This window comes from Triturus cristatus, chromosome 7 (assembly GCF_964204655.1).
Source record: "Triturus cristatus chromosome 7, aTriCri1.1, whole genome shotgun sequence".
In the NCBI taxonomy this organism is placed as follows: domain Eukaryota; kingdom Metazoa; phylum Chordata; class Amphibia; order Caudata; family Salamandridae; genus Triturus; species Triturus cristatus.
The window spans coordinates 396,028,840-396,100,928 of record NC_140590.1 but is presented as its reverse complement, the minus strand read 5'-3'; the positions used below and the strand labels follow the sequence as shown (position 1 = coordinate 396,100,928).

General features: G+C 43.4%; 1 protein-coding gene across 1 annotated transcript; it reads right to left on the bottom strand.

The window, feature by feature from the left end:
* Positions 1 to 27,765: 27,765 nt before the first annotated feature.
* Positions 27,766 to 56,571, bottom strand: LOC146809776 (extracellular calcium-sensing receptor-like). The gene is made up of 4 exons (XM_085614889.1): positions 56,263 to 56,571; positions 54,572 to 54,799; positions 48,924 to 49,047; positions 27,766 to 28,688 (listed from the first exon to the last, which is right to left on the bottom strand). The coding sequence occupies exons 1-4, from the start codon at positions 56,569 to 56,571 to the stop codon at positions 27,766 to 27,768; spliced, it is 1,584 nt and encodes a 527-aa protein (XP_085471015.1).
* Positions 56,572 to 72,089: the final 15,518 nt, after the last annotated feature.

Here is a 72,089-nt window from a genome sequence, read left to right as displayed (position 1 = left end):
CAAGATACGTGCCCGCGGGTTACATGGTAAGCTGTACCTATAAATGAGGTAGATCCATGACTTTTTTGCATTTCATGTTGAAATATATACTTTGTACAGATCTTGGTATAAATAAAGATGAATAAGAAAGATTTGACTTGAGGCAAACCACAGACGTATTAGTTAGGACAAAGATGATATTGCAGCCCTCTTCCTTTCACATGAATACCTTATCTCTGGACACCCCATCCCATATCAGGGAACCCAATTTTTGCATACAAAGCCCTGGAAAGGACTGGACCAACTGGAGACCAGAATCAGGTCATAAGAATTTGTCAGGCCCAGGGGTTCAGATCATCCCTTGCAGGTGCCCACTTTCGAACTCAGAGGTTGTCCCAGATTTACACCACATATGCCGGTCCCCAGAAGAATCCCCACTTCATGTTGCCCAGATGCCAGTCCTACCCTGGGCTGAATGAACCAGCTGGGGAATGGTTAGATAGGGTGGGACCCCAGGGGTCCAACAAGCATGGTGAATATTATCCAAGAATTACACGCTCACTGGTGAGGAGTGACTGCCCCACAAGGGTGATCTGAAGGCCAACAAAGATCAGCTTCATTAAATGAGAACTGCATTTTCTGTATAGACTGGAAGCTGTATGCATGTTGTAGCAGTGTATTCTGTATGTTAAAACAAGGTTTTCTCTGTGTGTTGAAATGTGGTGGTCAACAGAATAAACAAAGTTGATTTCCCCGTTATAGTAAGATATTTACTCAGTAAGATGTAGGGACGTTTCTTTGGGGCCGAATGCATGAGCTCATGGAGTGTCTTTTTTATTCTATATTTTGAGGTTTTTTTAAAATCAGGTTTATTTGTAAGGTGTAGATGTACAAAATGAGGACATTTTATTGTGCCACATTCTGTTACTGTTTAAAAACTCCCCTCTACCTGGCAGGTGCAGTGGCACCGGGTTACAGACAAATGAGAGGCTCAGCGGCCATCTAGGGAAACCTACATAACCCACACATTTATGAAAACTAGATACGCTGAGGTATGGCTTGCATGGATCACCCGTTTTCCCACCCAAAATCCCCTGTAAACCTGAAATTTAGCTGAAAAAATCACTTTTTCCAAACATGTTGGGATCACCGTGCCAGCACAAATGTCCTACCATCCAGAGTTCCCCTGTTATATTCCATATAGGTACCCTATATAGGCGCAGGTAACACTGCAACCTTTCACCTACATTACATACATAACAGTTCATAGGGACTGACCTTTTACCTAGATATGACACTGCAGAACGCAGGCTTTCCCTGGCTCGAAGCTCATACATTATGCATGAGGCTTCTTGGAAGCACAGCAGGACGAACATCTCCTGTGTAATATCAATGTAAAAGTTCAAGCCCGACATCATCTTTTAGGCCGACACAGTAACACAGCAAGGTAGGACCCCTGGGGAGACCTGTAGATATATATACATAATTTCTTGCTTAGACAGACAGAGGAGACCGTGACTTCCCAGCCGACACACTGACCAGAGACGCTGAGGTTCCTGCATGCAGACACTCCAGCTCGCAATGGTCCAACATCCTTCATGGGGTGTCCAACTCAAGACCAGGACGGGGTCCCATATTCTCTCCTTTCTCAGGTAATGGGGTTGGTTAGACCTTAGAAGAATTCTTGGCATAACACCTACACTGATGCTAGGTACATTTAGGTACATCTAGTTAGGGAGGCATTATAGGAGTACGCACTTTCTTATCATGTGTTTTATGTACTTGTATATATTCATGATTACTGCAAAATGGTAGAACTCTACCATCCCTTTACTTTCATAGTATTGCTAATCATATATCTCTGCTACTGTCTAATGGTTGTTACAGCAAATCTATTCTGCACTAGAATAACAACTGTTCAATAAATCCTTATTGAAACGCCAAGACTGTTTATTCTGTGTATCTCTGAGACAAATTAAGTGAGCACGAGTGAAAAGTAGTATATTGTTTCCATGATCCTTGGGGATAAGGGTTGTCATGTTCTGAGGTTGCCAGAAACGATTCTCTCCCCGATAAGAGGAAATTCTCATGGCACTGTGAGCTAGCTACAACAAGCAGGTTAACATATCCGGTGGGGGTGCTCGGAACCAGTCTACTACCAAACCCACAGTTTATGTTATCCGAACATGCAGATCCTGTATAGGAGATATACGAACCACATGGCATGGCGCTGCCAACGTTGGTTGGGTACTTATTTAACAGTATAAATCTGAATAGTTCAGTCGTGCCATTCTCAGAGACCCCCTACTCACAAAAACCAAAGACGTCTGGAGTGGGTGGGCACAAACTCTGCCGCAGGTGAGTAGGTGAAAAATCCTATTTATTAGCTGTTGGTTAATCAAGCTTGAAGGACACAGTGTTCCTAAAATTGTGCATAAAAAACCTTTATCGTAGTTCCCTTCTTCTGTACAAAAATAACTGAGAGCAAGGATAACCCAGTAGTAAATCTACACCTCTCAGCCGGAAAAGAATATGCAGACGCAATTCCGATTGCAGAAAAATTCTGACATACAGTCACCCTGAAACTGTTAGAAAATGGTTTATCAGCTAGGGGTGGCTTAGTAGTTTTCGTGATTGAGGCACACAAATCTAACTATAAAGAGGTCTTTAATTTGTGGGTTACATTCCCAGCAGCAGATGCAAGAACACAGACATTTCACTCTTACACAGAAGGAGATGCACCCACGGAATATTGTCAGTTCGAGGACATAGAGGTTCCGCTCACATACCAGGAACACTTATACTGATTTAAAGGTGCCATGCCCCACATAAAAAGAAGAGTAAGATTAGGCCCGCTCAGAGGAGAAGGGGCAACAGGACCGATATTAGCAGCTTACACACCACATACTGACATTAAAATAATGCCACCAGAAGACTTACTCATACAACACAAAGATTTAATTAAATCTATAGAAACATGACGCAATTTGTCATGAGGACATTCACAGTCCAACCAGCAATAGTTGCAACGAATGGAACTCAATCTCAGGGTACAGCAAATAAAATCACACTATAAACATAACACACAGAGATGGGCAAAATGCCCACACAACGCAAACAAATGCCATTCTGGATAGCTTGGAAAATCACACAACTAGAGCAAGTGTTCCTGAATACTACCCCATATGAAAAACACAGAGTGCTAACAATCTGCTTGCCCACAGGGATAACACCACAAGTAGAACTTTGTCCTACTTGGGGTACAGTCTGTGCTCCCATTTATACCAGGACTCATGGTATTCCTTCAATAGCGGTGATACCCGATGTATTAGGACAAATACAGAACGAGTACGGAGCAGAGCCTGCTCTGAACTTAGGGATGAAGTTACTAGGTAACTATACCCAGGTATCAGCCATAATTTCAGCTAATATTAAAGGGGAAGCGGCATGGCTGGCTATCCTCCAACGCCTAAGGGAGTTCAGTCCTTTGGAACAGGAACATGAACTACCAAAAATATTTGAAACTGTGTATGCAGAGTTAGGCAGAGACAGTTTGGTTGGGAAAGCTTTAAAACCACAACTAATGGGCAGTCCTGAAAAGGACACTACCAAGAAGACACCTGCGTCTTCTAAAAAGAAGTGGAACAACAAAAAACAACAAACATTTAGAGGAAACATATCTCAATACTGAGATAGATCTCCTCCACAGGAGCCCTCTGAAAAGAGATATATTCTCAGGAATAGGGATAATATTAGGAAACCAGACAGGTATCAGGATACTGATACACGTTCCTCTTGTTCCTTTCAGGATTAGGATTCAACCCACCACATAATCCCTTTAAAAAATACTCCAACTGCACAAAGGCAGTATCCAATAAAGCAAGAAACTAAAAAACTGGTCAGGAAGATCTTAGATCAACTTGAATACCAAGGGCTGATTGAAACATGCACCTCTCAAATAAACAATCCTTTGTTTCTAGTCATGAAACCCGATAATACATATCACCTGTTTTTAGATTACAGACATTTAAACACTTGCACTAAGACATTTGCAGTTCAAAATGCACACAGTGCCGCATTAATGAATAACATCGTGCAGAAAACAACACTTGATATCTCAAATAGATTTTTCTGCCAAAATATAGCACCTGTAAGCAGGTATCTAACAACATTCTCAGCGCTTGTCGTACTTTAACATTCGGGACCGCGTAGGGGACAGGGCTCTACCCCGTCTATCTTGGTATTAACAAACCGCAAATGGTAAATGCGGCATGTACGAGTGCTTTATATATCGTTCTAGCTATGAATGCACTGTGTACACGTTATTCTGCTTCACTACGCGGGTTCCATTTTGGAAGCAGTGGCCATCTTGTCATTGCCCTCACATAGGCTATAATGGAGTAAATACGGGCCTCACAGTACATGGGCTTCTCCCTCTGACTTCTCTGTGACCTGGGCAGCTGGCTCTGCTGCCCCAGGTCAAACCGGTCCCACGAGCTCCCCTTCCTCCGTCCACCTGTGATTAGCATCAGGTCTTGACCCGTCATAAAACCCTTTCATTTTATACAATCCCCCGGCTAATCTCTTCCACACCTGCTTGTTCCTGCTTTATGACTTGTTTCCCAAAACAGGAGATGCTTATGTTTATTGGGGGGTCTATTGACATCCGATGTGGGATCTGAACCTTACTGTGTAAATCATTGTGGGCTGGTCGAACTGGAATGTGGGATGGTCATCATGACTCTGCTTTTTCGTTTGGAATGTATACTTGTAATGGCCATATCGTAAACCAAGGAATGTGTGCCTGGAGCATGATATTTTGTACTTAAGGAGAAGCCCGTTCCTATGATTTTCAGCAGTCTCCTGAGAACATACACGCTGTTGTACTTCTAGGATACCTGTAATTGGTCTGCAGCCAATAAACGAATCTTTGACTTCACCCAGAAGACTCTGTGTTTCTGTAGGTCTGGAACAGGGTGAACCCAGAAGTCATAGGGTGTGTGCCTCTGCACCGCTGGGTCTAAAATACCCAGTACTTCAGTTTGGCGCCCAACTCGGGACGATTTCAGCAGTACCAGTCCAAGCCAGAGGTTCGTGAGGAGCTTCGTGTGGAAATTCCGGAGGAAGGCCGCCACTTCATCGACCCCTGCATGTCGACGTGGTCCGAAAGTCTTTTCTGCGAGGTTCTCCGCGTCCCGACGGCTACGAAGGACTGCTGCCCTGATTAATCGACCTGTTTTGGACCCTTGACGAATCTGAGAGAGCGAAACAATCGAGAGAGTCTTCTGGTGACGCCATCGATCAACAATATTCAGTTAAGTATAAGTGGAGCGTCTCCTATTTGTTTTTGGTATCCTTCGGGATCGTTTGATTTGGTAATTTGGTACTTTGGAGTTTGCAAACGCCAAAACCAGAGGACTCGTGTATTCACGAGACTATCGTAATCGATAATCCTTTGACGGTTGGATCTAGACTAGTGAGCAAAGATGCCTGGTTCTGGACTATTTGGTAGATTATTCTGTTTGGGTTGTGGAAAAGATTTCCAGCTAGAGGAATCATGTCCGGTTCCTCCGGTTGGAACTCCAACTTATGAGCTCTATGTAAAACATGGCGTAGGCCCCATTGCATATAACGAAGTATGGATCCACTACACCAGGAAAGATGGTGTTTTAAAATGGCCCCAAAATGGTAGTTTTGATACCGATATTTTAGATAATTTGGAAATTAAATTGTTTAAGAAGAAAGCCTGGCCGGCGATGTTTGACTCTTTCCGCTTATGGCGAAAGGAAGCCAAACAAAAGGAAGTTAAGTTAGCGAAAAAGAATAAGAGAGAGAAAGGTATGACAGTAATGCAAGCAGCTGTACAATTTAAAGACAATGAAGAGGAGCAGATGAGTGAGCAATTGCATAGACAGCGCAAGTTAGGGATTGACAAATGTTACCCTGCTTTACCATATTCTAAGCAGAATGAGTTAGAAGTAAAGGAGAAAGATCCCCTGATGTCACATTTGTTGAGTTCGCCACCCCCGTATGCTCAAAATGCCACGGCGCCTCCCCAGCTTGTAAATATGCCACCTCCAGTGAATATACTGCAAGCCTTGCCGCAACCGCCAGTTGCTTTGCAGCCGGCTCCTATCCCTGTAGCGCAGCCCTCTCAAGGACCGCCAGTTGTGCTTCTAACTGCCCCCGCACTTCCTGCGACTTTGCCTAATACAGCAGCTGCCTCCCCTGACACTCTTCCTTCCACCACTCCAGTACCTGTCTCTACATCCTCTTTTCTTCCCTCTGTTTTTCCCCCTGTTCTCGCCTCAGCTTCTCCTTCAGCGCGACAGCGCTTAGCTAATGTGGTTACTACATTAATGTCTCTTCTCTTTGAGTCATCTGGTGCGACTCCTGGTTTACAGCGTAAGCAATTGCGTAGCCAATTGCCTAACCCCGATGAGAAAAAGGTGATAGATAACATGGCGCGTAGATGGATTGTTTTTCCTTCACTGTATGATGTGGAATCAGTTGTTAACGTTTTCCATCAATGGGATGCCCCAAAACAGAGATATGTGTTTGAGAAAATGTGCGAAATTTTCTGTGAAGAATTGGAGGATAGTGGTAAAAATCCGAACCCACAGGAATTGTGTAGAGTGAGGTTCGATTTTGGAACTGGTATAATTGTGGACCGTGGAGAAGATAAAGCAGTTGCAGTTGTATTGTCCTTTAGGAATGATGATTGCCAACAATCATTGTTTGAACAAGATGTCCTTGTGGGGAAAAAGGTAAAAGCGCGACAATACCCTATGAGAGAAGTTCCCCCGGTATGGAAGGAAGCGGTTGCAGCTGCCGGTGGTAACCCCGCTGTGGCAGCGCATTTCCAGCGTGTTTGGGTGCATGTTCCATGGAAGCGCTCTGAGGTGTTAGCGCTTAAGCAGTCCTTGCCTGATCCCCGTAAAAACCCAGCAGGTTATTATAAAGAGTTGTCACAGACGGCAGGGTCATGCATTATGAATCTGGCCGACATAGACATGTTGTTTGGTAATGTTGTTCCACAGCCTCTATGGGGGTCAATTCGTAATGTAGATCACAATGCAGAATTAGGGGATACATGGGCTAACATTGTTGTTGCTGATGCTAGACAAACTGGTGGTGCGAAACCAGAACCTTTAGTAGCTGAACTGCCTGGTAGAATCATCACGTATATGAAGACAATAATGCCTGCGATGCGCGTAAATTGGGACAAGTTATCTGCATGCAAGCAGAAGAAAGATGAGACAGTGTCAGACTTCTTTACTAGGTTTGAAGAAACGTTTATTGACCACAGTGGGCAGGATATGAGTACTGAGGGTGGCCAACGGTTATTTGTGGATAAGTTTGTGCAGAATTTACTTCCTGACCTGTGTAAAAAGTTAAAAGATTCAGAAAGTTCTTGGGCTGTTTCTTCTTCAGCGCAAATACTGGCTACTGCACAGTATTATGAAAATAGAGATAAAGACGAGAAAGATAGAACAGAAAAGAAAACGAAGGAACTAAAGACAAAGGTCCTTTTACAGCAGGCCTATCCGCCACGTGGAGGTCAGAATAATTATAGGCAACCCCAAGGTGTCTATCACCAACCCCAACAGTTTCAGAGCAATCAGCAAATGAATGGGTATTACCAACCACGTGTCCCTGTAGGTCCCAACCAATGTTCATACTGCAAAGAGGAAGGTCATTATAAATATAGTTGTCCTAAATTAATGCAGCGGAACGGCAATATGTATGGCGTCAGAGGAAGGGGTGGTCAGCAAGCTCCTAGAGGCAGAGGGCGTGGAAGTGTTCCTCAGAACGCGCGTCCTCTGCCGCCTCAAAGTACCATCAATAGCTTTGATCAGCAAGCTAACGCGACTAGTAATACGGCCCAGTATTACAATAATGATTATTATGCGGAGGACGGTGATGCAGAAAATAATGATTACTAGGACAGCCATAGACCGAGAGAGGGAGTTGTTTCCGTGCCAGTGGATCAGAGTGGACCGTATGTTGAGGTGACTACAGCAAATGTAACGGAGCCTTTTCTGCTAGACACTGGTGCTGCAAAGAGTTCAATCATGCATTCAAAACTCCCTGGCGCACCTTTGTCTGGCGATATAAATGTTTCGGTAGGTTTTTCTGGCGCCCCAGTTAGGAACCCGATTTCTAGTCCCATGTCACTTTCTGTTGGACCTTGCGAGCTGAAAGCACCCCTGATTCTGACAACAGGTTGTGGTGAGAATTTGCTGGGATTAGATTTGTTGAAAAGATTGCACGCTACACTGTATTGTTCTCCTTCAGGAGTACAACTTACATTAGGCAAGAAAGTGATTTCCCCAATGTATTTGTCTAAAAATACAATGCCACCTGAATTGTCATCCCTTCCGGATGCCCTTTGGGCTACTGGTCCCAATGATGTGGGCCTCTTGGAGATACCGCCATATGTGGTGACTTTAAAGGCTAATGTCAGACTGCCACGTATTCCCCAGTACAAGATCTCTAATGAAGGGCAGAAAGCATTGTTAGACATTGTCAGCGACTTGATTAATAAGGGTGTGATTGAAGAGACAAGAGGCAACGTTTGCAATAGTCCGATTTTACCTGTCTTAAAACGAACGGATCCTTCACAGCCACCTGTTTACAGATTTGTGATTGATCTTAGAGAGGTTAATAAGATTGTTGTGCCACAGTTTCCGGTTGTCCCTGATAGAACTGCCTTGTTAACGATGATTCCAGCCTCTGCTGCATGGTTTTCAGTGATTGATTTAAAGAATGCTTTCTTTAGTATCCCAATTGCAGAAGAGAGCAGGGACATTTTTGGTTTTAGTCTGGGAGGCCGAAGCTTCCGCTTCAAACGCGCTCCCCAGGGCTACTGTGAAAGTCCATCAATATATAGTCAAGCTTTGAAAGCGCAGCTTGATGCACTTGTTTTACCTAGTGGCGCTATCCTGATTCAGTACGTGGACGATTTACTGATCGCTGCGGATACTGAAAAGATTTGTAAAGAAGCCACATTGTCACTGTTGCGCCATTTATCCGCTTTCCATCACAAAGTGTCTCTCTCTAAGCTGCAATATTGTCGACAAGAAGTGACCTACTTAGGTCATCTCTTATCGAAGGAGGGAAGGAAACTGACCCCAGAAAGAATTCAAGCCATTGCACAGTTGAGTGTGCCAAAAACACAGAGAGAAGTACGTGCTTTCTTGGGCATCACTTCATACTGTAGGCATTGGATCCCTAGTTTTTCTTTATTGGCAAAACCTTTGTTAGCCTTAACATGCAAAGACACACCGAATCCTATCCCATGGTCTGAAGAGTGCCAGAAAAGTTTTGTGGAATTGCGTAATGCATTATGCTCAGCACCTGTGTTGGGTACACCCGACTATAGTAAGCCTTTTACATTGTATGTTCACGAGAAAGATGGATGTGCGTTGTCAGTGTTAACACAGCCTTTTGGTGACAGACCGCGCCCATGCGCATTTTTTTCATCCACCTTGGACCCTGTAGCAAGGGCATTGCCAAGCTGTCTGAGAGCGACAGCTGCTGCAGCGATGTCTATCCGACAATCTGCTGGTTTGGTAATGGACAATACATTGATTGTTATGGTTCCACACGCTGTAGACACATTATTAAATAGGACCAAGACACAACACTTGACTAGTACGCGATTATCAGGTTATGAACTTACACTGTTAGCAAATCACATACACATAAAGAGATGCAATACGCTGAATCCAGCCACATTGTTGCCAATTCCAGCAGACTCAGATGAGATTGAGCAACATGACTGTCTGTTCAGAACAGAAGAAGAGACGAAAGGGAGAGTAGATCTAAAAGATACTCCCCTGACTGAGTGTGATGGCACTTTATGGGTAGATGGTTCATGTTTTAAGCTCCCTAATGGTGACACGACTGCTGCATATGCTATCACGACTTTGCACACGGTCGTGGAAACTGCACGAGTGCCACATAATTCGGCCCAAGCAGCAGAATTAATCGCTCTCACGAGAGCATGTGTGTTGTCTGAAGGAATGAGAGTAAACATATACACAGATAGCCAGTACGCCTTTGGCGTGGCTCATAATTTTGGGCGACTGTGGAAGGAACGTGGGTTCCTGACGTCGCATGGAGCTAAAATTCAGAATGGCAAGTTGGTGAATGATCTCCTTGAGTCACTGACCCTACCGCTGCAAGTTGCGATCATGAAATGCAATGCGCACAGGAAAGTCACAGATGATGTTGGACGTGGAAATGCGTTTGCTGATGAGACCGCGAAAGAAACAGCACAGAATGTGAAGACTAGAATGTATGTTGCAGGCCCCGCAAGATGGGTTAATGATGTGGGAATGTGTGAAAACACAATAGAGAGTGTGAAGTCGCTTCAAGCTGAAGCCACAGAGGAAGAGTTAAGCAAGTGGAGAGAAAGTATGGGTAAGTTGGATGAGAATGGTTGTTGGATTGATCTGACAGAACATAGGCGATGGTTGTTGCCTGATGCATATGTGCTTCCAGTGGTTACAATGGCACATGGAATGGCACATATCAGTACGAAAGGTATATGCAAGTTGTTGGCTCCAGTATGGCAGAATGCTGGGATTCCCAAGTGTGCAGAGAATGTGGTCAAGAATTGCATAGTATGTTTGAAGTACAACCCTGGTAGGGGAACCCCAACTCCAGCTGGTCACTTTGCACCCCCATCATGTCCATTTGAAGTTTTGCAGCTGGACTTTATTCACATGGAAAGATGCAACAACCTGAAATATGTACTGGTGGTTGTTTGTGCTTTCTCAAAATGGATAGAGGCTTATCCTCTGAAAGATAACACTGCCCTATCCACAGCCAAAGCCCTTGTGAAAGAGTTTTTCCCTAGGTTTGGGATGCCAAGAATGGTGTGGTGTGATAACGGAAGTGAGTTTGTGGGTAAAGTGATGAAGAATGTATGTGAAGGGCTAGGGATAAAGCAGAAGTTCCATGCTGCAAATCACCCCCAATCAGCTGGACTAGTAGAACGCTACAATGGAGCCTTAAAGCTCAAGCTGGCCAAAATCCAGGCGAGCACCGGTCTTAAATGGCCTGACGCTCTGCCTTTAGCACTCCTGTCCACCAGAATGACCATACACTCACGAGTGGGACTTAGCCCTTACGAGGTTGTTTTTGGCCGTCCGGCCAACGTATGGGGTGTACCGAGGCCTACGAAGTTCAGTGAGATAGAGCATCCAGTGCTGCTCGATTACCTGCATGATTTGACTGTTAAACTGCGTGTTTTGCACCAACAGGTACATGATACTCTTCCCCAAGCTTCTGAACCTCCTGGACACCCTATCAACCCTGGTACGTGGGTGCTAGTCCGAAATTTCCAGCGCAAGAGCAACGACGAGCCTCGCTGGATCGGCCCTCATCTTGTTCTTCTTTCGACAAGATCAGCAGTGCGAGTGAAAGGGAAGAAACACTGGATCCATGGTACCCACTGTAAAGTAGTCCCCTTGCCTCTGCCATATGACCAGTGGGTCAAGGAGGGTATCGCCGACTCTGAGACAGACACTGTACCTCGTTTTGTACCATTCAGTGACGCACGCATAAGAGACACAGTTTCAGACCAAGAGAGTGACAATATTCTGCAGGAAGCTGTGCCACCATCAAATCGACTGGACACCACTGAGCCTGAACTTTTGTTTCAAGACCAAACAGCACCTGGCCGTCTCCGCTATAATTTGAGACCTAGGCCCATGGACAAATAAAGATTTCCTCACTATTTCCTTTTTAACATTTTTGCTCTCCCATCTAAAGGACTTTCTTGATTTTTGTTTTTCGAACCACCATCCGGGTTCTGCCGCAGGGTCGCGGTGCCAAGACTTTGGGGTACAGGCCGAAGACGCTAGGTCAACGGTTCTGGTTGGTCTAGGGCGTTTCCCTGGACTGACAGGCGTACTCCTTAGCAGAAGAAACTCATCCACCGCGAGCGGCCCGAGTAGAGGATGGAATTTTTTAAGATGGAGAGACCGATTGAGGAAATGAACTTTAACGCAAGGATGTGTAGAATTGTAAAAAGTAAATGTTTTGTCTTTTTGTGCCTTTTTACACTGTGTAGTATCATAATGTTTATTGTAGGATTTGTGTTTTTCTCCGCTCAAAAGCCCATTGAACCCACTGAACAGCCTATACCTCTTTCTACCGCCTCCTCTCACTCTTTTCACCCTTTGCCTGAGCACGAACAGACCAGATGATCAGAGTTCGTAAATAACTCGTTTATCCAGCTCTTGCACCAGCACCAACTGGTAATGAATACGACCAATTGCTGGGTGTGTGGGTTAATGCCACATACCATTAACAAGGGTATTCCCTACCTGGTGCTGCCGTATAGTTACAATGGATCGTCATGGGCATTCCAGACCATGTTTCTCTATGCTCTAGATACATATTCCCCTCGCCAACCGCGTTCCATCAGACCTATCACCAATAATAAGGCTTTGATGAAAGGAGTTGCCGATATGAGTAGGGATATCGATGCATACTCATCCATTCCCAAAGAAGAGTTGAGACCTTATGTAGGATGGAACGCGACGGGGTATAGTATTAGTCTGGGTGAAAGACAGCGAAAAATCTCATCTCCAATCTGGGTCGTACCCCACATGGGTCGGTTCTGCTTACAGGGTAATGGTCAGAATCCTAGAGCTCAACTGGGAAGAAGTGACTGTACTGAAACGTACACCTTCCCGTCACAGTTTTCCCCTGCGCTTTTGGCTGCCAAGGGCACATATTTAATCTGTAATGACCGAGCATATACATGGCTGCCCCCTGATTTCTCGGGCACATGTTATATTGCGAACTTGCTACCGCCGACATTTACTGCTGCCTCTGACTATCACAAGACCAGAGTTGTGAGAGGTGTGATTAGTAAGGAGGATACTGCGGGTCAGGAAGCAGGAGACTTCTTCTTGGGTTTACTGCCGTTTTGGGGACCTATGGTCAATAGTAGGAACCTAAGACAGCTGACTCGTGTGGTTGAATCCACTGTCAATGTAACGGCTGGTGCCCTTAGTAATCTGACGGCTGAGCTCCAAGCGGATCGCCTTATGACTCTGCAGAACCGCATGGTTCTAGACGTTATTCTTGCAGACCGCGGTGGGGTATGCAAGGTCATCCAATCCAGTTGCTGCATTTTCATACCAGATAATGCTCCAACAGTGTATCAAGCCATCTCCAAACTCCATAAAATATCTGAATCCATACACGTGGATAAGGGAGATTGGTCACTGGTGGGGTGGTTCTGGGAATTGATATCTGCCTGGGGTTGGAAAGTTCTGATGGTCATTGGAATGATCTTAGCCATTCTTTTCCTGTTCTGTCTGTGTATACAGTGTGCTCCTGCGATATGTGGCCTCTGTGCTACCTTATGTATAAGGAAACCTGTATCGAGGGACGAGCTAAGTAATAGGATGATGCTACAGCAACATCTCCATGACTTTGTGAACATTGACCTAGACTCGGATTAAGATGAGTATAGTGATTGCCTATGTAAGGGCAAAAGGAGGGTCTGTCGTACTTTAATATTCGGGACCGCGTAGGGGACAGGGCTCTACCCCTGTCTATCTTGGTATTAACAAACCGCAAATGGTAAATGCGGCATGTACGAGTGCTTTATATATCGTTCTAGCTATGAATGCACTGTGTACACGTTATTCTGCTTCACTACGCGAGTTCCATTTTGGAAGCAGTGGCCATCTTGTCATTGCCCTCACATAGGCTATAATGGAGTAAATACGGGCCTCACAGTACATGGGCTTCTCCCTCTGACTTCTCTGTGACCTGGGCAGCTGGCTCTGCTGCCCCAGGTCAAACCGGTCCCACGAGCTCCCCTTCCTCCGTCCACCTGTGATTAGCATCAGGGCTTGACCCGTCATAAAACCCTTTCATTTTATACAATCCCCCGGCTAATCTCTTCCACACCTGCTTGTTCCTGCTTTATGACTTGTTTCCCAAAACAGGAGATGCTCATGTTTATTGGGGGGTCTATTGACATCCGATGTGGGATCTGAACCTTACTGTGTAAATCATTGTGGGCTGGTCGAACTGGAATGTGGGATGGTCATCATGACTCTGCTTTTTCGTTTGTAATGTATACTTGTAATGGCCATATCGTAAACCAAGGAATGTGTGCCTGGAGCATGATATTTTGTACTTAAGGAGAAGCCCGTTCCTATGATTTTCAGCAGTCTCCTGAGAACATACACGCTGTTGTACTTCTAGGATACCTGTAATTGGTCTGCAGCCAATAAACGAATCTTTGACTTCACCCAGAAGACTCTGTGTTTCTGTAGGTCTGGAACAGGGTGAACCCAGAAGTCATAGGGTGTGTGCCCCTGCACCGCTGGGTCTAAAATACCCGGAGTAGTTTTCTGCCAGAGTGACAGAGTTACTTCAAAAATTAGATGAAGAGGCATTGTCCTATTTGGATGATATTTATCTGACAGACGATGACCTAGAGGAGCACTTGAACAGGGTGAATACCATCATTTTGGGATTTGCATCAGAGGGCTACAAGTGTAACTTTAACAAATCAAAAATTGCCCACCTCAGGGTCCTATTTTTAGGATATGAGCTTTAAATTAAAGGAAAAAGCTTGGCAGCCAATGTTTTAGAAAAATGTGCGCTGCTCCAACATCCAAAATCATAAAAAAATCTACAATCAATACTGGGATTCCAAAATGTTGGTAGGACATACATTTTGGATTACGCAGAGAGAGAGTAAAACCTTTCTACGACTTCATTAAACCTGATTTCTCAGCAAGAAATTGGACACAGGAAAACACAGATACACTACGTTCCTTACAAGCTGACATGGTAGCTTCCAAACACTTATGGACAAGCGTAAACGTACGCAACCTGGTGATCCGTATAATTGCGGGTCAATCTGGGAACACCAATCGAACATATAATGAAGGGGAAACAGTACCAATTGCATACAAATCACATTTGTACACAAATGTTGAGTTGCACTTTGCATCTACTGAAAAGATTCTGACAGCAGTACAGACTGCTGTAGTGAGAGAAAGAGCACTGGCTCAGGGAAAACGAATAACAGTAGTGACTCCAGTTCCAGCCTTAGAGGCTGCGACAAAAGCAAGCGTTCCTAACGCTAAAGCCTTACATCCGAGATGGATACAGTGGGCTGATTCTCTCACTGCAACAGATGTAGAATACAGGTACGACCTAAATCTAAAGACACAAACATTCCTGCAATACGAAAAATGATATCCTCTACCTAATGAAATAATGCCTCTAGATCAGTATGAATGTATAATTTACACTGACGGATCTGTTCAACCGGCCATAGGAAGTAAGCAACAATATAGCGCGGCTTGTGCAATCGTTAAAGGTCGCATGCAGGATGTAAAGTTCCATCCGAGTTGCACTAAAACGCAATCTCTAGGAGACTGCACGTCACAGTTGGCAGAGTTAAAAGCACTAATACTGGCACTTGTAAATATGGATCAAGAATTCCACACACTAGTTGTGTGCGATTATTTTTACTGTGTGCAGTCATATAATGAATACTTGCAATAGTGGGTTCAAATTGGGTTCAAAGATGCTGAAGGTGGCACGATTAAGCGTAAAATGCTATGGGAACAGGTAGTGAAGTTGAAATCCGAACTATCAAGAGCTCACGTGATACATACACTGAGTCATCAGCATGATGGCGCTCACGTTGAAGGGGATTCATTGGCTGATGAAGCAGCGAAGGGGACTGTACGTACGGCTACCATAGCTGCAATCACTCATTCTAAAACAAAAATAGACAGTGGGATTATGGTGGCTGTTATTGCTTCACTCAAAAACAGCGGTGAAGTACCAAAAAGATTTTCACACAAGTACTCCTACAAGTTAGATGCCAATAACATTCCATTTGCTCAGATTTCTGGAGTGGGGGGTAGAGTAATTCCAAACATGGATCGTAGTTTAAGTTTAATTCTGGCAGCATACGGAGGGATAGGTTCTGCACATGCAGGAGTTATGGCAAGTGTTTCCTTATTGAAACAACACTATTGGTGGCCTGGTTTAACCAAGCAGAACAAAGACTATGTCTTGAAATGTGACATCTGCCAGCAGATGAAAGGTTCCACCGTAACATGTCCTGCGCAGACACTGTTGTTAATAACTGACAAACCACTAGCGTGTGTCTACCTCGACCACTGTGGCCCCTTAAAAAGAAATGGGGCTAAAATATATATCATGGGAGCAGTGGATTCCTGCTTGAGATTCCTATGGGTGTGACCCCAGCGCTTGGCTGACGCTCGAACTGTTATTGAAAGATCTGCGAGTCTTCATGGGACATACGCAATTGGCACATTACATTCTGACCAGGGCCCTGCGTTTACCTCTAGGGCTTACAAGGTGGCCATGGGAAGTTTGGGTGTAGCATTGCGGTACTCATCTCCGTACCATCCCGAGGGAAATTTGGTAGTGGAGAGAAAAAACTGAGACTTAAAGCAATCTTTAACAGCTAGAGTATTAGGCACGGGCGAAAGATGGTTAAAACATCTTTATGGAGTCCAGCGGGCTCTTAATAATATGCCAAGAAGTTCTCTTGGAGGGGTCACTCCATATGAGGTCCTATTTGGGACAAGAATGTGGGTACCTGATCTTGATTGTGAAGGCCCAGTGGCGGATGAAAAGCCTTTTGACATCCAGGAACGTTTGGCTGTTTTACAGGAACTGAATGAATCCAGGACAAAACAAAGTAACATCCACCTGAAGCAGACCGCCACTGGGGAAATCAAATCAGTCACAGTAAGACCTGTCTGGATTCCAAAGGTCGGGGATCTGGTTGGAGAGAAAATAGCCGACAAGAAAGAATTTGGGCCCTCCTACAGAAAACCTGTACCGGTCCAAGCCATTCAAGGAACAAGAATTGTACTTCTACCGCCTCTTGCCGGAAAAAAGGAGAAAAGATTTGTCTCAATTGACTTAATCAAACCACACTATGTGGCCGATACTAAGCAGTAGGCCACGTGGACTCCAAAGTAGCAGACGCCCTCCTTTCGCTACTATTCAAGAAGTTCAAACTGAAAGACTCATCACGTTCAAAGAGTCACCCATACGGAATGATGGACTATGCAACAATGCTATGGAACTTTTTCCCCTTGAACCCGAAGTTCAACGTCAAAATGAAACTCAAACTAACACTCAAGTTGCTATTAGGCCAAATACAGATGTCTACGTCAACATGCCTCGAAGAGAGCTAAGTACGATTTCAACAAATCCTGATGCAATTCCAACAATTGATCGAACTGCTTTTGGCTACTTCATACATTTTGATACATTTTCTTTGGATCCAAGTGAACCTGAAACAACGCCAGCCTAGAAATCACGCAAGCAGCAATTTAAAGACTTTATGAACTTTCTTAGAAAGATTTACCTGGTATCACCATGGGTAGAACTATGGGTAACTTCTGGGATCTTTTCTTTCTTTTCTGGTTAAGCTTAGTGATAGTTTTTAACATGCCTATTAGTGGACAATATATTCGGCAAAGCTCTGCTGCCCAAGAAGTAAACTTAATTTTAAAACCACATCAATCATCTTATCGAGAACAAAGAGACTTGTCGTCAGTGAACATTACAGCAGTTCCTATACCAAATGGTATAGTGTGGGACACGGTTGATTTTGACATATTCGGCCTGACCGAACTTTTGAAAATTCCACATTTATTTAAAATATCATTAAGTGATATCATTATCTCAAGTACATTTTCCGATGATTCGGATTTTGAAACTGCAAATAACATGTTGTCTGATTTAGAAAAATCTGCTGCATTTTCTAAGTGGGAACATTGCCCAACACTGCCAAAAGGCAGTTCAAAAACAGTTGCACAAAAGTTTCCATATTTTTCAGTGTTTAATATGTCTGACCCAGCCTCATATTATTATAAGGTTGCACCAACATCAGCACAGAAAAATATGTTAACAAACACCAAACAGATTTACTCTGCATCCTTTATTGCCCAGTTGTCTGAACAAGGTTACGACTTATGGAAAGATACCATAGACTTAAAATCGGTCTGGGGTACCAGAGAATGGCAAGTTCAGGGAACAGATGCTTTATTTAGAGCGTGCCGTATCCCTCAACAGATCATGTTTTTGAAAGAGACAGTGCAACAGATGTCTTGCCTTGGACTAGCCAAGAGCAAAGACTTGAACACACCTCAGCTGCCAAGACCATCACTAACAGAGGGTAATGAAACATCACAAGAAGGGGTTACATTAGATGACATCATACAATACAACAGATCAGATCCTGATTGGAAGAAATGGTTGATTTGGCCCACAGACACCAATAGCTGTCAATCTAGATTCTTGGGTAGAACCGAAGGGTTCAGTATCCATAGGCCAGATCCACGCTATGTACAGAGAGAACATCCGGGGGTAGTGTCATCCTACAGCGTTGGGAAGTTGTGCGTTAATTAGTTTGAAACCTCAACACTCACAGTGGTGAAACAACACTTATCCTTACTCACACATGACATGGATCTTAGGGTTTTTTTACTACGTCCCAGGAAGCCATGCAAAAAATGTTTCATATATGCTGGCATTTATGCTGCCTACAATGAAATTTGGAAATATCCCAACATGAGGCCACAGAAAGAATACAGGAAATAGACCGTATTAACTTAGAGAAATCTCTAGCAGTGGTAGACAATGGGTTAACAACATTGACCTCCGGGATATATTCCTTAGACAACATTGTATCTTCTGCAATAGACATTCTGGAACAAGATTTGGCCGTACTACAGCATGGAGTTTCATCAACAGTATGTCTCTGTTTTCTGAATACAATCTAACAGATAAACAGATAGAAATAGCACAAAGTATAGCAAAATATTAAATGCTGCGTATCATAAAACTGGATAGATTGCCATTTACAGTGGCAGAGTCACCATCCACAGAATGGCTAATCCACGGTCACTACTTTTCAGTTTCAATATTGCCTTGAACAAAGGCAGGCAGGCAAATATGAAAAAATGGGTAAGGAATACATTAAGGAATCTTGGGAATTACCACACAGATTTCGATGCCGGAGTGGGGATCAAGAAGTGTTTCTCAGCGGTATAAACTGTGAGAGCGCTTTAAGTGGATCGCTCATATGTCAGGACATTCTACTGCACGAGGCTTGTAATGGTTCTGTGGTGAACTTGTCCTGTCATCTGAGGGGGGTGCCATAGCTTCCATGATTACTCCAGCATTTGGGCTACTTTCAAAGGGGAGTTACTTGATGCTGAACAGTCAAGGCTGCTGCGGAATGCTCCTGGGCATCGCATATCTGGTAACCGTGAGCTCCATAGTTACTTGTTGTATGCAAGTATTGTTTCCACCGACACATACACTCAGGGAGGCGCCGTTATGGCCTTCACTGAATGTTTCTTTAATACGGTTTGATATGTTAGGCAGAATGAATCCATGCTTTTACAGAAGTCTGTGCCCGTAACCTCCACTCAAGAGACTTTTGATCTTCAGCTGAGATACAGGCGCTTATCCCTGCAAACTGTCCTCTCCATTTCGTAGATGGTAAATTGTATCTTTAACAAGTCTGATATGACTGGCATTGTCCACCTATGTAAGACCATAGGTCCGGGACTTCTAAGCACCTTTCAGATGGTACTTGGAGTTATACAAAACTTCATACACTCCGTATTCTGAACCATCTTTGGAGGACTTCCGCTGATCCGGTTTCTAATAGCAGGTATCCTGATTGTCTTCTATCTGCTGCGCAATGGACGTCGCAGTCACCAAGGAGATGGAAAAAGCGCTCATGGTGTGGAAATACCGTGACGTACAACATCTAGGCAAGCCTCGCCTGGGAGAACTAAGTGCAACTTGGTTCCTGTCATTTCGACCAGTCTGGATGGACTGCATCTTACCTGTCCTCCGATGCCTGTTTTGCAGAGAAGAATGCGTGCTAGACCTTTGTTTGACACTCCCATCATGTACGCAACCGGACATGAATGCTCGACTGGATCTGATAATGGCCCATGTTCTGCAATGTCCTCAGCGTATTCAAATGTTGATGGCGGCATTCCTTGAGCCACCGCAGGTAGTAACTCCACCTGTCGGTATGGACACCGGCTCCTCCACTGATACCCAGGCTTTAGACGGCACACAGGCTGCCCCAGCACTGGCTGCAGACAGCGTGGAACATCATCTGTGCTCAATTGATGTACTCTGCGAGATGTTACAGGAGCCATCTACTGCGGAAGCAAGCAACAAAAATGTTGCGTCTACAAGCCGGGACACATAAACAATTGACTCATTTTTGGCTCGTCGTGTGCTGGAAGAAATTTGCCCTTTTTAATACCAAGTTCAATTTGGAACTCAGTGGCAAAATTGACATTCCTTTTAATTTATTGGGCATGAATAGCTTTCTAATGCTTGTAGTGGTTCGGATTATATCAACGGACACTTTTAGAGCTAGGGCCTGCAACAAATTTTCTTTTAACATTTTTTAAATATTTCTACAAGTTTTTTAGATGTTTTTAAACATTTTTAGCTAAAGAAAAGTTTTTAACGCTTTATACGTACCAATGTCTAGTTAGAATGTTAGTACGCTTATTGGTTACATATGTCGCCCAGTGGGAAGAGGAGTGGGTGTTATATTCCATATAGGTACCCTATATAGGCACAGGTTACACTGCAACCTTTCACCTATATCCTTCCCTACATTACATACATAACGCTTCATAGGGACTGACCTTTTACCTAGATACAATACTGCATTCAGAATGCGGGGTTTTCCCTGGTTCGAAACTTATACATTATGCATGAGGCTTCTTGGAAGCACAGCAGGACGAACATCTCCTGTATAATATCTATGTTAAAGTTCAAGTCCGACGTCATCCTTTTGGCCGACACAGTAACACAGCAAGGTAGGACCCCTGGGGAAACCTGTGGGTATATATACACAATTTCTTGCTTAGACAGACAGAGGAGACCGTGACTTCCCGGCCAACACACTGACCAGAGACGCTGAGGTTCCTGCATGCAGACACTCCAGCTCGCAGTGGTCTAACATTCCTCGTGGGGTGTCCAACTCGAGACCAGGACGGGGTCCCATGTTCTCTCCTTTCTCAGGTAACGGGTTTGACTATACCTTAGAAGGATTCTTGGCATAACACCTACATCGATGCTAGGTACATTTAGGTGCATCTAGTTAGGGAGGCATCATAGGAGTACGCACTTTCTTATCATGTGTTTTATGTACTGTTATATATTCATGATTACTGCAAAATGGTAGAACTGCACCATCCTTTACTTTTATAGTACTGCTAATCATATATCTCTGCTGCTGTCTAATGGTTGTTACAGCAAATCTATTTTACACTAGAATAACAACTGTTCAATAAATCCTGATTGAAACTCCCAGACTGTTTATTCTGTGTATCTCTGAGACAAACTAAGTGAGCACGGGTGACTGAGCGAAAAGTAGTATATTATTTCCACGATCCTTGGGGATCAGGGTTGTAATGTTCTGAGGTTGCCAGAAACTACTCTCTCCCCGGTAAGAGGAGAGTCTAGTGGCACTGTGAGCTAGCTACAACAAACAGGTTAACTTATCCGGTGGGGGTGCTAGGAACCAGTCTGCCACCAAACCCACAGTTTATGTTATCCGAACACGCAGATCCTGTATAGGATATATAGGAACTAAACAACTGATCTCCGAAGTTTCCCTAGCTGGCCGCCGAGCCCATGGCCAAAAACCCACATGATTCCCCTTTCAAAACCAGGTTGTTTTGTAATAGGTCATTTTGATGTCTCTGTAATAGGTTTTGGCAATTTGTGCCAGCCTGGTGATCCCACAACTTTCCCACACAGACATTTGAGAACATTTACATTTTTACAGCTAAATTTGAGGTTTGCAGGAGATTCTGGGTAGGAAAACATTGTGGGAGCCACGCAAACCATACCTCCCTGGACTTCCCCTTGTGTCTAGTTTTTAAAAATGTGTGGCTTTGGTAAGTTTCCCTAGATGGCCACCGAGCTCAGGGCCATAAACACAGGTGACTCCCCTTGCAAAACCATGTAGTTTTGTGATTTTGATGTCTCTGTAATAGGTTTTGGGTCCTTGCCTGTCGCGGGTACTTGGCCCCCCCACACGAGTGAGGTACCATTTTTATTGGGAGATGTGGGAGAACACTGGGTGGTAAGACATTTATGCCAGCCCAGTGATCCCACAACTTTCCCACACAGAAATTTGAGAAAAACGTGTATTTTTTCCTGCTAAATTTGAGGTTTGCAGGGAATTCTGGTTAGGACAACGTTGGGGGATCCATGCAAGCCATACCTCCCAAGACTAGGTAATTTTGATGTCACCACAATACGTTCTGGGCCCTTGCCTGGCGCGGGTACTTGGCCCATCCACACAAGTGAGGTGCCATTTTTATCAGGAGACCTGAGGTAATGCAGGATGGTAGGTAATTTGTGCCAGCCCGGTGATCCCACAACTTTCCCACACAGACATTTGAGAACATTTTGATTTTTACAGCTAAATTTGTGGTTTGCAGAGGATCCTGGGTAGGAAATCATTGGGGGAGCTACGCAAACCATACCTCCCTGGACTCCCCTGGGTATCTAGTTTTCAGAAATGTCTAGGTTTCCTTAGATGGCCGCTGCACCCGGGACCAAATACCCAGGTGAACCCCTTGAAAAAACAGGTCTTTTGTGATAGATAGGTGGGCACCTAAGTTTTTGGTCCCGGGTTCGCAGACATCTAGGGGAACATCAGACACCCAGACATTTCTGAAAACTAGACACCCATGAGAGTCCAGGGAGGTGTGGCTTGCATTGATATCAAAACGTTTTCCTTCCAAGAATTTGTTGCAAACCTCAAATTTAGCTAAAAATTCACCTTTTCATCTAATATCTGTGAGGGAAAGACTGTTGGTTGCTAAAATATTTAGGGGGGAGCAAAGGCCCTCGCCCAAGGGGCCGCTCCCCCTTCCTGGTGCCTAGTGGGTGGATCCCTGCTTGGGGATCACCCCCTGGGGCAATCTACAAGCAGGGATACACTAGGGATGGGTACCATTGGAAAGGGGGGATTCTATTCTTTCCACTGATACCTCGCCTGACCTTCTACGTGCTGAGGGGCTGAGATAGCTCCCTGAGCACGTAGAAAATGAAACTGAAATGAGCCGATTGGCTCATTTCAATTTTGGGTTCTGTGCAATGACCTCAGTGCGACGTGTGTGCTTATCGTCATTGCACAGAAACCAAACACGCAGCCTTGGGAGCAGGGGAAGCCCTTCCAAAGGCTGTTGGGGGGAAAAGGATTCCCTGTGTCATGTGATCAGATGGCTGGGAGCCATCCGACGCACATGAGCACTGGTGCGTGGGACTGCTCCTGGCCATCTGATGCACCAAAGGGGTTAAAAGAAAATCCCAGAACAGGATTTTCTTTATGAAAATTTCAATAATGCCCCCTTGAAATTGGAATTTTCTCCCATGGGAGGCAGCATTGATCTCTTTTCAATGCCCCTTACTACCAAGTTTTTCCTGACGGTGACAGGAATTGAAAAGAGACTTTATGTATGCCCAGCTGAATAAGGTGGGATAACATACAGCCACTCCAGGGGGGTTTAACCACGGCAGAGACGGAGTATTCTTGTGGCAAGTAGGACATAATGTTGGGGGGAAGCTCTGTTGTGATGGACTTCCCTAGCCACTAACATTTAAATCAGGCACTTTGTTTTTTTGTTCCTTCCTTTGTTTCTTATTTTCTTGCTTTACTTCTTTCTTTCTTTCTTTCTTTCTTTCTTTCTTTCTTTCTTTCTTTCTTTCTTTCTTTCTTTCTTTCTTTCTTTTCTTTCTTTCTTTCTTTCTTTCTTTCTTTCTTTTTTTCTTTCTTTCTCTCTTTCTTTCTTTCCTTCTTTCTTTTTGTCTTTCCTTCTTTCTTGCCTGCTTCCTTTCCATATTTCATTCTTGTTTCTTCCTTTCTTTGTTTCTTTCCTCCTTTTTTAAGGTTGAGCCTAGAGGCAGCGCGCATGCGCTGCTCGGCGAGCCATGCTGTATTGGAGTATGCATTTAAGCCCGGCCCACTCTACGCCCATATTTGTCAATTGCTTGTGTCATTGTCCTTCATAAATGCTTGCTTCTGATTCATAAAAAGGCTTGTTAGTCCCTCCTTAGTACCGCCTTGTCTTCATTTGTAACCTGCCATGGTGACTGGCCCTTTTACTTGTTACACGTACGTGTTATTTAGTAACACGGGAGACCACTTTCTCCTTAAGATGGGTGCCTGCTTTCAATAAACCGGGCGCACGCTTTTAATCACATGGGCGCCTGCTTTCAATAAAAACACAGGTGGCAACTTTCAATGTAACACGGACGTCCCCCTTTCAATAACAACATGGGCGCTCGCTTTTACTTTAACCCAGAAACCCGGTATCATCTCAATCCCCTGCTCACCCCATCGCTGCTTAATCTTGCTCCGTCACCCTCGTGTCTGTTTCTCCCCTCCCACCAAACAGACCTAAAGCCCCAACTTGTTTGTTATATCAGCTTCCGCAGGTGCACCACTCCGATTTTATGGGTATGTTTCCCACTCGTTGGGAATTGGCTGGGGTGTTCACATTTTACCACAAGTCACCGCACCGCCTGCACCCCTATTTTTCTGTGTCTAGAGTGAAGCCATTTATGCTGTGTATTTCTCACTCGCTTCAACCTCAAAGAAGCAGCCTCTTGAAGCCTACACACTTGCGTGTTATCAGATGATAAACCCACAGCCCTAACCCTGGGCTTGCTCCACCCTTCCCACCAATTGAATATGTGTGATTTGTTCACCTTTCTGCAGATGAGATGAGCTCCATTAAAAGGATGTAGTGGTCTGCATAACTCAAGTCACGAGTAGGCCTGGGCGGTGAACTTCGCTCCGTTCGCGGAGTTTGCAGAGTTTTCTGCACTCCGCACTCCGAGGGAGCTCGTGGAGTGCAGAAAACTCAGCTTCGCAATGTGCAGAGAAGTTTTTTCCCTGCTCGCGATCGTGAACAGTAATAAGAATTTCTACTTGAGTGGCAGGAATACCAGCACAAACTGCAGTTCGCACTGCGCAATGCCACTCGCAGAACTTCGTGGAGTTTTCATGTAACTTCGCTGAGTTCTGCGAGGCAAAATTCCACGAATTACGCCCAGGACTGGTCACGAGGGGAGAGAAACTAAAATAATATTTTCAGATATGCTTCTACATTGAATCTTTTCAACAAAATCTTGTTTATACTGAATATTTTGTGATTGGAAAGAGCCCAGAGGTGGGCATGGGTCTGGCCTGCCACCAGCTATCTAGATTCAACTACCATTCTTGTCAACACACCTGATTGAGATGTAGTGGGCCTCCCACTTGTCTAGAACCCGGTGCCACTGCACCTGCCAGATAGAAGGGAATTTTTAAACAGTAGCAGAATGTGGCACAATAAATGTTCTCATTTTGTACATGTACACCTTACAAATAAGCCTGATTTAAAAAAAAACCTTAACATATAGAATAAAAAAGACCATCCATAAGCTCAGGCATTCGGCCCCAAAGAAACGTCCCTTCATCCTACTGAGTAAATATCTTACTATAACAAAGAAATCAACTTTGTTTATTCTATTGTGCACCACATTTCAACACACAGAGAAAACCTTGTTTTGACATACAGAATACACTGCTACAACATGCATACAGCTCCCGTTCTATGCAGAAAGTGCTGTTCTCATTTAATGAAGCTGATTTTTGTTGTCCTTCAGATCACCTTTGCGGGGTAGTCACCCCTCACCAGTGAGTGTGCGATTCTTGGTTAATAATCACCATACTTGTTGGACCCCTGGGGTCCCACCCCATCTAACCATTACCCAGTTGGTTCATTCAGCCCAGGGTAGGACTGGCATCTGGGCAACATGAAGTGGGGATTCTGCTGGGGACCGGCATAGGTGGTGTATATCTGGGACAACCTCTGAGCTTGATACCTAGTTTTCGCTCTTTATATTTTACCAAATGAATTGCTATATACCCGGTACACAATTTAAAACCATTGCAAGACGCTGCTCAGTTATTGGCTCTGGGTTCCTCGGGTTCTTGGTGAACCTACAAATCCTATATATCTCAACAACCAAAAGGGTTCAGCAGATGTAAGGTTGTATTGCTTTCAAACATCTGTCATATTTAGAAGAAGTTACAGGTGAAAACGTTGGCAGAAATGGCTGTTTATTTCAACTCATTTTCAATTTGTCTTAAATTTAACTGTTAGTTTATATATGAAAACCTTGAAAGATCTACACAAGTGACCCCTTGCTGAATTCAGAATTATGTCTACTTTTCAGAAATGTGTATCTGTCCCGGATTCATTATTGCTTTCACGAAAAGTAGGAAAAATAGGCTATGTCCCAGTAAAATGCCAAAACTGTGTAAAAATGTTGGTTTTCTGACATGAGTCTGCGTTTACCTGAAAGCTGGGAAGATGGTGCTTTCAGCACTACAAACCCTTTGTTGATACCATTTGCAAGGAAAAAGCAAGACGCTTTCTTCTGCAGCACCTTTCCCCCATTTTTTTTCAGAAAAGCTCAATTTAGCTGTATTTTGGCTAATTTCTGGGTCTCCTCCAGGGTATTCCACAAACCCTGGGTATCTTTAAAATCCCTATGATGTTGGAAGAAAAGGACACAAAATTGGCGTGGATACCTTATATGGACAAAACGTTACAGAGGCCTCAGCAAGAACTACCCCAAATAGCCGAAAAAAGGCTTAGCAATGGGTGGGGGAAGGTCTAGCAGTGAAGGAGTTAAAAATAAATGTTGCAAGTCTGTCATGTTAACAGAGCCGTCCTTCAAGCTTATAACATATTGATAGTAGCCTCCATGATGGCGATTCCTACCAATGCTAGAAATGCCCACTATGACTGAAGATATTTCTAAATTTGGCTGGCGGGGACTCTGTCAGGGTGACGGAGTAGTTTACTCTGTCGCCCTGATGGTGTGAATTTCGTCCACCAACATTTAAATGAGGCCCAAGGAAGGAAAGAAAGAAAGAAAGAAAGAAAGAAAGAAAGAAAGAAAGAAAGAAAGAAAGGAAGGAAGAAAGAGAGAAAGAAATTAAGAAAGAAAAAAAAACAATGTTACAGTTGCTCCAAATTAAATACGATGTAGGTGGTTTTTCATTTTGGGAAAAGTTTATTAAACAGCTGTTGGCGAAAGGGATTGCAGGATAAATATGTTCTAGAGAATTGTCTGTCTATGAATTCACATCCTAGAATATTGACATTTTCATTTTGTGTACTGTGTGCACAATAAAAAGAGGCTTACTTAATATAGAACAGTTTCAAATGGACACAATCTGGTGTCCTTTGCAATAAAAAAGGACACTCCATAAAGAAATTTTAACAGCAGTGACAGGATACAGTAAGTGATAAAGCTGGAATGCACCCAGTGCTCACATGAAGTTGATGTTGGTGAGAGCTGATACATTCCGTTCATGAGTTGAGCATTATTTATTCATTTGTTTATGCTTATTCTACTGGGTTTGGATTGAGTGTCTCAGACGCAGAAGGATAGTTGCATATGACACCAAGAGATGAAAATGCTTATCATAGGTAACCTGTTGTTCATCCAGTAGGTAGCTTAGCTTATTTTATGAGGAGGTTACATATAACTTGAGGCAAGAATGGAGCCTTATGGACCTCAATGCCAACCTGTATGTGACAGTTTCGTATAATGTTAAGGGTGCATATATTTTGTCAAATATTTTTATATAAATGTATAACCCATATTGACAAGTTATTTAATTTTTTTATATCTTAATGATTTTCTCCCCATTAGAAATTCTTTGGTGTTCATATCAGGTCTCAAAAGTATAATGTAAACCTTTGGGATAAAGATGCAGGCCATCAATCCACAGCTAGATGTCAAAATTGCAAAAATCTCTACAGCCACCAAATATTTTCCAAAAGCACTGAGATATGCCGGGATGAAAGATAGCCACACACTCACAAAGACCAGCATGCTGAAGGTGATGAACTTTGCTTCATTGAAGCTGTCAGGGAGTTTTCTGGATAGAAAGGCAATGATGAAGCTCACCATAGCCAGCAGGCCCATATATCCCAACATACACCAGAAGGCCATAATGGAGCCTTCATTACATTCCAGGATTATTTTTCCGGGAGAGGTATTTACATTCTTTATTGGAAAAGGTGGAGATATAGTAAGCCAAAGAGTGCACCCTGCAGCCTGGATAGAGGTACAGACAGTTATGAGGATTTTTGGAAGGACAGGACCAAACCATCTTTTAAAGTCACTCTTCGGACTCTTGATATGAAAGGCCAAAAGCACCATACAGGTCTTTCCCAGTACACAGGAGATGCAGAGGACAAAGCTAATACCAAAGGCTGCCTGGCGAATCAAGCACTTCACCAAATCTGGCTGACCAAAGAAGAGGAACGATGAGAAGATGCAGAGAGAGAGGGCACAAAGGAGGATAAAGCTAAGTTCTCTACTGTTGGCTTTCACAATCGGGGTGTCCATATGCTTCACAAAGATAAGAAAAATGATGGGAGGAAAAAGCGAAACCAGTGCAGCCAGAATTGCCAATGTCATCCCCAGTGGCTCCAGGAAAGAAAGGAATTCTACTGCTTTTGCGGAACAGAGATTATGTGCCTTGTTGGGCCATTCGTCTTCATGGCACTTGGTGCAGTCTATAGCATCTAAAAGAGTACAACAATGGTTAGCCTGGAAGTTACAGATCAGCGATGTATTTTAGTAAATGGTATGTTTGTGGGTGAAAAGGTCTACAACAGTGGAACTAAAGGTATATCTTTCTGTTTAAGCTATCATAAATTATGTCATACACTCTTAAATCCAAACCTCCTAAAGTGAACTCTATTACAATTTTTGGACTTGTGTCGAAACTCAGAAAATAATACACATTCACAGACTAGGATACACATATCATTGTTTCATTTTTATTGTTGTGGTTAGCAAGTGTAACGGCGGGATCCTGCAATACAATGTATCTCATTATTTAATTATTTCAATCGAGTCAATTTGATTATACAAATAATATAAATAAGTTACTGCTCAATCACAGAGGACACTATTTCAGATTCTTGGGTCTATTTTTGTTGGTATATATTAATTAGGCCTGGGTGGAAATATAATTGAGCTCGCAGAGTTGGCTGGATTTAGGAACTCTGCGCTACTCGTGTAACAAGAGGTTCCTGCTAAATTCTGCCATCCAGCATGTGGTGGAATTATTTTTCAGTTGGCACACACTGGCGAGTGCAACAAGATTTGCTGGCCGCTATGGAGTGCGACCAAGATTTGCTTTCTGCTAGCGCAACTTCTGGTCACCATGGAGTCTGGTGCCATTTTTGTGACGCTTGCTAGTGCCTCCTGCTGCATCTCGAGTAGATTCTCTACTCAAGGAACAGCTAAATCTACTTGAAAAGATGTTTTTCAATTTAATATTCTACTCCAACGGACCATTCGGGTTGTTTTTCAGTCGGAGAAGCATCTTATTTATTTATTTTTCCACAGGAAGGAAGTGCCCCGGAGACTTCAACTTCCGTTTCATGTAGAGCAGGCTCCCCCCAGTGCTTTGTCCAACTACTGGTCACTTTTCATTTGGATTTCTAAGTGGAAGGATCACTATCCGCCTGTAGGCCTAGTACATATCATGTGTACATGAAACAGCTGGATCTTTAGTATATGTTGTTGTAAAACATCATTTAGGGTAGGCATTGGATTAAATGAAAAATGTGGGTGTTTTTTGTATTTCACGTTTTTCCTAGAAAAAGTATACTTTGGTGTGGTAATATTTAATGCCTTGGGAGGATGTGTGGTGCTGTAAATTTTTTATAGCTCATTTAATTGTCATTTTTGGCATTGCTGAATTAATGGTAGTGTTTTATTCAGTGTTACCATGCCTCATTCATCTTGCCAGTGTGTTTGTGTATGCCATAGGCCACCGTTTGCCTTTGTTCTCCATGCCATGTGGCCCGGGCCATTTTGTGTAGTCAGTGTTCATAGGCCAGCATGTGTTCTTTGCTATCCATGCCTCCTTCCTTGTTGATTTATCATGTGTCCAGCGACCATTTAGTGTAGCCGGCCTGTCTGCTTTTGCCATAGACCCCTATGTGTTCTTTGTTGTGGCCATGCCTCCTTGCTTGCTGTAGTTAGTTGTCCATGTGGCGTACAGCAATTTTGTGCAGCCAGACACTTTTTTCCAGTTTTCATAGGCCATTTTCTATGGAGATTGATAGGAGAGGAATGCATCTTGTTTGTTTTTGATAATTGTTTTTAATTTTCCTGATATCATGTATATATGAACAGTTTTTTATGCATTTTTAAAAAAAATTCCCCTGTACCTCCTCAACCCCCCCATGGGTTTCTCATAGTCCCTTAGTCCATCAGCAATTATTTTTTATTTATTTACTTAAATTTTTGTATTTTTAAAATGTTTTACATTTTCATGGAAACTGGCTCCACACCACACATTACCCCTCCAATTCAACCTGCTCCAAGGGATGTGGCACTGGTACCACCACCACCAGCTTCCATATTTGTGAAGTCCCCCATTAACACCTGTGTCTACCACTACCTCAGTCGAAGCATACACTGAAGAGAGGCAATTCTCAACACACCCACCCACCTCCAGCTCTGTAAGCATTAGCAGTGGCACCAGAGGACCACTGAAAACATTTTCCTCCGAGTTTGGGACTTCTTTGCATTTAGCAAAATGATCAATTTGCCACATTTGTTCATTTAGGTAAGCCTGGTTCACACTATGGTACTGGAGGCGAAACAACCCATATGTAAAAACACCACAAATCCGGTGGGAGGCGCACCTTAAAACAATTGCTGCAAGAGGTGGTGGTGATGAGAGAGGGGAATCAGCTCTGATCACAGTAGGAGGTGAAAGTGATGAGGAAGAATAGGGTTACAGATTTACACAAAACAGCCTTGTCCCCAGAAGTGCACCAGTATTATCCGCGTCAGCAACTGCCAAGTGGTACAAGAGTCAGATGGAGACACCATCGCATACAGGGACTGCCCCTAAAAACAGATTGAGTCTACCACCTCTTAGTTCTCTCTGGAATTTGCCTGCATTAGTGGCACCACAAAAGAAAAAAATTCAGGCCACTATTATGGTCATGTTTAAGCAAGGGGAATTCCAAAAAATGCAACCAACAAATGGTAAGTTTGTACAATGGAAGCTGGCTAAAATGTTTGCGCTGGGGCTCCCCCCTTTTTCTTTTGTGGAAGAAGTGGGTTTTTAGAATTTGTGGCAGCCATTTGCCAGAATTGGAAGGCTCCCAGCTAGATCTATTTTGCAAGACTTGGTGTTCCAGTACTCCATCACGATGTACTGCTATTGGTTGAAGCAGCTTTGCAGCAGAGTGCTGTTCACACTATCCACCTGACGACAGACTATGGGCCAGTTGTCAAGCACCTGATTACATGTGTATCACTGCACACTGGAACTCTTTTGTGAGGGTTAGGCAACAGCAATCTACAGGTCTCAGCATTGAAGAAACTATTAAGGGAGTTTGGTGGCATGCATCAGTAGCCAAGTTCGCCATGGACAAATCCGATACAGCTGTAAACATCTTGGAAGACTTTTACAGAAAGGTGTTTGAATGGCTGTGACCCAGAGGTCTCACAATTAGCTTTGTTACCACAGACAAAGGCAGTAATATAGTTGAGGCCATGGCATTTGGTGGTTATTTCAGGCTCCTGTGTTTGCTGCATTCCATCAACCTGATTGTACAGGACTTTCTCAGAAAAGAAGACATAGTCAGCAACATACTGACCACCTGCAGAAGAATCTGCACTCCTTTTAGCCATTCTTTTATAGCCCGGGAGCAGTTGAAGATCATTCAGCATTCTAACAGAGTACCAGTTAAAGCCCTCATACAGGAGGTGCTAACACGTTGGAACTTGACCTATTACATGTTGCACTGTCTGTTTGAGTAGTACAAATCGATCATGTCATTCAAAGAGGTGGGGATGAAACTGGGAAAAGCATCACCATGGAGGTGGACTCAAATGTCTTGTAGAAATAAGGGGTTGGAGGAGCTCTCCTTTTTTGTGCCTACTTTTTCTGGATATTTAATTTCAAACTAATTGCTATGCGGTGCTACAGTGCTACACTTGCTGTCTGACCAAGTGTCTAATCAAAAGAATGCTATTACAGTATGATAACTTGTGTGCACTGTGCACTGTTCACTGGGCTGTAATCTAACCCTTACATTTAATACAGAAGTTTCCTTCTAAATCAATACTCAACACTATAACCTTTTGTACATAAATTAAATTGTTATTTGTCTTATCTTAGACAATGTCATACTGGTTGTGTTTTGTTGAATACGCGTAACATAAACATGAACATAAATGAACATTCAGTACATAATTCAATTTTTAGTCGTTATCTTAACAATTCTACTATTGGCTTCATTGCTCATAATACCTGTAGTGCAACACTCATATAAATGCCCGATGCATTTCGTGACATTGCAGTCCCTTCCTCAGGGGCCAATTTATAAAGGAAAAGAATACTTATATGAAGAAATATATACTGTAATTTCACATTAGCAACATTACCCAGTCACCTGTGTTATGAATCTTTGTGCCAACTCATGAGACACCATGGTGGTCAGTAATACAAATACCATTTCTAGCCCAACCTGTTTGCAGTGGATGTGTGTTATTCGAAACCATATTTCAAAGAGATACTACAGAAACATGGTGATTTATTTAGTGCATAAACACCCAGTGTGCAAATAAAGCTGAAGAAGAGTCCTAATGCATGGTCAAATACCTTGTGGATAAGTTCAAGAGCACTATAACGTGGTACATGTTAGTCCTGCCCTGTATAAAGAAAAAGTCCCTAGTGAACTGTTAAACCCTGGTGTACTGGTATGTATAAAGTATATAATTGCCTGTAGTCGCTCACCCATACGGGGAAATCCTAGTAGGACGCCGTTAATGACTGAAAATAGGAGGCATAAAACTCAAATGTCTGACACAGATGCTACTTCCTTTTGAGATTTTCACATAGAAAGTAAGCAAGGAGGGCAGTACAATGAGCCAAGCAATCCTGTTGTTGCATCTACTACAGGACTAGTTAATAAAGGTGTTGCAAATGATTGCAGGTGTGAACTGCAGCAGAGAAGCACATGGCTTGGTTGAGAGCTTAATCCTTCACTTGGCTGTTACTCCAAGGCTGCAAAGAGACATTGTGTCATACAAAGAGTACATCTCTGCCACAGTACTTGATCCATTGTACAAATTAATACTGCCCACTTTCATTCCTTTTTCAGTAATGGATGTTTCAATATACAAGGCATGGATTGTTGAGCAACAGAGAGACTTGGAAGAACAACGGCTGGAGTCCAGGGCATAAGTTCCAGGGTGCAGCCTTCAAGTTGCAGAAAGAGCAGTGATGTTGCTTCACAGCACACAACACCAGCAAGAAGAACATTGGTAATAACAACAACCAGAGTGGAAGAATCCGACCTAACCTCTGCATTAGCTTGGTTTCACGTGGCAGGGGTTAATTCAAGTATAAGGAGCAAAGGCAAAAGCTTTTAAAGTGGCAGTATTAATGACAATTCAGAGGATGTTGCAGGACTATCTGAATGACCCTTAGGGGGTCTACGTGGATCAAAACCCATTAGTCTGTTGGTATGTATGAGAAGATGTGCAAAATAGCCAGATCTGTGTGTTCAGTGCAGCTGGTGCAGTTTTCACAGTGAGACGGACCAGTATCTCATCTCAAAATATGGAGAGATGGGCCATTGTCAAAATAAACCAACACTTCATAACACACTGTTATACTGTTCCTGAAATACCATAGGAGGAGGAGGATGAGGGTGATTGGTCAGAATCAAGTCTGTTAGCTGGCCAACTTATAGGTGAACCACCTGAGTTTGAGGATGAACTCCACTTCTGTTATATCCTACTTAATTGATTATCATTTTAGTCCAGCCCTGCTGCCACTAGCTGCTCAGCCAGAGCGTGAGATGGTCATAGAATGTTGGTGTGCCTGTGATGCATGGAATGCCTGGGTGTCTGAGTGGATGAGTGTTGGCAGTTGAAGATGGGCTGAGCAGCTAGGGAGGCTGCTCCTGGTGGGGCTGGTACCACACTAGGCTGGCTGGAGTAGAGACAGATGTAACCTGAACTGGAGACTGAATAAAGATGGCTTAAGAATACCTCCTGGCTCCAGGTGTCTTTCTACAGAGATCCCAACATTTATTTTGGCGACGAGCGGACTTGGACCCTAGAGTCTCTTGGTACAGCACAGAAACAAAGGAACTACAAAGAAACTTAAAGAGAGACCAAGAGATCTAACAAGCAACTACATCTACAAAGAAAGAATTCCCAGGGAAGCCAGCGCCAGCCCCACCAGTGTCCTTTCCATTGGACAGCCCAAAGAGAAGTGTCATCAAAAGGACACTACAGCTTGGGAATACTACAAACATCTAAAGAAATTACAGTGAGTTGGAGGAGTAGCTAAGCTACAGCCGCATCTGGTGTTCCAGCCACAACGTTTGCCACAAAAGGATTATAGTGAGTTGGAGGAGTTGTCAAACTACAACTGAATATGGTGTTCCAGCCACAGAAAGAAGAAAAAGACATTTTAGGATCTGTCATCATAAAGACATAAGAACGTGAAGTGTGCAGTGGTTGCACAGATGAAAAACTTTGGTGTTTTGGTACAGTGGCAGTTTTTTTTTGAGATTTAAAGCAACGTTTGGACCTTGGGCGTAAAGGTTCTATTTCACAACGATTTCTGTGCAGCAGTACCAAAGATGGACAATGTTTGATTCCTGACAAGTATTTAATACCAAAGAGCTACGATGCAACTCTCTGCTAAAAAGAAACTACGGTCTTGCCCTGAATTTGCAAATCTTTGGATGTATACTCTAGAGGCGAGGTGCGTGATCGGTGTCTTGGGCACGACTTTGCAGGTTCGGTATTGCCAGCGTGTTGAAGTTGCCGCACAGTTGTGGCAGAATATGGAGTGTGCACACTGCCCAGCGGTGACATATCACGATAACCACAGTGAGCAGTGCAGGTGTGCTGCTCGTTAAGTTGTGTCCTGGAGTTATGGTGTCGATTGTGTGAATTCCTGTTTGCACTGCAGAAGACATTTTTGTGTCATGCGAGAGAAGGGCGATTTCGGTGAATTCCAGGCACAGGGTGAAATGGTGACATTTTCTACGTTTTTCATTTGGAGCCGTGTGGTAACGCAACGTTCTCTGGTCACCCCCTTTATATGTGTGAACATTGTGGTAAGCCAATTTTTATTATTTTTAAGTTTTGGGCTGCCCCTTGGACACTTGGCAGTTCAACCGCAGCTCTCACTTTTAAATCTAGCCATGTCACGAGACAAGCTATGCACGCGCTTACCTTTGTCCCGCAACTGGGTCGCGTGCAGCCCTCTGGCGAAGTTCTCTTTGTTCCTCCACCTTCGGTGTGACGTACACGGCTGCCTCGACTCCGTCTTCTGTCTCTTGTGGATGTTTTGGTGCACGGATGTGCCGCGAGCCACTCTGCAGCGACGTCGACAGCGTGCCGCCATCTTGTGGTTGGCGACCGCTGTTGTCTTTTCCTCTTGTGGTGTTCTTGTTTGCAGCTAACTTGCAGACTATGTGTCTTCCTTAGTGCCAACCAATCTAAATAAAGTTTTTCCTATCGACAGTGGGTCGGGGACAACGCGGTGTTCGTGAGGGAAATTCAAGTTGAAGGATCTACTGACTACCTGGATTTCGCCAGTACAAGTTGAGGAATACACCGTGAGGAATGGTGAAAACCCAATTTTTTTTGCACACTGTGTGTATATATGTATGTACTTACAATGATTCAGGTACAAAGGTGACCTGTAACTCTCACATGTTTTCTATTGAACATTTGGTTTTGTCATAGCTCTGGGTTTATGGTGGCTGTAATGATTATTCATTCTTTTTGTTGGAGCTTGTGTTTTTTTGGGTTCCCTTACGTAAGGGAAGTGCTGTCCAAGCACAACTTGGGTGACAGGATGCATACTAGCAGGTGTGATGTGGGCATATGTCTTTAAAGACATATGTGTAGTGTGTAGTTTATTAAAGCTACAGTGTTCTCATTTGTTAGAGGTTAAGTTAGTGAGATTAGCACATCTTTTGTCGTGATGCCACAGATTTTCGTTTTGTTTTGGATGGGGGGTCTAAGGTCCTGTGTGTGGTCTTCACATTGTTCCCATACATGAGGGAAGGTTCTGGGCAACAGCCCTGTGATTAGTTAAAAGTTTGTTACTCCCATAGGGGTATGTAACCTCCACAAGGGGGTCAAGAGCTCTTTTTGTATTAATGTTTGGTTACTCCTACATGGGGGTATGTAACCTCTACATGGGGTTTGGAGTACCTAGGTTAACCCTCACACTGGGTTGGGTTATGGTTTAGTCCATAAATAGTTTGTACCTAGGTTAACCCTCACACTGGGTTGGGTTATGGTTTAGTCAATAAATAGTTTGTACCTAGGTTAACCCTCACATTGGGTTGGGGTATGGTTTAGTCCATTATTAGTTGTGCACAGTACTAATGTACATCCCTTCACGGGAGTTGTTATGGGTGACGATCCATATACTTGTTTGTTTCCCTTTCTCTTGGGATTGTAGTTGTAGGGTATGCTGTCTTTAGAGCTACTTTTAGTTATACATTGGGGCTTTGGTTGTGTGGGGTCTTTTACCCTTTGCGTTGTAGTGCATTACGTCATAGTGTTTAATGCAAAATGCTTCAAATGTATTTCTGGTAATGTTATTGTTGCTTCAAAATGTTTTATTCTTTTAGGGAGGGATGGGAGATATTGCTTATCAAATGTATTTATCTTACCCGTTCTTTCTGTGTATAATGGTTCTTTGTACTGCGATGTTTTAATTTTTTGTTTGCATCTGTGGGACTTGTACCATTATTCATTTTTCTTGTGGATAGTTCTTCATTGATGTTTTATTACTTGCATGTTTTGTTTTTGTTGAAGAAAAAGGGATAATGTTATATCCTACTTAATTGATTATCATTTTAGTCCAGCCCTGCTGCCACTAGCTGCTCAGCCAGAGCGTGAGATGGTCATAGAATGTTGGTGTGCCTGTGATGCATGGAATGCCTGGGTGCCTGAGTGGATGAGTGTTGGCAGTTGAAGATGGGCTGAGCAGCTAGGGAGGCTGCTCCTGGTGGGGCTGGTACCACACTAGGCTGGCTGGAGTAGAGACAGATGTAACCTGAACTGGAGACTGAATAAAGATGGCTTAAGAATACCTCCTGGCTCCAGGTGTCTTTCTACAGAGATCACAACTCCACTTCCCTGACTGAGCAGGCTCCACAGAACATTTTAATTATTTATTGAGGAACTGCTTTGCTAAAAAATAACATCGCTGAAATGATTACTATGTCCAAGCCCTCTTCCCACATATCGGACCCCCTTTCAGCCTCCCTTGCAAAAAAGCTTAATAATGCCTTATCCCTCTCTGGACCAAGATTTTAAACACCTCCCTGAGGACTGGAGTTATGCCAGATTGCCTCCAACTCGGTCAAGTCACGCCACTAATAGAGAGAATGGGCACAGACCCGGCTGACCTCATTAACTTCAGGCCTATTTCCAACCTCCCCTTCCTAGCCAAAAATCCCAGAAAGATGTGTTCTCCTACAAGTCAACCAATACATTGACAGCAACAAACCCCTGGACCCTCACCAATCAGGCTTTAGAAAAGGATGCAGAATGGAAACAGCTATCCTGAATGTTCCAAATGATGTATACAAATCCCTTGATGCAGATTAATGCTGCCTACTCGTACTCCTAGACCTATCGGCTGCCTTTGGCACCGGCGATCACAGGCTTCTCCTGAACTCCCTTCAAAAAAGGATCAGAGACAGGGTGGTCCTACAATGGTTCACACCCTTTCTACAAAACCGCTTGCAACAAATAAAAATAAACAATTCAACTTCTCACATATTTCTAATAACCCAAAGTGTCCCACAAGACTCAGTTCTCTCTCTCACACTTTTCATCATCTCCATGGAGCCCTTCACCATCATATTCAAACAAGCAAACATGCCCTACCATTCATACGCTGATGACACCCAGCTTTACCTGGAAATATCCTCAGTAGATGACATACACTGGCTAAATGAAACCCTCAAAAAAGGCTCACACTGGCTATCTCACAACAACCTGAAACTCAACCAATATAACACAGAAATCCTTCTCATATCCAACAACGAACAGACCCGCCACATAAAAGAATGGCTAAAATTCATTGATGCTCTAAACTGCAATCTAGCCCTTGCTGACTCTTTCAAATCTCTGGGGATCACTCTAGTCCCATGATTGAACATGAGCGAACATATAAAGAACACTGCAGGGAGTTCCTTCTACAACCTAAAACTCTTCAACAAAATCAAGCCCTTCCTCCCTCCAAATGACCCTAAATCTGCCATACAAGCTCTGTTTCTTTCCAGATTAGACTACGGGAATGCCACCCTCACAAACACGGCAAAATCTCACTTACCCCCCTCAGAAACATTCTAAATGCAGCTACTAGGTTGGTCACTAGAGTAAAAAAATATGACCACATCTCACCCTCTCTAAAAGAATTAAAGTGACTTCTGATTGAAGATCGTTCCAGGTTCAGAACTGGCATGTCTCACTCGCAAAGTCCTTCAAACCAGCAATCCAGATTACCATGCATCCAAACTCAAAAAGGCAGGTTAGACGAGAAACATAAGGAGCACCAACATCCTGCTTCTCATTCCACCCAAACATCGAAGAGAACCCTGTCACTCTTCTTCTTAGACAATTCCCCTAAAATCTGGAACTCCATCCCAGTATATAGCTGGACTAACCCATCCTTCATTAACTTCAAAAGACAGCTAAAGGATCTCCTACTCAATCAGCACCTCAACCTGCTGGATAGCAACCGGCCAGCACGTTAGAGTTTCTTTGCAACAGGCATCTCATCCAGATGGTTAACAGTTGCCCAGCCCAAGATGATTTCTACACCCCGCTACTTTTGTTCCTCCTTCTGCATCCCCCTCTACGAGGTGACCTGACTTGACTGGAAACACTGCTGTTTGCTGAACTAATAGTTGTCTGTCATCGTAGTGATAATGTTGTCAAACAATCTGATACCTTTGGGTCTGGCCAGCGCTATAGAAAACTCTTAAATATATAAATGAATACATTAAAAATATTTATAGCTAGAGGGACATTATATATTTTGTTTGTGTCTGACTTATGCAGCTCCACCGTTTTTAGGCACATGTATGGCTGGATTTGAGTTGGACCAGTGCGCTGTGAAGAAACCTTCCTATTCCCTTCAAGGAAATTGGAGACAGTGCCTGCCGCCGTCCCATGCCTATCCTTTTTACCATCCCCTAGCAGTGCTTCCCTAGTAAAGATCATTTGATTTGAAAGACTGCCAATGTGTTGCGTCCATAAAAGAAGAGATACAATTGTGTGCCACCGTGCTTGGATTGGAAAAGATAACTAATGCACTAATGAGTGATATATTATTCAGTGATTGTGAGTGATAATTTATGATTCATGTGGTGGCAAACAGTGAGGGAGGGTGTTCAACTACTTTGTAAACTTGAGTTCGATGATTTGCAATGTTTGGGGCCTGATGCGTGATTTTTCCTGAAGGTGGTTAGCACTTTCACCTTTAGGTAGATTTATTTGCAGGGTCCACTCCTTGCTGTTCTTTATTTTCTAGGTCATCAGAGACCAGAACAGTCCATTTAGTTAACAAACACAAATCCACACAAAACACTCAAATTCCTTTTCTCTTCTTGTTCATCAATCGCAATGCAGTATCTCTCTCATGTGGGTCATGACGGAGTCAGACCCATTTGTGACTCGGAGTCAGGATAGAAGGATGCAGAGCGGGACTACCTCAACAGCCAGAAGGAAGTTATCAACTTCAAAGGGAAACCAACATGACGATCTCTAAGAGGCCAATTCAGCTCTGTGGACTGGGGATGTGCGTTCACTTGGGAAATGCTGATGAGTGTGTGTGCGGCAGTGGAGGTTTCTAGCTTTGGGCAAAGGGGCTGCGCCCACCCAAATGCCTTCAGAACCAACATATACAGTTTTATAATTACCATTGTAATGATTACAATAGTAATTTAAAAATGAGTTCTGCCTTGCTTGCTGTCACTATGTGACGCTCCTTCAGTGTTGGTACGAAAGTCAGGCACTCTTCATGAACATATGCACTGACTAGTGTGCATGTGTCAATCTTTGTAGATTGGATTAAACCAGGGCAAACCGTGTTCCAGCCCTGGTTTGCCGATCTCCAGGCCCTCCTGGAAACACCCATTGTGATCCAGTGCAAGCGTTGCTTTTTAAGGTAGCCCTGGGCATTGTGAGTTTCAGCCCTCTCCTGTGGCTCTGTATCAGTCCCTGAGGGCTCGGTTGGAAGAGGCAGCCTGTGTGGGAAGGAGGAGGGTGGATCAGGCCTTCGCCATGTGACCATGCAGTAAACAGTTACACTGCACATGCTTTAGGTGTGAATGCACAATGTATCTGTTTACTTTTACTTTATCCTTTGTCAGAGAACTGATTATTGAGAAACCTGGCCGACACCATGCCTCTTTTAAAGGTAAGTTGACTCTCCTGTCCTGCCAGCCTTTTCCCAGGGGTCTCCAGCAGAGGTCATAGCATAATAAAGAGAACTAAAATAGGCTAGGATAAATAAGTAAATCAGCCTTGTCAGCGTGAAAAACAGATGCATGTATTTAAAAGAAACGAAGGAAACATGAATCCCTTTATTTCACGAAAAAGATATAAGCACTTGGCATGTGCATGGTCTAATTAGCAGCGCAAGTAAACTTGAGGGATAGTTTCAAAACCTTCTAATAATAGAGTATTCAAAACGTTAAAATATAGACAGTAGCAAAGTACCTCAAAGAATGAAACCAAGCAAACTGTTGCTCTCTGAGAGGTTTTGGATAATTGATGCTCTTCGCAAACCAGAACTATGTTAAAAGGGCGGTTTCAGTCCTTTTCCGTGTCACAACAGATGCACTGTGTGAGCTGCATCTCTCTGATGATACATTTAGAAACACACTGCTGGGTTTTCTACACACTTGACTGGTTGTGCAAATGGAAATACTTGTGCCTCCCTGCCAGTGTGTCATATACGCTCATCCAGTCCCTGGTGTGGCCTCTCTACTGAGCACCCTGGTCAACTTTCACACATGTGCCAATAGTAATTACCATTTGATGTGGCAATGCAAAAGAGTTGAAATATTGACAGCTGTGAAGGAAAAGAAAATAGAGTTTTCACAGGTGAGGAGAGTGGGTGGGATGTAGGAGAGAATGTACTTGAGAGAAAGTAATGGGTGTGTGAGAAAAACCATGACTGATTGAGAATAAGTGTTGTGAGTGAGGGGGAGTGAATGAGAATGACCGAGTATGAGAATAAGGGCCTAGAACAATTTGCTCACTGGAATTCAGTGCAAATATTACGCCCTTCTAGTTTCAAAGATCACCAGCCATCACTGGTGTGCAGGCTCAAATGTGAAACTCCTCTATTACGTGGTTGGTCGGGGGCCTGTTGTAACTGGAGACAAACATGTGATATCACATCATCACATGATGCACGCACTTGGCAAATGTTATGATGACAGTTGTGAGATTAATCAGCCCGGTACATGCAGCAACTTGTATGTGATTGGTTATAAAATTACTCTCACTTCTCAGTTGTTCGTACATGAGTCAGGATAAATAATTGCAGCAGTCTTTGCTCTTGCTCTGTCTCTGAGTCTTGGTCAATCCTCATGGAGCTTATCTTCTATCCTTCTCCTTGACTCTACAGTATTGTTTCTGTTTTACAATCTGAAGGCACCTTCTTTTCTGCATGAAAGGCGAAAGCTCCATAACACGCCTGCTTACCTTACCGGACCAGTTCCGCCTGGCAGCTAAGCAAGACATTGCGAGAAGAATGCAGATGCATCGCCCAATACAGTGTCATTTTTCTTTTAAAATCATAACTTGTATAACTGTGTGGGCTCACTCGTCCATAATTTGTATATTTTAAACCTAGATGACAGAACATTTAGATTATGGAGACTTCTGTCTCTGGGACTGAAGGACTGTTCTCAGTGCTTTAAATGAACTGTCAGTCCTTCATTTCCTTCCACAACAGATTTGATGATGATGATGATGTGCTGCTCATCACCCTGATGAATATTGTTGTTGTGTAGTGTTTGTCTTTGTCAAACCTTTTTCCAACTTCCCTTTCCTATCCATTCATGAAACCCCTAACTCTCTTCCCCCGGTCTGTGTGATTTATTTAAGTGTGACTTAATTTAGACCATAAACGGATCATTCACTTGATGGGGCAGATGTGGTAAAAGCGACACCAACTCACTGCAGGATCTTCTATTACCTGAGAGATAGTCCACACCAGCCCCACTTCCCCACCCACATACAAAAGGGATCCAAAATGTAGACATATAACATCATTTGTCAACATCATCATTCGGACTTAACCTTGTCCACTCCTGAGTCCACTACTTCTAACTTGAGGATTTCATGAGTTGTTTTAATTAAATACTAGCTCCCCATTTTTCGGGAAAATTTAGTATTGCTAGTTTTTGTGATAATATCAGATCCTAAAAAAGACACATTGTAAATAATGATCAATGCAAACACTTGTTTATATTGTGACACAGTAGCAGAACATTCTTTGGTCCCCTAGGGCCATTAGAATTTTTGATGTGATTAGTCACAGGGCCAAGTTCTCAAAACACATGCCTCACATAAAAGCACTGACTGGCTGCAAGGAACTAAGACCACCAGATTACAACTAAGAGATTTTTTCTTTTAAAGGATTTCCTAGTAAAAACACTATGCAGACACTTTGTGTAGAAATAAAAATAGATTACCTCTCATTAATGAATACAGCATTATGCACTATGCAGCACAATTAACAGCATTCTTGTTGTGCTAAATTAAGTGAGGCATGCTGGTTCATGGGGTACTTTGCTACTTTGTGCAGTCTGCAGTTGGGGCAATTTATTATCTCACTTTAATTCCAACGGTCCTGCTCTTATCAGACTGCCTTTTTAATTCTACACTGACTCCAAAGAGGCAGATGACTAATAATAATACTATGTCACACACGTCATGTATAAAACACGGATATTCTGTCTGCCGTAACTGTAAGTAGGCAGTGGGAAAAATGATGCGCTACAGTAAAGGGAAAGGAATGGGATATGGATTGTATTCAGCATGTTCGTCACAGAGTATCCCATCCGCCACACTCTAAATTATGCACTTAGTCCCACTTTACTCCCTGGCCTCGCTCTCAACCACAAATTATTTTCAACAAATACCTTCCCTTGGCAGTAAGGAAACTTACTCTACTGCAGGGTAGGTTAAAGGGATTAGTGTAGATAGAGGTTTTGCTATAGAATAGTGGGGTGTCCCTGGTCATCATATCAGCCACTGTAGTTGACAAATGATGAAAGGTAAAAATTTGAACAGATGATATGGAAGCAATGAGATATATATATACATAAATCGCTTGGCTAGAAAATATGGCACATGTCAAGGATTAATTTTTTAATTTCTTGGTAGGCTGGGGCAGAACGTAGGAAAGAATAAAGGAGTGAAGTACTAGTAGGAAGTGACTGAGTAGGCACCAGGAAGCACACCTTGTTTCTGGTTTGCAATGCATTGAAAACTTCATAAATTCTTCATTAACTGAAGCAGATGCACATTGCATAGCCAACACTGCCGTGCCAAAATAAACCATGCTGCAGTTAGGTTATGCATGGCGAAATGACATGGACAGGGAGGTGATGAATGATGATGAGTGGGATATCAGCCTCACCTAACAATTACAGTTAGGATACTTCATTTGTCAATAAGCAAGCAATGCAAATGTATAAATCAATGGATTACTATGGATTACTTTGGTTAACACTGGCAAATGTGGTTCACTTAAGAGGAAAGTCTCCTCATTTCAGCAGTGCAGCAGCTGGGGGCGCAATTGTCGCCCTCTTGGCTGCATCATTGATATGCTGTTTTGGGACGTTCGCAGCGCTGTTATGCATGCTTATTGGGCAGTCAAAGCAAATATTACACTGCTTATTAAGGGAAGGTGTGCACTTGCTATCTTTACATTTGCATTGCAATTTTCTACAGTCCCAAACACGAGGTTGCACCCCAGATGTTTTACCGATCAATGAATAAATTGCGGCACCTAAAAGCATCAGGATAACAACAAAGGACCTTGAGATCATCAATAAAGCCATCAAGTTAGGACTGTATTCATTGATTCAAAAGGAAGTTGACTGGACATTTTGTTCACATCGTGGACTTTTTTCAGTTGCACAAGATTTATTTAAGGCATGGCTTTGCAATGTTTCATTTACCACTATGGATTTCATATGATTGGAAAATGTTTTTCACATTCATTGTTCATATTGATTTATGTTATGCACCAACTGTTTTATATTATTAGTCTTGATCAGTTTTAGCTTCCGTTGGGTTCTTTGTTTTTGATAATCAGGACATTGCATTATGGGAATGTTAGGCATTAGTTTTTTTCATGAGCTAACACATGACACATTAGGTCACAGGGTTTCGTTTTAATCAAGGTCTTATTGGGAAACGTGCCTGTGCAGTTCTTAAGAAAGGGTTTTGGCGGGAGGGAAGGTAATGTTGTTTTGAAGATGAAGGAAGACACGTATACTTTAAGTTGCTGGTTGCAGGTTCACGAGGTAAAAGAACACTGTTTTCTGAGGATGTTTAATTATTTTTTTTAAAAAGGGGGTTGGAGAGAGTAATTCTTTGTCTCTTTACTTGTATTTTATTTCTTGCCAGCATAAGCACTTACGAGGGGAGGGAAGGAGGGGGGTTTATGGCTAAACCTGAGAACAACTTTTGTTGATTTCATCGTTTATAGGGATCAGACGCATTGTGGTTTTGAATGATTGTTGATGCAGCTCTTTTTTGATTTATTGCAGTACCCCTGACGAAGAACTTAAAACGTTCGAAATGCATTATTTTTTTTACTGTGCCGGGTCGAAGGAAGGTTGACAGAACGTGTCTATGTTTAAGCTTTGTGCAGCACATGGCATTTGAAAATGCGGAATGAAATATTCCAGTTCAACCGGAATGTCTCTGGAGTGATTGTATAAGCATGGAACACATGGATTACTCATCTTGTATAAATCAATGGATTACTTTGGATTACTTTGGTTAACACTGGCAAATGTGGTTCACTTAAGAGGAAAGTCTCCTCATTTCAGCAGTGCAGCAGCTGGGGGCACAATTGTCGCCCTCTTGGCATTACCACCAACCGTCCCTGCCACCGCTGTGATTCCCCCTCCAACTGCCTCCTGTTCCACCTCCGGTGCACTGGCACTGCTGCTGGCCCCGGCATTGGTGTTCTGTGCAGGTAGAAAAAAATAAACAGTTACCCCTCTTAAGTAATTTGTTTTTAACAAAATACAACCTCAATACTTTACTACAGTACAGTTACAAGTATCTTCTACCAAAACTATCTCTTTTTGGTGCTTTGTTGGTTGACAATGTTAGAATAGCCAGGTAGTCGAGCCAACCATAAACTTTTCGGAAAGGAGGGTCAGAGCTATAATGACTCTGAGTCATTGAGGCTCAATGAAGGAGTGGAATAATGGTCAATGAAGGACATATGGTCTTAGTTGGCAAATGCAATGGGACCTCATACTTTTCTGCCATGTTGCACTGTCATGGAAACCACTGGTATACAACATAACTGAATGATAATACAAGATCTGGGGTGTCCACCATGACAAAGGCCACTATCTCCTTTTGACTGTTTGAGCATGAGCAACAAACATGAGTGGCGAATATTAGCTTAGTTGGGTCAGCAGTCTTCACAATAGAGTACCAAAAATCTGTTATCCTGGCCTTACAGTACCACAAGATATATAAACTGAGAGGGTATGCTTACTAACAAAGCAGAAGAAAGCTACACAGTAGTACAGACATGAGGAAGTCAGCTACAAAAACATGAAATACAGAAAAAATGGATAATGCAGGGACAAGAAGAATTTAACAAACATTAGATAGAGGAATTGGAAAAAAGCAGTATAAAAAATAAACAAGGCAAAATTATTCTAATAGTGGGGAGAGTTAAAAGTTAAGGAAATAATATTAATAATAACAGGACGTACTGGAGCCAGCAGAATCATTGTCTGTGGTTGTGATGGTTCCACCCTCCTTGGCACTGGTGGTGGCAGCCCCTTCAGCCACCTGAAATGCCCACTTGCACTCGGGTGCAGATGTAAGAAAGAAAGGAGATAACAAAAAATGCGATTAGTGGTACTGTCAATCTCACCAAAAATATTTTGACAGGCAAATGCAGTAGAATTTTACTTTTCTAAATCAGATGGCCTATAGTACTAGTATTGATGTTTGCATCTCAACCCCCTTTGATGGGCCAACTCAGTCTCCCTTTTCAATGCACAGATGCATACTATGCATGACTGGGAGAATGGGACTGTATGAGTTGCATAAAATAAATGGCACAGAGAATGCTAACTCACTGATATTACTACCACTATGTTAGTGACAGGACAAAGGAGTCTGCATGATTTCTTACATATTCAGCCTAAATGAGCACCAACGAGCACGATTAGGTACAACAGAGCACCTGGCTAGCTCAAGCTGGATCACATAATATTTGTAACAGATCCTTAACTTACCTCTGAGTGTGAGCAGCATGCTATTTGAAAAACAAATATTAGCATTGTAGTAAACAAAAAATAAATAATTACTCACCGAGCCCTACGACTTCGACATCCAGTAGGTCTTGCAGGTACTTTTCCCTGCCCAACAGGTTGGCCCAGCGGTGCGTCAGCTGCTGCATCATGCACTGAACCCCAGTGCTCTGGCGCATGCACTGGCGCACTCTCCCCCACAGCGGCCGACATTCATGCAGGATGTACTCTCTCCCAGGCCTGCGGCCTGTTGCCAACATGGAGGGTAAGTGGTGCTGCACATAAAAACAAGTGTGGCAACCTCTGCCTCCGAAAAAATAGGATGGAGCTGCACCCCTTGGTGATGCCAGTGATTGTAAGGTGTACAGCTTGTTGCAGTCGCGCTGGTGTTGCCGCTTGCTACCTGTTGCACAAACATGGCGCTGGGTTGGGAACAAAAAGAAGCAAGAAAAAGGTGCAGAAAGGAAGAACTAAAGGAAGTAGAAAAGGAAAACAAGAAAAAGTACAAAAAGTCACAGAAAAATTACAAAAAAGACAAAATCATAAAATACACAAAGACATACACTAATAATTAAAAAGGCAAATGAGGGGTGGAAGAGTGTGATTGAGGAGGACTTTAATAGATTTAAATTGGATTGACAAATCAAGCACAGCACCATGCACAGAACACAATGCAGGTAAAACAAAATGACTGCTCCCATGTGGACAGCGTGGTGCCGTTCGTGTTGATTTTTCACTGTGTACTTGCTCCCGCCTGTTCGCAGTGTTCAGCGGAATCTCACAGAGTTGTTTTTGGAATTTAGCAGAATTGTGCGGAGCAAAACTCTGCGAGTTCCACCCAGACCTCATATTAAGTGGGCCACAAAATGGCAGCCTTTCAGAACCTGTTAATATATGGATACAACTAATAACAATGTAGACATACCAGCTGACAATCTTGTGAATTACAGCTACTTAAAACCTTAATTAATTATGTTACCCTGTACTTTTTCTTTAAAATATTCAGTTATGTTCACTGATGGATGATTAATATCATTTTCCAGCAAAGACAGCACTGGTTTAAATATTATGGGAGTTTTGACTGGCTCCAGTTAAGTCCTTTACTTTATTTGATTTGTTTTGTCCTAATTATTTATCACAGTACAACATTGCTAAAAATATTGTAGATGAAAAACTTCACAACACTTTCAAAAATATATAAAATGGTAACAAATACATTAACAGACAAAATGCAATCACCAGTAAATCTCCTGCAAAAGAATGCAAAGATAAATCTTAAAATATTTTAAGAAACCAACATTCATATTTCTGAAAAGGAGGTGATTTCAATTTAACAGTATTATGTTGTAACCTACCTGAAATATTTCAGGAAAAAACTGTGTTTTAATTCACAATGTAAAGGAGTATGTGAAGGCCCAGGTGTCCTGGCAATGGAAAAGAGTTCCATAACCTTGGTGTTAGGTTGGAGATAGCCCGGTTTAATGCACAAACTTTTTTGGGCATGGGTAATGTCTAGCTAGAAGCTTGCTAAGGGTCAGACGAAATGAAAGTGGTCATTGGCTTAGTTGGCAGGTAATATGGATGGTGCAATATGAAGACCTTTTAAATGTACTTGCATTTAAACATACTTCATGCATCATGTGTTGGCCAAAATAACATTTTAAAATAAGTATGATGTGCTCCTATTTCCTAGTTCCAGTAACAGGGTAAAATGATCAGAGGAGGGCAACATTCAGAGGAAGTAAATCACATTTTAGAAGCCCTACCAAGATAAGGCATACTGCCTTCAGGATGTGAACATACTGCTGACTATACCACTGTCCAAAACACATGCAGGGGTAAGAAAGGTTTTATTAGAATGTCAGAGGGAGGAGAGATGAAATTATTCTGTGGAGCTGCAAGAACCACACACAATGCGTCCTCCAGTGTTCACCAGTTATCCAAGCCGTGTCTCTCTAAGCTACTGGCATAAACAGGGCTTCTCAGCTAGCAGTCAGCAGTTCGAGGTGGATTTGTAGGCAAACTATTGTGTCAAAGATGTGCTTTCAGTGGTAAAGTTTATGGTATAATCAAACTGCAGGAGTCATTGGTGCAACATGGATGATGCTCTCACAGTAATGGTTCATCACTGATATGATATGTGAGGAGAGACATATGTAAAACACAACGCAGTTAGAAACTCACCACTGTGATTGGAAATTTCACCCTCTGAACATGGCAAACAGCTGAAACAACAGTGAGGCTGTCCTTGGAGCACATTTTGCCGAAATCCTGGAGGACAGCTCTCACTGCAGACAGAGCGTGGGACCTGGGAAGAAAATGTGTTGTGTAATAGTTAGGTGTATTCACTGCAGTCATTAGCTATGCTTAGGATTTGCTGTTAGACCTGCCAATTCATACACCGTTGCCATGTGTCACACGGTATAAGCACAGTAAATATGAGCACTCAATAATGCACGCTACCACATTATGAAGGCCAAGGTTAATTTGAAACCCTTACACAGAGTAGGTTTCCTGCTGGTGTGTGGAGGCCTAGAAGAATGAACTCTCTCTTTGAGAGTTTACTGGAGTGACTATTAGATTCCCTATCACACAGAGTCATTTTTTTTCAATTTATTTCAGAGCACAATTTTCCAAATATATTGTCTATTAAGCTATAATTTTCACAAGCAACTTATTATTTAGTACTTGAGTATCTGGCAAAGGACAATCATTTGTCTGCAGCAGAACATTTTGGGCATTCTTTTAAGAAACGTTTGAACTGCTCTGAAGGAAATAGCCCAAATAGATCACGGCCACCTCCCAGCCTTCCATACCAAATAAAGAGTCGGTCAGACACTAGAAAATACAAACCAATATCTATTTATTCTGATACACTCAGAGTGGAGCGCAGTCTGCCCAGTCTCTTAGGAGTGCTGCAGAGGGACTGACATTAGCAAACATAACAATACATTATGTACACTTCGAACCAATAAGAGCATGCCCACCATGGAATTTTCCAAGCAGATGCAGCTGGACAGTAAATTACAAAGGAGTAAGTTTTGATTCTGAGGCCGGGCACACACTGTCTATTCTGCCCGTGCTCGCCACTAGACAAGTGGGAGAAGGCCTATATCTAAAAGAAAAGGTATGCACTAATTAGAACAGTGCATTCATTAGTGTTGCAAAACTTAGCTTTGAAGAAACATAACTGAATAGAGGCCTTTTCTCGGAAATAGCAAAGGATTAGTTTCGACCACAATTTAAAATGGCACTCATACACAAAATGGCACAGCGAATGCTAACTTACGTAAAACAATGCAAAAACATATTTTTGTATTCTAACATACTCCCTCAAAACTTGTTTTGGAGCTAGATCTATGTCTGCAAGACCAGAATGAGCTTTCACTGTCCCCTGTATCGACTGCACAGCCCTTACTCTAATGATGAATCACCTGCACATCCCTACTTCTAACAATGGATCACCTGTACCGCCCTCCTCCTAACAATGGATCTCCTGTACCTCCCCTCTTCTAACAATGGATCTACTGTATCACCCTTCTAATAATGGATTGCCTGTGCCACCCTTCTAACAATGGATCACCCATACAGCCTTTCTGCTATCAATGCATCACCTGTATATCCCTTCTTCTAACAATGGATAACCTGTTCCACCCTTCTTCTATCAATGGATCTCCAGTACCACCCTTCTAATAATGGGTCACCTGTACCACCCATCTTCTAGCAATGGATCACTCGTACAGCCCAACTGATTACCTGTATCGCCTTTCTTCTAATAGTGGATCACTTGTACAACCCTTCTTTGAATAATGGATCATCTGTCCAACTCTTCTTCTAGCAATGGATCACCCATACAACCTTACTTCTAGTAATGGATCTCCTGTACAACCCCTCTTCTAATAATGGATCACCTGTGCTGCCCGTCTTCTAAAAATGAATCCCCTGTACCGTTCTTCTTGCAACATTGGTTAATATTGTGTGCTGGGCAAATAGTCGAATATGCAGACACCTCTGTTCAGTCTGGTGATGCCATAGTTCATGTTTAGAACAAGACTGAAAGTGGAAGATTTTGTAAGACTGATCTTCGATTGATGATAGGGCAAAAACATATAACATAATCATATGAATCAATTAAATAAGAAAAGTTGTTCACAATAAACAGATCACCAAATATTTAAACTTCCTGAGATACTAATGCAAATAGTTTTGGGATAGAAAAGCTGCGCGCCCTATGCCGTCCATGTAACTGCTCACCTGTACACTATAATATCAGCAGCAAATGAAACGTTGGTTTGCCTTCAGCAAACGTCTTCAGAGACTTTTTAACCAGACGTTCTTCACAGACGTTCACTGCTGAACTGTAGAAACATGTAATCTAATGGATCAGCATCACCATAGGTTACCATGGATCTGAGTCTTTCCAATCAAAGGTACCGTGAAGAGACACAGCACTGAACCCAACTCCAATACTACCAGCTCCAACGTGGAGCTGTCACCAATGGAGCAGTGGAGTGGTCACCAATGGAGTAGTGTCACAAAGCACCTGAAAGGCATTAACACTCACCAGCTTTATGGACCAGCGGGGTCCCCGGTGGAGAGCAGAGGTGGAAGAATTATTGAAAACAGGAATAATCAGATCCTGCATAAACTTCCATGCAAGCAGTTGACATGGAAAAGCAGCAATATCAAATAAACTGCATACATCAATGGATAAAATCTCTTCAACTGGAATAAGGATTTATTTTTGGAAAAGCATGATCAAAGGTGGGGGTGAAACTCATGCACCAGAAAGGAGTTCAAATGACACCAGAGATTTAAAGGTACATTGCACAAGTGGTGTGGATGTGGGGCATGACATCTATGTAAGTTAGAATAGAGGAACACTAACCCTCAATGTACATCATGGGCATACTGCAAGTTTCCTCAGAGTTATGTGAAACTGAAAGCACTCAGCCTGTTACCACTTTCAGAGATAATCTGAAAAAACTCCTCTATGAATGGAGGTTTCATGCACATTAGAAGTAGCTATAGTATTTAATGCTCTATCATGCTGCCGGATCAACAGAGTGTTCTCAATGAAGATGCATTTTCTTCACCTGCTTTCTAGGAATCTCTAGAGGAGTACTTGTCAATGAATAGTCAGGACTGTCCAGAGTAAGGCTGTCATTTAAAGTTTGAAGATAAATTTAGAGTTTCCTGACTGGCTGACAGATTTTATTCACAATACCAGCTCCCACCTTCATTTATGGGTCCAATGTGAACTGGCAGGATGTTGCACTGTGGATTTCAGAGTGGGTGGCGTTTAGGAGAAAAGAAATTATGTCAATCGTGAGCTGAAAGTTTTTTCTCTTAGGGTGATGGACCGTTGAGCTTTTTTTCTGCCTGGAACAACTATGGTGTATATGCAGTCCTGCAAAGGAAATAGTGGTGGACATGGCAGATACCTTCCCTAAATAGGTTTGCCCCTCTGATACCCTGTGCATCTGTGGTTAATAAGGGCAATATTTATTCTGATGACAAAGTTGGTGGTTGCTCTACTTTTGGAAATAGTGCCACCTCCCTCACTCTAAATGAGGCAGGGGATGCGAGAGAAAGACCCATGGGTCAGCTGATGATTTTGGATGCTGACATATTTCTATCACCCTCTCAATCAGGCCATAGGGCCCTCATTTAAAGTTCGATGGGAAATCCCCAAGTGGCTAGGGTGGTAGAGGCACCACCAAATTTAGAGATACCTGCTGGATCAGTGGATTTCTCTTTTTCTCCAATACAGCTCCAGTGTCCTTGGTGGTATCCAGTTCTGTACAGAAAGGAGTGATGCTGACCCACCATGCCATGGCAGACTTGTTTGAATAGGTTTGTAGTGGAGCAGTTGGAAAATGGCAAGTCAGGACATTAGAGGCTAAGGCCCTCATTTAAACATTGTGAGTTTTGCAGTAGAGACAAACACTATCACTGAGGAGAATGGGTTTATTTACACCAAGTACCAACTATGCGAGCATCATGATTTGATGTTATTTGCATTGAAACTAATATTTTGCTAAATTTAATAGGCGACTGTACACTTGTGTAATCTAGTTGAGACTACTTATTCCACTGGGAATGAAAGCTCCTAAAAGAGTATTCTACCTAGACTCAAAATCAGAGGTAGGCGTAACTGGCGTGATTCTCTCATAATTATGCGTTATTACTTGAAAAGCATAATCCAGTGCATCCAAAATAGACCAGTGGATGCACTTTGAACCCAAAAAATAGCATTAAATGCTAAAGAACATGAACAGCAGTAGCCAGCAGCTGCTCGTTCTCCCTTAGGGCCATTTGTTAGGTGTTGCGACTTGCAAATTGCGTTTTTTAGTGACTTGCAATTTGCGAGTCGCAAAGCCTGATGTACAACAGTGTCTCAGACACTGTTTTCGATTCCCAAATGGGTCTCAAGGGACCAGCCTTATTAATATTCATGGGGAAGGTTGCAATTTGTGACCCATTGGGAATGGCCGATACTCACAGGGGTGGCTGCCTGCTGGGGTAAGCAAACCACCATGTCTGTCACTGCTTTTTAAATAAATCCATTGTTTTTAAAATGTCGCCCGTTTTCCCTAAAGAAAATTGGAATGCATTTCAAAACTAAAAATGAAAAGTTTTTTCATTTTTTTACAGTGGGCAGTGGTCCTCATTCACAAAGGGGACAGGGTCCCTTGTGGGCCCTTCCTACTTATGAATGGCTTACCACCAACTTGAAATGGTGGCATGGCAATCTGCATTCCCAGTTGCAAAATATTCATACAGACCAGTGCAACTCACTATTAGGAAGGAACGCCTTTTACATGCTCCTTTCTAATAGCAACTTGTAAACCCCATTTTGCACGCCGTTAATAGGCTACCGACTTGCAAAATAGTAGTGGTACATAGGAAAACGGTGGGCTGTTTGCGACCGGTAAAGTGCCTTGTACATTTGGCCCTTAGTTTGTTGTTCCTGTGCTCCTGTGTTAGGATTTTTGCCCCAAAATACTCTTAATTACTCAAGCTGGTATAATCATGTTTTTCTGGCAATTTCGCATCACAAGAGTAATCCATAAATGCCGAAATTACTTTGATTACTCTGGTGTATTTAAAATCCTAATTTACTCTACTAGAATCATAGATTATATTTGAAACATTAATAATATGAACTTGAATCTCTGCAGTCATTGAAATAATCAAACTTGAAGTTTAAACCTAAAACTATAATGTACAAAAAACTATTAATAAATAATTTAAGAGGTCTGATGAGTTTCTTAACAGCACTCTTCAAATATCCTCACGTACACATACAAAGCCTTACTCAGCATTAGCCCCACATACCTCAACAACTGCATAAACTTCCAAAACCTGCCAGACACCGACTATGAGCCACCCTTGCAGAACCATTTCTGGCGGTCATGCCTTCTCCTACCTTGCTCCTAAAGCCTGGAATGACCTGCCCTTACATATCAGAGCTGCTTCCTCAGTTCCTGAATTCCACAAGAAACTGAAGACTTGAATAATCACCTTGCCCCGGCAATGGCTCGCCCCACACAAATCCTATTTCAGCACCAGGATACCCTCCAAGGTGAGTGGTGCACTATACATATACACGTATGATAAGATACGATAGGATAACATACCATTATATAACATATCATAACATAAAACAACATAACGTAACATAACATAACCTAACATAATATAACATACCATTAGTGTCTGCAATGTACAGTTAAGAGGTTTGGTGAGTTTATTGCTATATGTAATGAGCAGCGAACAGCTGTCTGTTGCTTTTATTGAATAAGTCACCAGTATAGACAAATACTCACCTGCCCGAATCCTGTATTCCACATAATTGCTTCTTCATCAAGTAGTAGATCCAATCCTAAAGGCCCTCTAGAATTGAATTGGCCAACTTTGACATACACAAAAGAGCCTTCTGTAGTAGGCTGCCAGTTCAGAATTTTAAAGATCGCTGGTGGATTTCCATTGGCATCAAAATAAACCTCATCACCCACGCTGTTGTTGAAATGGACAGCTTTGATGTATTGGAGTAACTTCAGTGAAAGGATAGAACATTTTGTTGTTAATATATTCCACATAAACATGAATGTGACAGTGAAAAAGTATGTATACAAAATCCATTGAGTGACCCAGTATCCCAGAGAGCCTGGTTAATATGTGTGTATTGTTTAGCTAGTCAAATCACAAAGTTTCAGCTGAATACATTTATTTATAGTTTTAATACTTACAGTTTTATTATATAAAACGTTTGTTAAAAAGGAGAATCATGGGAGCATGGCCTAGTGGGCCAATATGGTGGAAGCTTCGGAGGCGTGCTCCAGGGAGGCGCTCCCTTTATCCGCCATCATCCTGTCCGCATTTTCAATAAATCCTGCCCTCACCATCCCAGGTGTGTCAAAGACAGTCAGGAACGCCCTAGGGCAACGGGCTGCTGACAGCTCCCGGAAGAACAGAGGCAGAATGAAGGCTCCAGGCAGCATGGTCTTAGCTGTTGCAGCCAGGCTTGGTGCAGCGGCTGCCAGAGTGAGAGCTGTGCTCTGGGACCTGCTGGATCAAGCGCAGTGTGGAGGAGGATCCCGGATCGAAGTCTGCGTGGCCTGCTGGTATTAAGGGGAGTGGTGCTGCAACAGCTCAGGCCTGCTGCAGCTCTGCTATGATTGTCTGCAGGACGGCGGTGGCTGAATAGTGTGCTGCGAAGTGTACTGGCATGGCTCATGGCTGGCTGGCTTGGGGCCTCCATCTTTACCTGTCTGATGTAGGGCCTGAGTGAGAATACCCCCAAAATGTTGACACCTGGAGTTGGAGCCTGCTTGGGTCCGTCCCATTGGCCTGTGGCCACAGTACGACATTTGACTACTGTCAAAGTGTGTGGTTCCCTGCCTAAGGACTGGGAGTGCTGCATGTACTAGAGGTCCCCCTACTGTGAGATATACTGGGTCACGGGATTGAGACACCATCCCTGGCTGTAAAAGCGGCCATGACTATAAAACGAGCCTCACAATGTCTACTGTGCTGCATGCTGTTTTTTGTCTGGACTCTGATGCATTGTAGGGGTCAAGAGAATCACTGTAGTCTGGACCCCTTGGACGATGTGACTGTGTTTTCTACTGCACGGGTTGGCTCTTTGATTGATTTGTGGCCTAGAGACTGAGCTGGACTCAATAATCCGTAGCGCAAGACTCCGTTAGGGGGCTGCACTGAGATCAGTCCCCTGGTGGCAGAGGCGGTCAGGTCAGGCGCTGGTGCAGGTTGCGGGCAGGGTCTAGCTGAGGTTGTTGTGGCAGTTGCAGGGGGATCTAGTTTCAGGATCCCTAGCTGCTCCCGCTTGCTGCAGGTAGTGCCGACTCTTTGGACCTATATTAGGGCGCCTGCCGGGTCATGCACATTGAAGACTTCAACACAGCCTCCTGAACCGATGACAGAAATGTAGTTTTGCCATGACTTAAGAGAAACAACTTGGTGCAACGTCTAAGCAGAGCACTATAGATCAATTTACCAGCATTAGTCTGGTGGCTGCGGATTCAGTGGAGCTTCCTGGGCCTGGCTCCGTTAATCCGGTGCTGCTGGTGACCATTACACAATCCTGAGACATGCTGGACGCCAAAATAGGAGAAGTTGGTTCCGATGTTACCCTGCTGCGACATGACCTCCAAAGGTGGTAAATCACATAACGGAGGTAGAGACCAGGGTGTCGAGGATTCGGTGATGCTCTCCAGCAGAAGGTCACTGTACTGACGGTCGTGACATAGGAATTGGCAGCGTGAGTGGAAGATGCAGATGGCGGCACATGCCGTAGCAGCGTCATGTGGGCTTCCCCAAGGGGTGTGAGGGCTATGGTATCTGCAGAGTGCCTCTAATCCTGCTTTGTGGTGGAGAGAGCCCATAGAGCATTGGTGAAGAAGCCCCCACCCCCCCAGGTGCGAGGCAAAGACCAGTAATCACCAAGATACTCAACTATTTAGATAGGGATGAGATTCTCAAGAATGCCCGGAGACAAGAAAAGATTATGTTTGAATCACACCAAATCATGATATTCCCTGACTATACAACAATGGTTCAGTAACAGCTCAAATCATTCATGGCTGCGAAACAAAAAGTGAGAGACCTCAAAATTCAATATATGTTGTTATATCCTGCTCGCTTAAGGGTGGTCTTCAATTCCCAAACCCTATTCTTTGACATCCCTGAGGAGGTGTTTGTAAGGGCAGATGAGTCTGTTTCACCGAAGACCCACATTCTGCCACACATGGGCTCAGATCCATCCCTGAGCGACAGGCGCATCCATCACAAAAAGTCCACAGTCAAGCATTGTAATTGTTCCTGCTCATCCTGAAATAATAAACACCATGGCAATAGACATTAACAGCCGATTCATAGATTGATAGACCCCATGTATACCTTGACGTTTCTAAACTGGGCCAATACTTGCGCTACGCTAAAGTGGGCAATGGTCATTAGACTGCACCTCTAGAGCACCGTGGTTTAAGTTTCTCTAGTGAGAACATTTAGTTGGGAAGGGATCTGGGGCTCCATTGATGACTCCCTCCCCCCGGCCACTGTTGGGGTTCGGAAACGGCTTCTTCCATGACAGATACCTCTTGTTCATTGATGGGGCAATTCCGTGTTCTTGCATGGAATGTATGAGGAGTTCTTGATAAGATTAAGCTGTGTTGAAGCAAGCCAAAAGATAAGGGGCTGACATTATCCTTCTACAGGAAATACATATTTTGGGATCCAAAGTTCCCTGCTTGGCTTGATATGAGTATACACAAATATTTTATTTGGGATTCACAAGAGGATCATGGGGTATAGGCATCCTAATCCATCACAGGGTTCCATTCAAGTCCAACAGAGTGTGTGTTGATCCTTACTGCAGGTACACTATAGTGATTGGTACCTTGTACAGGGAATTGCTCACACTAGGTAGTATATATGCACCGCCCCACTGGGACAGAATTTTGTGGACTGTGTCATTCGTCTTTGGGGAGAGTTTCCAGGAGGTCTCTCTCTGATGGGTGGGGACTGGAATGATGTTCTCCACCCAGAGATTGATAGATGGAGTGCAACGGGAGGTCGGGTAGAGCCACAGGGGTCCAGGCTGCTTTCCCTGGTGTCCGTGCTGGGTTAGACTGATGCCTGGAGGTCATATCATCCGGCTGAACCTGGATATATATACTATACAATGGTCCAGGGTTCCTTTTCTAGGTGTGACTATCTACTAGTTCCTACTGAATACACAGACAGAGTATCAGGCTTAGATATACTGTTGAGAGGGTTTTTCCAATCATTCCCTTGCAGTCCTTGAGCTCCATGTGGGCCCAAATCACCCTCCATTCAGCTGGCATGTGTTGCCCTGACACTTGCAGAACCTGTTGTAAAAGGTGCTCCTTTATCGGTCTATCATGGAATATTTTTCCAATAATACAGACATAGCGCCCTCCAAGATAATACTATGGGAGGCCCTTAAACCGACACTTTGAGGAGTTGATATTAGTATTTGCACAGGCAAACGTAAGCTGGTGGATCTTGAGGCACAGATGTGTACTCTGGAAGAGAACAGATGCAGAAGTGGAAGCGATGAAGCGCTACATCAACAGATATATTTGAATTTGTTAAGGCTCTGCCGCAAGGTCTCTGTCAGATGCCACTCACACACAACTAGACGAGAGGAATACTTCCAAGGAATTATCTGCGGCCCTGGTGGAACTGCGAACTGGGTGGGCCCCGCGGCCTAATGGCTTTCCTAAATTCTATATGCGGCAACTAGGGAATCATCCATGTGGTGAAATAGTACTTTTTCTTAAACCTGGGCACGCACCTGAAGACCACGCATCTTACCGTTCAATTTCTCTCCACAACTTTGAGGTGAAACTTTTAGCTAAAACATCGGCCAACAGATTAATGAGATATATGCCTGATTTGGTTCATCCTGATCGGGCAGGATTTATGCCACAGAGGGCCAAACACCATTATATTTGATGACTTCATAACGCTTTCGCTATGGTGGACCATTTGGAGAGACATAGATAACGTTTTTGAATCGGTTAGCTGGGAGTACCTGTTTGCTCTTCTTCGGAGCAATAATCTGTGCCTGTGATTTTTTTCTTATATACATCTTCTCTACACTGATTTAACAGCCTCTGTCCTGGTTGCAGGAGCAGTTTTGGATCCTTTTAAGATCGATAGGGGCACTAGACAGAGGTGCCCATTGCCCCACCTACTATTTGCTCTGGCCGTGGAGCCAAAGGCTGCCTGGGTGAGGGATGATGCCCAGTTGTAGGGCTATGAGTGGTCCGTGGGGCTGTCCGACTGGATAGCTTTATACGCAGGCGATGGTCTGTTCTTCAGTACGGACCCGAGCGATTCTGGCCCTCGCTTCCTGCAGATCATGCAGATCTTTGGCGAGACCTCCGAGCTCTTTACTAATATCGGGAAATCAGTAGTGTTCCTGTTGGGGGGGGGCACTGACGTTATCGAGTGGGCATCAAGGTTAACTTTGGCTACAACTGAGTTTAAGTATTTAGGGGTGTTTATCTCTCCAGATCCCACTGTGTCATGGTCCTGCAATATGGCCCCAATGCTATTGCACATTAAAGAGGAGGTGAAGGTCTAGTCCCCGCTGCCATTATCTCTGCTGGGCAGATCAACAAGCTTTAAGATGGTCTCTTTAGCCCATTTGTTAAAGCAACTACAGAATTCCCCCCTCACTCTTCCCCCCCCCCAACTGATTCCGATAGATAAATGAAGTTTTAACTCAGTTCCTCGGGGGATGGTGCGAGGTGCATTGCGCTTCAGACATGATTCCAGTGCACATATTGTGGAGGCATCACCATGGCCAATGTGCAATCCTACAACTCAACCTCCCACTTATTGATCCTCAGTGATTGGTGGTATGGTGTGCAAGATGATCCTGTGTTCGCGACTGAGAGTTGGGCGATGGGTGACACTTCTTTGCAGGACTTCCTATACAGTGAGAGGGCGATGGGTCCCCTTACCCAGGTCATCATACTTGCATGAAGATGGTCTCGCCAGCGGATGGAGTGGTGGGGAAGACTGACTAAGGGAACACCCTTGTGGGAGGGCAGCTTTCTTCGACAGATGGGCATATTGAGTGGTTTCCAGAAGAGGGTAGACAAAGGGATATCCATGTTGGTAGATGTTATATGGGGCACAGAATTAAAATAATTTTAGGAACTGCAGATTGATAACCAGTTACACCGTAGGCAGTTCTACAAATAACTGCAGATACGTCATGGCATATCCCCATACCTGCGTCACCTACAAGAGTTGCCAGAGTTTAACCCATTAGAAGGCAAATGGGAGACTTGGGCACTCATAAGATAACACAAATGTATCAATCACTGATCACAAACAGTACCATCACAATGTCTGACCTTAGGACAGCATGGCAAGGGCATTTAGCCACAATTGATGAGGAGGACTTGACAGGGGTAACTGTTCCTTAAGGGTAGGGTCGGCTGGTTATAGGATGATGGAGGTGTCATTAATGATATTCTGAATGGTGCTTCTCTCCACACCTGTGAGGTTGTCGAATGAGCGTCGATTGGGTAATTTGGCCCCAACGAGGTTTTGACTTTCGAACAAGCTGTCCTGAAGGATATCACCAAATTACCCAATCGACGCTCATTTGACAACCTCACAGGTGTGGAGAGAAGCACCATTCAGAATATCATTAATGACACCTCCATCATCATAAAACCAGCCGACAAAGGTGGGGCCACTGTGATTCAGAATATTGGCATATATGAAGCTGAATGCCACCGTCAACTCACGGACACCAGTTATTACCGCCCCATTGAAGAAGACCCTACACCCAGAATTACTTCTAGGATTAGAAGTTTAGTCAACAAAGCTATCAGCGAAGACTGGATTACAACTCAGGAAGCAAAGTTTCTGTGCAATGCCAATCCCAGAACTCCATACTACTACACCTTACCCAAAATCCATAAAGGAATCAACTCTCCGCCTGAACGCCCCATAGTGTCAGGCATCAACTCCCTCCTTGAAGCACTCAGCAAATTCTGCGACTTCTTTTTACGGCCCATCGTAACCAATACACCAACCTACATCAGGGACACCACAGAAGTGCTGAATATAATTGAACGCTACGAGGACCCTGGATCTATCACCCTCCTGGCTACTTTAGATGTAGAGGCCCTCTACACAAACATACCACCTGAAGCCACCCTGGAAGTGATGGAGAACATGCTATGGAGAGAAGATCCATGGATACACAAAACACCCATCTCTTTCATCTGCGACCTTGCTGCCCTGGCTCTGAAAGAATTTTTTTTTGCCTTCAAGAAACAGCTGTACCATCAGATGCAGGGTACCAGCATGGGAAGCACATTCGCGCCGAGCTTGGCCTGCATGTATATGGCAGACTTTGAAGAGAAGTTCATCCTGACTGATAATAATCCATACAAAGAGAATATCATGACCTGGCGCCGGTACATCCACAATGTCCTCCTCATTTGGACAGGAAATGTGGACCTCTGTGGTTCCTTTTTCACTTGGCTCAACACACTTGACCCCTTCCTCAAATTTACTGGCGCAAGCTCAGAAGAGAGTATTACGTTCCTGGATCTTTGGATTACTTTACACAATGGCACCCTGCTTACAACCAACTATCGCAAGCCCACAGATAGAAACAGCCTCTTATTATATGAGAGTCATCACCCCAAGGCTCTGAGAGATAATCTCCCAGTAGGACAGTTCCTACAACTTCGACGCAATTGTAATACCATCCATGAATATGAAAAACAATCTGCCATTCTCTCACGCAATCTCAAGGATCGTCATTATCCTACGCAAACCATCAATAGAGCACAAAAACGAGCCAGGAATAATCACAGAGAGGCCTTGCTAGAGGTTAAAGACAAACAAGAGAACAAGACCCTCAGTTGTGTTACAACATTCACGCCTAACTCCAACAACATCCAAAAACCGATCAAGAAACACTGGAGTATACTGACCACAGGTACCTTCGAACCAGGACCAGTGCCTCTCTTTGCCTTCAAAAGGACCCAAAATCTTAAAGACCTCCTTGTTCACACATGACCCAGACACACTGTTAGCAACCAACCTACTCTATGGTCCTTACCACCAATCCTAGGACACTACCCCTGTGGGAATTTGCCCCCTCACAGTCCAATCCAAGAGCTTAGATCTGGGACTAACAAGACCTTGGGTACAGAAACGCCACACGAATTGCAACACAAAAAACTGTGTGTATCTAATCACTTGCCCATGCAATAAATATTACATGGGTATGACCACAAGACCAATTAAGATCCGCATTGGGGAACACAAAAGTACATTAAGATGTAAAAATAAAAACACAAAACTTCAAAATCACTTCCTTGAGAAGCAACACACTACGACTGACCTGAGGTGGACTATCATTGAGTCCAATCCCAATTGGACTACTACCGCCTTGTTCAGACAAGAACAACGCTGGGTCTTCCGTCTCAAGAGTTACAGTCAAAGACTGAACGATGATATACCCTGGTCTGAACTAGTTACTTAGCCCTTATACCATTACCACCAGGCAGGTCACTTTTCCTCCTGCAGCCTCGTCATTACTTTACTTGACCCATGCATCCAACTGAGGTTCATACCATTCTGGTACCTCTTGCCACGATCTCTCTGGCTATACCGCCAATCTGCACGGCATAAGTCCCCGCTGTTTTATCGTTATCTGAGTACGCCACTCACAGCGAAACTCATTCGTCTGATTCTCACTTCTCAGTATTTTATTACACCCCCATTCCATCAAGAATACTGAGACACATCACCTGGGCTTCGACCCGATCTGCATGGCTGCGTCATCCCCCATGGTTCAATGTATATCTGATACTTTCCATTGTAGCACATACTAGTGGTCCATCTCACCTAACAGGTGTTACCGATACTCACTGACCATTCAGAGAATATACAACACCTCTGTTGACTTTGAACCATTTCCAAACATAAGTATTTTTCACAAAATACTTTTTTACAACACTGTGTCTAACAATCGTTCCTTGCCTCTCTTGAAAGTAACACGATCAATCAGAACGCATTTCGCTCTCATCCCCAAACCAATATGGCCACCATGTTCCCACGCCTCACTTCATGTAAACGTCTGGCTTGGAAGTAACACGATCAATCAGAGCACATTTCGCTCTCATCCCCTATCCAATATGGCCACCACATTCCCATGCCTCACTTCCATGTCAATGTCTGGCTTTCCATAGGGACACGCCGCCCCCCACCCGTACACACTCCCACCATTCTCCACCATTTAAACCGTAGCGACTCCTACACCGCTACTCCAGAGTCCCGCATTTGGCTGGGCAGGTGAATAGGCTTGAAGGAGGGTGGACCTACATAAGTATCACTCCGCTGCTTCTACCCTAAGAGATAGCGTCTACAGAAGGTATGTCAGCAATCTAACGCTCGAACCACCATTGTTTTTATTTCACAGAGACTACCCCCACCGCTGGCTGGACTCGCGAGGGGGCACTTTTCCTTCTCTTTAGGGGTATAAATTCTTTGGTGTTTGTTTAGTGTGTTTGACTGTTGTGTTTTCACCTTCGCGTCTTAAGCGCACCAGTTATACCGCACTGACTAGACCGCATTGATCGTTGCTTATAACCGCACCATCAAGTAATTAATCTACATAGTGGTTCCTCATTCGCTATCATAGATCTCACCTTACAGGTGACAACGATCAACATCTCGTGCCGCTCAGGCACGTCACCTGGGTGGCCATCACGTTTGAGTACTAGAGCTCTTAGCTCCACAAGCACCATATAAGATTGTGTATGCACGAGTGTTCAATGACCTAAGTTCACTGCTACAATTGTCTGTGACATGACTATGAGCGTACCACACAGCAGTGCACGCTACTACCTAATCATTGATGATTGGTACCTCAACCTACCAATATGCATTCCAGGACTTTCTGCTCTACTTTAGGTATAGCGTGAACTACGATAATTTTTATAGTCTCTATTTTGTGTGTTTTCCTCCCCTCTTTTCTCCCTCTCTTCCCTACAGGTACGAGGCTGGGACATACTATTTTATGTCCCCCACTGTGTAATTCGCATTACTAAACCTGACTAAGAGGCACTTTAGGAACTAAGAGTGTCGCACTCTCTTCCTTACACTATTTACAACATTTCACTTCCTTGGTCCTGACGAAGCGCGAGGGGATCCATTAGGGACCCGACGACAGCGCGAAACATGTTGACCAGTGCACTTTCTTTCACACACGGGCACTAGGAGCAGCGGAGTGATACCCCGTCCTCTATGCCATCCATTAATAGAGGACTCCTTATGGCCCCGTTCTGGTATTTTTAACTCTACCCCCAGACGACGAATAAAGTTATCCTCACGGTTCCGAGGGTTATTTTAAGACACTATCACACACATCACCATCACCCTTCCCTTCCCCCACATGCACAACTGCGGCGTTCACACAAAAAGATCTCCGAAAAAGAGCCCTCTTGCGGGGCCCGTGGGGGACTGCAGCGCCACCCCCACGAGGAGTAACGCCCCATGATGAAGGATGACACTCGCAAGGGTGTGTGAGGGCACTAATATCCAATAGGAGAGATTCCCCAGGGTAGGACACACAACCTCCAGAGACTATCTTCTCTTTCTATCTCAGCGACCTAGTCGGTCTCTGACCCTCCCCTTTTCTTTAAGGAACAGTCACCACAGTGTGACATAACAATATTTCTTGGGAGTATTGGTACTGGACCTAATTTCTTCCCAACCCACTCCTAGTCCCCCCTCTCTCTTATTTTTGATTGGACTTGACAGAGGCCCTGGTGGCCCCCAGTGGGGCAGCAATTTCATCCTGTCGTCAACTGATGCAGTTAAAATATCTACACAGAACATATTATATTAGACACTGTCTATGGTGCATGGGTGTCATCGGTTCCTCCTTGTGTCTTCGGTGTGGGGTACAGGAGGCACCTTACTTTGCGTGGTGTGGAGTTGTGTGTCTTTGACGTGCTTCTGGCGGAGGGTGACATCATGTCTTGGGGAGGTCCTATCCTGGGAAGTCCCACTAGACCCTACATTAATTCTGCTTCATTGCACAGAGAGAATAGGAGGCAATTGGTATAAAAAAACATTTATTTTTCTTGGACTCATGCTAGCGAACAGAGATATATTCAGACTGTGGAAGGATGACATATTGACATCAGTAGGAGGGATGGATCACGGTATGGGGTTGGAGGTTGCAGTGTTCCAGGCTAGATGCCCACAAAAACACCCAACAATCTGTCAGTGCTTGGCTGATTATAGAGGTATGACCCTGGCCCTGGTTCACATTGCAGAGTCCGAATTAGAAGCTGAAATACATTTCGGTGCCAAGACATGAGAAGCTGGCATGGGGTTCTATGGTGTATTTGAATGCTGGTTCTATTGCCGAAATGTGAGGTTTCGAGGGGGTGATCAACTGTGCAAGTTTTAGTGTCATGGTTGCCCCTGGGAATTTACTTTATCACTTCTCATTTCTGTATGCAGGCCGTAATGGTCCGATCTATTGCTAAAACCAAATAAAATTTGTTGTGAAAAAGAAAAGGAGAATCATTTATTTTGGTGCGCATTTCTTCACACAGGTTGTTTATTTGGGGATAGTTTGGGCAGGTTTTTATAGTGAATTAAAGTGTAATTATGGTGGTTGCTGTTATTAAATTTTACAAAACTTGTATACTTCTTTGGGGGGTGTTACTTTTTTTGACTAGTGTTGAATTTAAATTAATGAATATTTTTACAAATTCTATTTGACATTTTATAGAAAATTGCATTGTATATATTTATAAAAAAAAGTCATGTTTTTTTATATTATTGGGTTCATTAATTGTGGGCTGCGTAGTTTTGTTTTTATGTTTTATGTTCAGGTTATGTGGTTTACTGGGGAGTTGGGGGAAATGTTTTAATTGTTGGTTTTAATGCTCTCTTTAACACATTTATTTTTTTTGTTTTTAAATATGTTGTCTCTTGTTTCAAAGTTGATTAAACTATTATAAAAATGCTCCATTTCTTAAGGCTATTTAAATTTAAACATTTGAAAAACTTAAAAACTAACAATCATTTATTTGTTGAAAAAATGAAAAAGGTTTCTAGTGTGGTTTGTGGTAAACTATTTTACTATGCAATATATTTAGACTATTTGATTTAAAATGAAAGTGTATTATATGTGAAAAATAAATATCTATGTTTTTATTACATTTCACCCCCCAAAAAATGTAAACACCTTTTCCATTATTTGCTGGAATCAATTTAGAACAGTGAATATCATTTTATGCATTATTAACAATGTCTATTAGACTGGAATTACAATACGTAATCTCATCCCCCTTTATTTTATTCACTGTTTGTTTGACTGGAGTTAGAATACTAAATCTCACCACTCTCATGTGTGCAATTTACCTAATTTCACTTGAAATGCATTTGAAAGAGTAAAGCTCAAAGCTCTCTCTATTTATGCAAAATCCCCAAAGTTTGTAGGCGTGGAGCTAAAATAGTAAATCTAACCACTTTAAATTATGCACTTTAACCAATTTTTGGTGGGCTGGTGTTAGAATAGTGCATCACACTTTTATGTATGCACTTCCCCACTTTTAATATGTTTGGAGTTAGGATAGTAAATCAGGGGGACATGCCTGACAATATAGCTGACTGCTGAGCTCTCGCCCAGCCAAGAAGCTTTCTCCCTTGCATCCTGCATAATCCTGCCCAAAGTGGCACAATTCATGATAGCATAGCCACAGCAGATACCAGCCGAGCTGATCCTGGCCCCAGTTCCCGGACAACTGAGGGGAATCCAGGATATTCTCTGACTGCGGCTTTGTTGGGCCTGCAGATTCCTGGTGGCCCTGAAGGTGAAGACAGGATGGAGCCTGCTTAGGACCGGAGATGGAAGTTTAGACCGTTCCTGTGTGCCCCAGTTGTATAATGATTCTACTCGCACTTATTGGGACTGCACAGGTCAATTTTGACCCTTGAATATGATATACTCTTAACATTCATTATTTAATGATACACCCCCTTTCACTCAAGGGACTAAGTGTCAGCAAAGAGTTACATTTCCACCAAAAGAAAGGAGCTTGTCTTTCGTAACCAATAGGAAGCCTCTCCCATCCATCAGCTTGTGCTGCACACCAACCAATGCGGAAGCGAGGCTTACTAAAACACTCACCATTATCGGCGATAGGGCTTCGCTGGGATCCCGGAAGAGACGACCCTCAGGTAATAAGGCAGGCGGCTGACCTTGATGATGTGAGTACCATAGGAGCAACCGCTTGCCCACTGCCTGTACTTACAAAATTTAAAGCAACTAATACCTTTGTTTCGCTTACATTTCCTTGCTTACATTAATAGAGTGTGACAACAGGCACCACCTCCCACCGGCATGTATGTTACAAAAAATCTTCGCAACTTAAGTAGGTGGTACCAAAATCTCTCACACTTAAGATTGACGTGCATACTGAGAACCCTTAGTGGTTTGATTACTTGTCAGCCTTGTTTTTTCGTGCCTGAAAGTTCGGTACATTGTTGTGTGCTAATTTGGTAAAAACAAACTGGCTATTAGGTCACCCATCGGCACATCTGGTGTGCTCATATCTTCTATATGAACATTTGATATGTGTCCCCTGTAAAATCCAGGATAATTCAAGACGAGTAGGGGCGTCACACATTTTAGACATTCCTTACACGCAACTACAAAGACTGCATTTCATACAATGTGATCATAACACTCAGGACCGCATTAGTTTGTAGACGAACAGCACTGAGCTGGGGTTGTCTGCTTGGATATTTGGTTATCACCACTGTTTGCCCATGGATGCTGCTAACCACCATTTGTCTCCTTTTCTCTTGCAGAAAATATTTTAAACTGATGGTGAATTTCGAAAGTTATGCACCCACTGCACCTACAAACACCTTAGAGTGTGTGCATAGATAACCCACCCTGAGCCACTGGTCCTAAAGAAAGCCAATGAAATTAGAACATGTTGGCTGAAACATGTAGACCCTTTCACTCTGACCATTTTCACTATTTCTGGGACGTGCAAGATCATTTCTCCTCACTCACGTCTAATATCTCTTTTGAACCCTACCCCAGGAACTGCATAATGAAGAATATGGTATTCTGGAAGTACTTTTAAAATGTTCACTTTCACGTTAGTCACTTCCTCACTTCAAATCAACCCTGCTCTGCTGTAATCAAGCATCGAAGGACGCCTAGGACGCACTCATCCCCCTGGGTGGGAACCCAATTATGAAGCATGTCACCAACTAGGTTGGTGGGTGAGGGTTCTTTTATAAACCTAATGGGTTTTCGGTAAGGGAGACTTCTTTGATGACCATAATTCTATGGTCTATCCAAGTTAAAAAAGAGCTTGTTATGATTGTGTGTTGATTAAGCCCTAGGGGAGACAAACGGGCCCATCCATTCCCTTCTCTCTATCTTTCTTGTTACACACCATTTACCCAACATTGACAGATGTAATATCAGGCACAACTGGCATAGGTACGTTCTGGGTGGGCGATTTTAATTGAGTGGTAAATGGGGATTTGGATCTCCCCCCACCTCCCGACAGGGCATTAAACCTAGAATGACAACCAGATTGGTCAAAGTTCTGTCTCAACTTGACTTCAGCGACATCTGGAGGGAAACTCACCCGGGGCACCGGGGAATATACCTGTTACTCTGCCACACATGGTACCTTTAGCAGGTTGGATTGAATGATTGAATGTTAGTAACGCAATAGACTAAGGTAGAGCAGGTAGTACATCTGACACAATATTTATCAATATGATTATGCACCTGTTGCATGTTGATTCCAATGAAGGGGAAGCCCCCGATCTCCCTACTCATGGAGACTGCCATCTAAGATACTGCAGGGCCAGGTGGGTAGGAAAATAATAGTGGAGTCCCTGTCAGGCTATATTGACAGAAACTGAATGACCACCCAGAGTTGCATGACAGAATGGGAGGCTCTGAAAGCGGTGCTACGGGGTAGATATGTGAGTCTTTCCTGTGGAGTGCAAAGCACACTACAGACAGAATTTCTTCATAAGGAGGAAGCCTTGATATCCTTATGGAGGGAGCCAGGTGGGGAGGAGTGAGGACAGGAAACTGAAACTAAGCTATTGAGGCACCTGACGGAAAGAAGGGACAGGCTAGGGCATTGCACATTGAAATCACATCGACAACTGCTTCATTGGGCCTGAGATAGATCAGGAAGACTCTTGGCCTGGATATATTGCCACCAGTTGCCCCATGCCCCTTTCCTCCACCTTACAGATCCCTGGGGAGGTGAGGCACAAACCTAGAGTGATATACTGCAGGTGTTTCAGGAGCACTTAGAGCGGGTGTACACCGGCCCAAGGGACGCGGACCGTATACGACTCACAAACTATTTGACAAGGATACAAATACCAAAGCTTAGTGAAGTAGCAGAACAAGAACTGGACGCTGAACTCACACTAAAAGAGGTCCGGGCAGCCATGAAGTCTCTTCCATCAGGAAAAGTGCTGGGAAATTAGGTCTTCATAGCTGAATTTTACCAGGCCTCTAGTACAGTGGTGGCACCCCATTGAGGTGTATGTAGAAGCACCAGCTAATAAAGTACTCCTGACATCAATGCATGAAGGTACCATTGCAATGCTCTTGCAACATGGTGCTGTGGCATCTGACTTGTCCTCCTATCATCCAATCACAATGATAAATATAGACATGAAATCCTGTGTAAAGTTCTCGCATTGCAATTGGGACCGGAAAATGTCAGGTTGGTCCATCTGGACTACTGTGGATTCATACCCTAGTGGAGCACTACCATGAATATTCAGTGATTAATGCATGTCATGCATTAAGTGGAGGACAGGGAGGGAGAATTCTCCTTGGTATCCAAAGATATTGCCAAGGCATTTGACACTGTGAACTAGAGGTACCTCGTGGCAGTCCTGGAGGCAATGGGGTTTGGCCTTTGATTTAGAAACTGGATGAGTTTGCTATACACGGAATCCATGGCCAGGGTCAGGTTGGGTAGACTATGTTCTGCACCTCTGAACGTCAGGAGGGTCACACGACAGGCGTGCACATTGTCACACCTGTTGTTTGTGATGGTGCTGGAACCTCTGGCCCTGAGTTTGAAAAGGGACCTGGAGAGGTGGGTAATCTAAGTCGGAGCGGTGCATCATCTAATCTTGCTCTATGTGAATTGAACACTTTTCTACCCAACAGCTCTGAGGGAATTGCTGCTGTTGCTTCTACAGCATTTAGATGTCTTTGGGGACATTTCCTTGCATATTTATATGAATAAGCCTCTGATAGTCCCTCTGGGCAGGCTGGTGATACAGGACTCCACCACACTGCCAGATATGCCATTGCTTTGGGAAACTGACCACTTCCGCTATTTAGGAAAATGGTGGCCTACCTGGTCCAGAAGCAGAAACAGTACAATATTGATCGTGTGACAGAGGGCCTAACTAAGTTGGTGCAATTCTAGAACATTCTCCCCCTATCCCATTTGCGATGTGAGAAACACAGAAACAAAGTTTTCTCTTTTTAGACAACAAAAGAAGAGATGTACCTTTAGTGCAAATGGCAGGGGGTGCAGGTGGTGGAACCTCTGATGCATTGGAGGAGAAGTCATCAACGTCGATGAAATTATCCGAACGTTGTCCTGTCTATCTTGGGCAGCTCTGCAGGCTGGTTCGAATTAGAAGTGCACTTGATCAGTGGCCCATTTGATATAGATCTTGTTCATTTCTGGGTTTCAAATTGAACTCTGTGTTTCTGTACTTGTAGACTGCACAGTAGTTGTTTTTGAAACAGGTAGAAGACATTCTTCATTTTTGTTCATTGTTGTCTTACTTTCAAGAGAACAGGCTTCATTTGCTATTATCTTTCTGAATGGCAGCAAGAGGAGATTGGTAGATACCCAGGATTCCATGCGGCCTACAGTTGAGAATTGGCCACATAGTGTGGATTGATCAGATCAATAGAGTCAAACCTTTTGTCTCTGAGTCCCGCAAGGGGCCGAAGAAGTACAGTTTGCATACCTTTAACAGCCTGGACAGCCACAGGCACTCTGTAGGATGGCCCAAACTAGCTTTTGTCCACAATCTTTTCTCAGACCAGATAACTGATTGGCAATGCAACCTTCACTTCTCCAGTAGTCGTGCACTTTACTTGGACGTTGCTTTGTTCGTACTTGAAATTGTTCAATTCCTGGAAAACAGCCATACATTCATTGATGTCAAATGGTGTTTCTGCCGCTACTACACTGGCATTATCAAGGTCTGGGACTCACATATATGCCCCAAACAGGATCTCATAAGGAGTATGACCACACAGGGACTTTCTTGGCATATTATTCAAGGCCCTCTGGACCCCATATCGGTAATAAAACCAACTGTGACCTGAGCATAATTTCTTTGCGGTTAAAAACTGCTTTATATCTCGGTTTTTCCTCTGGATGACCACATTTCCCTTGGGAAGGTATGGAGATGAGAAACGTAATGTCCCAGCCATACTCTCTGTGGCCTCTTTGCAAGCTTTAGAGCTAAACGGCAGACTCTGGTCGGAATGTAATGTGTCAACTGTGAATGTCCTGATAAAGACTTGCAGGTCCTTTATAACATTTCAGCATCAGCTGACCGCTGTGGCCATGCCATCAGGAATTTAGAGCAGGAAACCACTGGCACCAAGAAGTACTTGTAGGTCCATCAGATGATAGGGGGACACAGTGGTGAAAATACACACAAGTAAATGGCTTTTTTAAAATAAATAGAGGTGTCTGAGGTGGATGCGCCACGGTGGAATCCTTCATCTGCTGGCAGATGTCACATATCAGGACAAAGTCCTTGGTCTGTTTTTAAAGACCCGGCCCCCAATACCATTGCTGCAATAGAGAAATTGTAGCAGCCACCCATGCGTGTGCAGAAGCCAGACCCTCATTTGCAACCAGTATTAGACCTAGTCTGTAATCAGTGTATGCTATTACTCTATCCCCAACTCCTGGATACTGATCATAAGGTATGTTTTGTGCATCTAGCTTGTAGAAGTACATGAGTAGAAAGCCTTTCGACAGGTGTGTGTCAATGTATGCATCATTGAGGGCCACCATGATGTCACCATGATGTCTCTGTCTATTCTCGTACATGAACAAGTTATTGCAGCAACCACAGCAGTGCAAACCATCGCCGTTGAGGCTTCATCATCCAATGAATTCCCTGCAACATGTACGCCAACACATTGATGACTCAGTGTATGTCTAACATGAGACTGTGTTA

Excerpts from the sequence above, each read along its gene's own strand:
- LOC146809776 (XM_085614889.1), bottom strand. The coding sequence starts at position 56,571 with ATGACGCTGCTACGGCATGTGCCGCCATCTGCATCTTCCACTCACGCT. Across the intron at positions 54,800-56,262 it reads CAGCCACCAGACTAATGCTG|TTACTCCAATACATCAAAGC; the intron begins GTAAATTGATCT and ends CTTTCACTGAAG. Across the intron at positions 49,048-54,571 it reads GGAATACAGGATTCGGGCAG|GTCCCACGCTCTGTCTGCAG; the intron begins GTGAGTATTTGT and ends TTTTCTTCCCAG.